This window comes from Haliotis rufescens, unplaced genomic scaffold, assembly GCF_023055435.1.
Source record: "Haliotis rufescens isolate VD_foot unplaced genomic scaffold, xgHalRufe1.0.p SCAF_15, whole genome shotgun sequence".
In the NCBI taxonomy this organism is placed as follows: Eukaryota; Metazoa; Mollusca; class Gastropoda; order Lepetellida; family Haliotidae; genus Haliotis; species Haliotis rufescens.
This window is the reverse complement of record NW_025963835.1, coordinates 33787609-33859697: the sequence shown is the minus strand read 5'-3', so window position 1 is coordinate 33859697 and position 72089 is coordinate 33787609. Positions and strand designations below refer to the sequence as shown.

Here is a 72089-nt window from a genome sequence, read left to right as displayed (position 1 = left end):
GTCGTTGACACTTATCCCACCTCGTGGAGAATCATCACAACCCGTGGACACTCATCCCATCCCGTGGACACTCATCCCAAATCGTGGACACTCATACCACCTCGTGGACGCTCATCCCATCTCGTGTACACTCATCCCTACTCGTTGACACTTATCCAATCTCGTGGAGAATCATCCCACCTCTTGGACACATTTCCCTCCTCGTGGACACTCATCCCATCCCCTCGACAATCATCCCATCCCCTCAACACTCAACCGATCTCGTTAACACTCATCCCTATTCGTGCATAGTTATCCCACCTCATTGACACTTATCCCACCTCGTGGACACTCATCACACCCCGTGGACACTCATCCCATCCCATGGACACTCATTCCATCTCTTGGACACTCATCCCTACTCGATATGCGATAAAGCGATATGCAACCCGCTACGCAAGGGTGCTAATCGTGTACTTTGGTATAATTGGTATAAGAGAACATCGTTTTTATTACAGTTTTAGCCATCATCAAACGTGGTTGTATACTTTATTTCTGCCTGTATTCTGAAATTGAAATTTATTGATGTGGCGGAAAAAGCCAGCATGTGTTGTACACCTGGGTCTGATGCAGGTCATGGGAAACTGTGTCTAACCGAACCTGGGAGCTTCACCGCACGAGTTTCAAACTGGTGACTACGCTTCGAAACATATTAAAAATTAAAAACTGAACAAAGGAACATTCTAGAATGGCCACTAGATAGTCTAGATTAAAATGTCCAAGAGCTGAGGACACTCAACCCATCGTGGGCACCCATCCCACGTCGTGGAAAATCATCCCACCCCGTGGAAACTCATCCCACGTCTTCGACACCCATCCCATCTCTTGGACACTCATCCCACCTCTTGGACGCTCATCCCACCTCTTGGACACTCATCCCATCTCTTGGACACTCATCCCACCCCGTGGAAACTCATCCCACGTCTTCGACACCCATCCCATCTCTTGGACACTCATCCCACCTCTTGGACACTCATCCCACCTCTTGGACACTCATCCCACCTCTTGGACACTCATCCCACCTCTTGGACACTCATCCCACCTCTTGGACACCCATCCCACCTCTTGGACACTCATCCCACGCCGTTGACACCCATCCCACCTCTTGGACACCCATTCCACATCATGGATACTCATCCCATCCCATGGGCACTCATCCCATCTCTTGGACACTCATCCCACCTCTTGGACAACCATCCCACCTCTAGGACACCCATCCCACGTCGTGAACACTCATCCCACCACGTGGGCACTCATCCCATCTCTTATACACCCATCCCATCTCTTGGACACGCATCCCAAGTCGTGTACACTCATCCCACCCCGTGGACACTCATCCCATCCCGTGGGCACTCATAGCATCTCTTGTACACTCATCCCTACTCGTGGACACTAATCCCAACTCGTGGACACTCATCCCACTTCTTGGACGCTCATCCTACCTAAGCGTCACTCATCCTACCTCGTGGATACTTATCCCACCTCGTGGACACTCATCCCACTTCATGGACACTCATCCCATCTCATGGATACTAATCCCATCTCGTGGATACGTATCAAACCTCGTGGACACTCATCCCACTCCGTGGACACTCTTCTCATCCCGTGGACACTCATCCCAAGCCGTGGACACTTATCCCACCTCAAGGACACTCATCCCACCCCCGTGGACACTCATCCCATCCCGTGGACACTCATCCCAAACCATGGAAAATCATACCACTTCGAGAACACTCATCCCTACTCGTTGACACTTATCCCATCTCCTGGACAGTGATCCCACCTTTTGGACACTAGTCCAACCACGTGGACACTAATCCCATCACGTGGACACTCATCCCACCACGTGGACATTCATCCCACCTCGTTGACCCTCAACCCACCTTGTGTACGCTCATCCTACCTCATCGTCACACATCCTACCTCGTGGACACTCATCCAACCTCAAGAACACTCATCCCACCGCGTGGACACTCATCCCATCCCGTGGACACTCATTCCATCTCTTGGACACTCATCCCTACTCGATATGCGATAAAGCGATATGCAACCGCTACGCAAGGGTGCTAATCGTGTACTTTGGTATAATTGGTATTAGAGAACATCGTTTTTTTATTTCTGCCTAACAGGGTGTATTCTGAAATTGAAATTTATTGATGTGGCGGAAAAAGCCAGCATGTGTTGTACACCTGGGTCTGTTGCAGGTCATGGGAAACTGTGTCTAACCGAACCTGGGAGCTTCACCGCACGAGTTTCAAACTGGTGACTACGCTTCGAAACATATTTTGACATATCCTCGATTAAAAAATTAAAAACTGAACAAAGGAACATTCCAGAATGGCCACTAGATGGTCTAGATTAAAATGTCCAAGGGCTGAGGACACTCAACCCATCGTGGACACCCATCCCACGTCGTGGAAAATCATCCCACCCCGTAGAAACTCATCCCACGTCTTCGACACTCATCCCACCTCTTGGACACTCATCCCACCTCTTGGACACACATCCCACCTCTTGGACACTCATCCCACCTCTTGGACACCCATCCCACCTCTTGGACACTCATCCCACGCCGTTGACACCCATCCCCGCTCTTGGACACTCATCTCACCTCTTGGACACCCATTCCACATCATGGACACTCATCCCATCCCATGGGCACTCATCCCATCTTTCGGACACTCATCCCCGCTCTTGGACACTCATCCCACCTCTTGGACACCCATTCCACATCATGGACACTCATCCCATCCCATGGGCACTCATCCCATCTCTTGGACACTCATCCCACCTCTTGGACACTCATCCCACCTCTTGGACACTCATCCCACCTCTTGGACACTCATCCCACGCCGTTGACACCCATCCCCGCTCTTGGACGCTCATCCCACCTCTTGGACACCCATTCCACATCATGGACACTCATCCCATCCCATGGGCACTCATCCCATCTCTTGGACACTCATCCCACCTCTTGGACACCCATCCCACCCCTAGGACACCCATCCTACGTCGTGAACACTCATCCCATCCCGTGGGCACTCATAGCATCTCCTGTACACTCATCCCTACTCGTGGACACTCATCCCAAATCGTGGACACTCATCCCACCTCGTGGACGCTCATCCTACCTTAGTGTAACTCATCCTACCTCTTGGAACCTTATCCCACCTCGATGACACTCATCCCACCTCATGGACACTCATCCAACCTCGTGGATACTTATCCCACCTCGTGGACACTCATCCCACTTCATGGACACTCATCCTATCTCATGGATACTCATCCCACCTCGTGGATACGTATCCAACCTCGTGGACACTCATCCCACTCCGTGGACACTCTTCTCATCCCGTGGACGCTCACCTAACCCCGTGGACACTTATCCCACCTCAAGGACACTCATCCCACCCCCGTGGACACTCATCCCATCCCGTGGACACTCATCCCAAACCATGCAAAATCATACCACCTCGAGAACACTCATCCCTACTCGTTGACACTTATCCCACCTCCTGGACAGTGATCCCACCTTTTGGACACTTGTCCAACCACGTGGACACTAATCCCATCACGTGGACACTCATCCCACCACGTGGACATTCATCCAATTCCGTGGACACTCATCCCATCCCCTGGGCAACTAACCCATCTCATGGACACTCATCCCTACTCCTGAAAACTCCTGATCCCACCTTTTGGACACTAGTCCAACCACGTGGACACTAATCCCATCACGTGGACACTCATCCCACCACGTGGACATTCATCCCATTCCGTGGACACTCATCCCATCCCCTGGGCAACTAACCCATCTCATGGACACTCATCCCTACTCCTGAAAACTCCTGATCCCACCTTTTGGACACTAGTCCAACCACGTGGACACTAATCCCATCACGTGGACACTCATCCCACCACGTGGACATTCATCCCACCTCGTTGACCCTCAACCCACCTTGTATACGCTCATCCTACCTCATCGTCACACATCCTACCTCGTGGACACTCATCCCACCTCGTGGACACTCATAATACCTCATGTTGACACATCCTTTCTCATGGACGACACTCATCCAACCCTGTGGACACTCATCCCATCATGGACACCCATTCCATCTCGCGAACACTCATCCCATCCCGTGGACACTCATCCCACCCTTTGGACACCTCTTGGATACTGATCCCACCTCGTGGACACTCATCCCAAACCATGAAAAAAATCATGCCACCTCGAGAACACTCATCCCTACTCGTGGACACTCATCCCACCTCGTGGACGCTCATCCTACCTAAGCGTCACTCATCCTACATCTTGGACCCTTATCCCATCACGTGGACACTCATAGCGTCTCTTGTACACTCATCGCTACTCGTGGACACTCATCCCAACTCGTGGACACTCATCCCACCTCGTGGACGCTCATCCTACCTAAGCGTCACTCATCCTACCTCTTGGACCCTTATCCCACCTCGTTGACACTCATCCAACCTCATGGACACTCATCCCACCTCGTGGATACTTATCCCACCTCGTGGACACTCATCCCATCTCATGGATACTCATCCCACCTCGTGGATACGTATCCAACCTCGTGGACACTCATCCCACTCCGTGGACACTCTTCTCATCCCGTGGACGCTCACCCAACCCCGTGGACACTTATCCCACCTCAAGGACACTCATCCCACTCCGTGGACACTCTTCTCATCCCGTGGACGCTCACCCAACCCCGTGGACACTTATCCCACCTCAAGGACACTCATCCCACCCCCGTGGACACTCATCCCATCCCGTGGACACTCATCCCAAACCATGCAAAATCATACCACCTCGAGAACACTCATCCCTACTCGTTGACACTTATCTCACCTCCTGGACAGTGATCCCACCTTTTGGACACTTGTCCAACCCCGTGGACACTAATCCCATCACATGGACACTCATCCCACCACGTGGACATTCATCCCATTCCGTGGACACTCATCCCATCCCCTGGGCAACTAACCCATCTCATGGACACTCATCCCTACTCCTGAAAACTCCTGATCGCACCTTTTGGACACTAGTCCAACCACGTGGACAATAATCCCATCACGTGAACACTCATCCCACCACGTGGACATTCATCCCATTCCGTGGACACTCATCCCATCCCCTGGGCAACTAACCCATCTCATGGACACTCATCCCTACTCCTGAAAACTCCTGAACCCACCTTTAGGACACTAGTCCAACCACGTGGACACTAATCCCATCACGTGGACACTCATCCCACCACGTGGACATTCATCCCACCTCGTTGACCCTCAACCCACCTTGTGTACGCTCATCCTACCTCATCGTCACACATCCTACCTCGTGGACACTCATCCAACCTCAAGAACACTCATCCCACCGTGTGGACACTCATCCCATCCCGTGGACACTCATACCAAACCATGGAGAATCATACCACCTCGAGAACACTCATCCCTACTCGTTGACACTTATCCCACCTCCTGGACAATGATCCCACCTTTTGGACACTCATCCAACTACGTGGACACTCATCCCATTCCGTGGACACTCATCCCATCCCCTGGGCAATCAACCCATCTCATGGACACTCATCCCTACTCCTGAAAACTCATCCAACCTCATTGACCCTCATCCCACCTTGTGGACGCTCATCCTACCTCATCGTCACACATCCTACCTCGTGGACACTCATCCCACCTCGTGGACACTCATAATACATCATGTTGACACATCCTTTCTCATGGACGACACTCTGTGGACGCTCATCCCATCATGGTCACCCATTCCACCTCGCGAACACTCATCCCATCCCGTTGACACTCATCCCACCTCTCTGATACTCATCCCACCTCTTAGACACTTATCCCACCTCTTTGACATTCATCCCACCTCGTTCACACACATCCCACCTCATGGACACTCATCCCATCAATTGCCACTCATCCCACCTCTTGGACACTTATCCCATCTCTTGGCACTCGTGAAGAGCAACCTGCTCGTGGTGAGTGTTGGGTAGCGCTAATAGCTCTTCCCCCGTGTGGAACCGGGGTAGAATATTTCCACAGCACCCCATTGCTGGTCGTAAGAGGCGACCAAAGTGGGCAGCCCGTTTGCCGTGGGTTGCGTCCCTGTGTCGGCGGAGGACGGGAGTCTGGTAGTTGAGGGCACTGGTTCCTGGAACTGTGGTTCTTTGCCCAACACACTACTTTGACCCTTACTTCGCCTAGACGGGTGGTAAGATGGGCCCGGTCTTATCAATCGGCTGGTCATGCCAGGCCCTGTGCGTAATATTGTGTATGCACAACTGTGTTGTATTTTGATGTATATTTTGGTCTTGGCCGTGAATAACTTGTGTGAATTCTCCATTTTGGATTGAATAAATTGCCTAGAGTCTTACGCCAGAAGGCGGTGGCTCATGGGCCAATCTGGTGATGTTGACCTCTGTATTCTGTATGTCTCCAGTTTCTTGTCATGGACTGAACCTGCCTGGCACTACATCTGGTAGATAAATATAGCTATTCACGTCATATTTGCTGGATTATAACATCCCTGTATCCCTGGTGTTTGCATCCTGGATATCCGGTGCAATATAACACCGTCCTTGTTGACACTCGATGGGGGTTGGGGAACAGGGGTGCTGAATCATTTTCTTTTCACCATGGCTCTCCCACAATCTGGTTCATCTCGTAATGAAAAAAAGAGACGTCTAGAGGAAATTGAAATTTCAACTGGAAATCTTTCTCAAAATATTGATTCCTGGGCTACTGATAACTTACCTATCAAATTGAATCCTTTTGCTGTTTCTAAGGCTGTGTCCGGGATTTGCGGTGAAGTCAAGAACGTTACCCGTCTCGGTAGTTGTTCGCTTCTTGTGGAGTGTGCACGGAGACAGCAATCTCTCCATCTTTTATCTATCTCTACATTTGCCAATCTTGAGGTTGCTGTGTCTGTCCACAGAACATTAAATTCTTGTCGAGGCATTGTTCGTGACAGGGCTCGTTGTCTGTCCGACATGTCTGAAGAAGAAATCGCTACGGAGTTGGAAGACCAGGCTGTTACTGCAGTTAAACGTTTTACATTCAAGAAGGAAATGATTTGAAATGTGCAAACTGTTCTGGCCCACATGTTGCTTCATCTAAATCTTGCCCTGTGTGGCAGATTGAATCTAAAATAATGAAACTGAAATGTGAAAGGAACATACCCTACCTGGATGCAAAGAAACTATTGAAAGATCAGACCACAACTACATCAACTATTTCTTACTCCGCTGCAGTCTCACGCCCCGTAACAACATCATCTATTTCATGTCAGACTGACTTGACATGGGTCAAGTCAGAACAACCTGTTGCTACTATTCCAAATTCCACTATTCCCACACCTATTCCTGTCATCAGTCAATCAAATTCAGGATCTCAGTCTGAGATTCAGTCTGAGACACAACCCCAAACGTCTGGGAAACAACCAGCAAATCTGAAACAAAAAGAGAAAAGAAATTGAGTAGAAAACAGCCACCTATTGTCCCTTCACCTTTAGAGGTTCCTTTATAGAACTCCTTTGGGCCTCTGGACATGGAGGTTACTCTGTCCTCACAGGACAGGCGGGGGAGTAGTTCCTCCTCACATTCACGCGAGCGATCTCCAATTGAGCCACCATGACTCAATTGTCTTATATAATACTATGGAATTGCAGAGGACTTAGGCATAATTTTAATGAACTGCAGTTATTAACAAGTGATTTAAATCCATCAGCAATTTGTTTTCAAGAGACGTACCTTAAAAATACAGATAAGTTTGATTTAAAGCAATAAAGTTCATATCATCCCTTCTCTCCGCCAGGAGATAAAGCTACTGGAGGTGCTTCTATTTTAGTGCGGCGGTGTTCACAGTCCTGTTCCGCTTGACTCGACTCTGCAAGGAGTTGCAGTTAGACTTACACTGCATATTGCCTTCACACTTTGCTCATTATACATTCCTCCTTCTTCAAGTCTTCAGCGAAATGATCTACAAAAACTATACGACACACTCCCAAAGCCCTGTGTCATCATGGGTGATCTAAATGGGCATAAACCTCTATGGGGAAGTTCAACCATTAATCAAAAGGGAAAAGTGATCGAGGATTTTGTTTCCGATAACGATCTTTGCATTTTTAATGATGACTCCGACACTTACTTACACCCTGCTACTGGTACCTATTCATCTTTAGATCTGTCTTTGACGGATTCAGTTTTGTTAAATGAATTCTCATGGTCAGTCCATGATGACCTATGTGGAAGTGACCATTTCCCCACGGTGCTTAAGCCCATTAATCCCGCCGATGATCCACCTCCACCTCGATGGAATTTTGTGAAGGCTGATTGGCTTTTATTTCAATCTTTATGCAAAGATAAATTACAACCTACGTCTTTTCAGAATGTTACTGACCCAATTCAGTTGTTTTCAGATCAACTGAATGAAATTGCTAATGAATCAATACCTAAGTCCTCTGTCAACCTACGTGTTCGTAAACCATGGTTTGATGCTAATTGCAAACAAGCTAGGAAATGTCGTAAGAAGGCGGAGAAGTACTTCCGTAAACATCCCACTGTCCATAATTTAAATACTGTTAAAATTTCAAATGCCAAGGCAAGACGCCTCATTTTATATCCCAGTTTTTAACAGACAGGCAGTTTCAAGTCCGAGTGGGTACAACCCTGTCTGATCATTATGATCAGGATCAGGGTGTCCCACAAGGCAGTATTTTGTCTGTCACTTTATTCAGTATAAAAATTAACAGTTTGTCAAAAGTTTTAAATGATTCAGTTGATGGATCACTTTTTGTGGATGATTTTAACATATCTTGTCGTGCTAAAAATATGCACACAATAGAAAGGCAATTACAATTATGTCTCAATAAAATTCACAAGTTGTGTCTAGAGAACGGATTTAAATTTTCCAAATCAAAAACTAACTGCATACATTTTTGCAGGAAATATAAACCGCATAAAGACCCTGAGCTATTTGTAAATGGCACCCCTATCAAAGTGGTGAAGGAGGCAAAGTTCTTGGGACTTATTTTTGATAACCATTCAACTTTCCTCCCACATATTAAATACCTAAAAGCTAAATGTCTGAAGGCACTCGACTTATTGAAAGTTGTTTCTAATTCAAAGTGGGGAGGGGATCAAACAACCCTCTTACACTTATACAGGTCACTCATCCGTCCATCATCAAGGCCTGAGGCTTTGCCTTGGAGCCTTTAGAACGTCTCCCATTCACAGTCTCTACATAGAAGCAGATGAGCCTTCTCTTAAACAACGCCGTTCAAAATTATCTTTACAATACATCACTAAATTATATTCTAATCAGTCCAATCCAGCTTTTGAATGCATCTTCGAATTCAATCCTCTCTATGAAGATCTTTACAATAAGAAATCAACACTCACTCCACCACTCGGAGTTAGAATAAAATCCGCAATATCAGCTTCTAATATTCAACTCCAAGATATAGCTCCTACTAAACTTTTCTCATCTCCTCCTTGGCAAATGGTAAAGCCAGAGGTAGACCTTACATTAATAAAACTAAAGAAATCAAATACTAACCAATTAATTTACCAAGAAGAATACAATCGATTAAGAACCAATTATGACACTTATAAATCTATATTTACAGATGGATCCAAGGATGGTGGCGCAGTTGCTAGTGCCACCGTCATTGGATCCAGAACAATATCTTCACGTTTACCTGATAACAGTTCAATATTCACTGCAGAAGCAAACGCCATTTTTACAGCACTTAAATATATCAGTAATCAATCTAAACATAAAAAACTCATACTGTTTTCAGATTCTCTTTCAGGCCTTCGGGCGATTAAAAATATGTCATCCAAACATCCACTTTTAATCGAAATTCTCGAATTATTTAATTATCTTGCTACTGGCCAATATGACATCGTCTTCTGTTGGTTACCAAGCCATGTTGGTATCACTGGTAACACAATGGCCGATGCTGGTGCTAAAGCAGCGCTCAACAAATCTGTGACACCACTTCTCATACCCTACACTGATTTTAAACCTACAATTAGATCTTACATTCGTGATCTGATGCAAAAGAAGTGGGACACCCAAGTAGGTATCAATAAATTACATCAAATTAAACCAAATATCGGTTACACCTACTTGGGCAGTCCAGATTTGAAGAGGTCATTATGCGACGATGTCGTATTGGCCACAGCAGATATACAAATGAATACTGATTGAAAGGTGAGGATCCTCCGTTTTGTGTCCCTTGTGATGAAAGAATCACGACCAAGCATGTCCTGCTTGACTGCATTGATTGTTCCATCACAAGGGATAAATATTTCAGTGTTAAAACAATTACGGACCTTTTTAATGATGTTAATTCTCGTTTAATATTATGTCTTTTTAAAGAAATCGAACTTCTTCATAAATTTTGATGTGTTAAATGTATTATTTTACATGTTGGTAGTGCTTATTTATAACTGAGATTGTTGGTGTCTGTACACTCGAGGGGGTTAAAGTAGTGTAACATTAGTGTCCCCCTGAGAGGGTATGTAAGTCCCACATCATTCAATGTAATATTATGCATGCCAGAATTTTAAAACGTAGGATTTTTGGCATTTTATTATAAGGCTTAACTGGTATACTATCGCCAGTGACTGAAGGGTTGATATACTGCCAGGGCCCATGCAGGAAGCAAAGTTACTGTAAGTCCCCATGGCCCCTGGTGTGGTGATCTCCCTTTAGTTACTGACGATCTCTAGCCCATTTTTATATTGTGTTTTTCCTTTAATACTTAATACTTTTGAATGTTCTGCGACTAGTTTTAAATCTTATCTGTGATATTCTAGTTCTCATACTGTCCTTCGATGACAGATTTTTATACAGTTTAAATATATGTATATTACATGTCTAACTTTTCGTCACGATATGGCTGAAATATTGCCGATGTGACGTAAAGCATTAACTCACTCACTCACTCACTCACGCATCCCACCCCGTGGACACTCAACCCACCTCGTGGACGCTCAACCCACTCCGTTTGACACTCATCCAAAACCGTTGACACTTATCCCACCTCGTGGACACTCATCCCATCTCGTGGACATTCATTCAACATGGCCACTCATCCCTCCTCTTGGAAACTCATCCCAACTCGTGGACACTCATCCAACCTCTTGGGCACTTATTCCACCTCGTGGACACTCATCCCACCCCGCGGACACTCATGCCAACTCGTGGACACTCATCACACCTCAAGGCGACTCATCCAAACTCTTGGATGACACTCATCCCATCCCGTGGACACAAACACCACCTCATGGACACTCATCCCATCCCGAGGACAGTCATCCAATCCCGTGGACACTCATCCTATCCCAAAGACACTCATACCACATCGTGAAAACTCACCCCATCTCGTATACACTAGCCGTTGACACTTATCCCACCTCGTGGACAATAAACCTATCTCGTGGACACTAATCCCTACTCGCGCATACTTATCCCATCTCATGGACATTCATCCAGCCTCGTGGGAACTCGTTCCACCTCGTGGACACTCATCCCATCCAGTGGACACTCATTCCAAACCGAGGACACTCATACCACCTCGAGAACACTCATCCCATCTAGTGTACACTCATCCCTACTCGATGACACTTATCCCACCTCGTGGACAATCATCCCACCTCTTGGACACTCATCCAACCTCTTCGACACTTATCCCACTTCGTGGACACTCATCCCATCTCGTGGACACTCATCCCTACTCGTTGACATTTATCCCATCTCGTGGACACTCATACCACCTCGAGGACACTCATACCCCCTCGATGACACTCATTCCACCTCGTGTACACTCATCCCTACTCGATGACACGTATCCCAACTCGTGGAGAATCAGCCCACCTCTTGGACACTTATCCCACCTTGTGGACACTCATCCCACCTCTTGAACATGCATCCCACCGCTTGGACACTTATCCCACCTCTTGGACATTCATCCCACCTCGTGGATACTCATCCCACCCCGTGGACACTCATGCAAACTCGAGGACACTCATTCAACCTCGAGGACACTCATTCCATCTCGTGTACACTCATCCCTACTCGATGACACTTATCCCACATCGGGGAGAATCATTCCACCTCTTGGACACTTATCCCACCTCGTGGACGCTCATCCCATCCCATCGACACTCCTCTCATCCCCTCGACAATCAACCCAACTCGTGAACACGCATCCTTACTCGTTCACACTTATCCCACCTCGTGGACGCTCATCCCATCTCGTGGACAAGCATCCGACCTCGTTGACACTCATCACACCCCATGGACACTCATCCAATCCGATTGACACCCATCCCATCTCGTGGACACTCATCCCTACTCGATATGCGATCAAGCGATATGCAACCGCTACGTGAGGGTGCTAATCGTGTACTTTGCTATAATTGGTATAAGAGAATATCGTCATCGAATGGCCATTTCGTTTTTATTACAGTTTGAGCCATCATCAAACGTGGGTGTATACTTTCTTTATGCCTAGCAGGGTGTATTCTGAAATTGAAAATTATTGATGTGGCGGGAAAAGCCAGCATGTGTCTGGGGACAGGTCGTGGGGAACTGTGTCCAACCACACCTGGCAGCTTCACCGCACGAGTTGCAAATTGGTGACTACGCTTCGAAACATATTTCTCTCTCTCTCTCCTGGGTAAGGTACAGGCATAGCCCACTGATATGAAATACTAACGTCAGATAGACCTGGGTAAGGGACAGGCATAGCCCACTGATATGAAATACTGACGTTTGACAGACCTGGGTAAGGTACAGGCATAGCCCACTGACATGAAATACTGACGTCAGATAGACCTGGGTAAGTTACAGGTATAGCCCACTGATATGAAATACTGTCGTGAGATAGACCTGGGTAAGGTACAGGAATAGCCCACTGATATGAAATACTGACGTCAGATAGACCTGGGTAAGGGACAGGCATAGCACACTGATATGAAATACTGACGTGAGACAGACCTGGGTAAGGTACAGGTACAGTTCACTGATATAAAATACTGACGTGTGATAGACCTGGGTAAGGTACAAGAAAAGCTCACTGATATGAAATACTGATGTGAGGTAGACCTGGGTAAGGTACAGGTATAGCTTACTGATATGAAATACTGACGTGTGATAGACCTGGGTAAGGTACAGGTATAGCTTACTGATATGAAATACTGACGTGTGATAGACCTGGGTAAGGTACAGGTACAGCTCACTGATATAAAATACTGACGTGTGATAGACCTGGGTAAGGTACAAGTACAGCTCACTGATATAAAATACTGACGTGTGATAGACCTGGGTAAGGTACAAGAAAAGCTCACTGATATGAAATACTGATGTGAGGTAGACCTGGGTAAGGTACAGGTATAGCTTACTGATATGAAATACTGACGTGTGATAGACCTGGGTAAGGTACAGGTACAGCTCACTGATATAAAATACTGACGTGTGATAGACCTGGGTAAGGTACAAGTATAGCTCACTGATATGAAATACTGACGTGTGATAGACCTCGGTAAGTTACAGGTATAGCCCGCTGATATGAAATACTGTCGTGAGATAGACCTGGGTAAGGTACAGGAATAGCCCACTGATATGACATACTGACGTGAGATAGACCTGGGTAAGGGACAGGCATAGCACACTGATATGAAATACTGACGTGAGACAGACCTGGGTAAGGTACAGGTATAGCTCACTGATATGAAAAACTGACGTGAAGTAGACCTGGGTAAGGTACAGGTATAGCTCACTGATATGAAACACTGACGTGTGATAGACCTGGGTAAGGTACAGGTATAGCTTACTGATATGAAATACTGACGTGTGATAGACATGGGTAAGGCACAGGTACAGCTCACTGATATAAAATACTGACGTGTGATAGACCTGGGTAAGGTACAAGAAAAGCTCACTGATATGAAATACTGATGTGAGGTAGACCTGGGTAAGGTACAGGTATAGCTTACTGATATGAAATACTGACGTGTGATAGACCTGGGTAAGGTACAGGTACAGCTCACTGATATAAAATACTGACGTGTGATAGACCTGGTAAAAAGGGACAGGTATAGCTCACTGATATGAAATACTGACGTGAGATAGACCTGGGTAAGGTACAGGTATAGCTCACTGATCTGAAACACTGACGTAAGATAGACCTGGGTAAGGGACAGGCATAGCTCTCTGATAAGAAATACTGACGTGTATAGGCCTAAGTAAGGGACAGGCATAGCCTACTGATATCAAATACTGACGTGAGATAGACCTGGGTAAGGGACAGGCATAGCCCACTGATATGAAATACTGACGTGTATAGGCCTTAGTAAGGGACAGGTATAGCTCACTGATATGAAATACTGACGTGTATAGGCCTGGGTAAGTTACAGGCATAGCTCACTGATATGAAATACTGAAGTGTAATAGACCTGGGTAAGGGACAGGCATAGCCCTCTGATATGAAATACTGACGTCAGATAGACCTGGGTAAGGGACAGGTATAGCCCACTGATATGACATACTGACCCGCTGTTACTGACAAGTTATGTGTCATATTCAGTAAATGGAATGTTTACCTGAGATCAATTCTGGAATCACTTAAGTGGCAGATAAAAGATTGAAAAGCTAAGCTAAAAACAAAGTCCGTCTTTCCATGAAATGTGAAGACAATGTTCATGCCCCCATGCGCCTGGGCAGCCAAGAAATTTGAGTCGTCACCAACAGAGGGTGAATTGAAATGGGGGGTTAACGTCGCGTCCAAGATAATTGCACATTATAGCACACTGAGATAGCATGCTGCAGTTTAACATTAAAACCTCACTCAGACACAGTATACTGACTCCTAGCCCGCCAGTTTAACATGAAAACCTCACTCAGACACACTATACTAACTCCGGGCCGACCAGTCCTTGTTTGAGCCCCACAATGCCGAGCGCCTGACAGGGTATCAACAAGTACGATCTTTTAACGGGTTTTTTCGGTATGACAAGGTCGGGGATCGAACCCCGGACCTTTCGCTCTCCGTGCGGACGCACTACAACGAAGCCATGGAGGCGCTCTGCTCGACATGAAGGGGAACATGCTTTATCAGGTTCCACGTCCATGATTAGAATCTCGTTTCAATAGAAAGCTGCAATATAAAGCAATTTGTAAGTAAAAGATGTAGTGTTTGTAAATGTAGAGAATAATATAGAATACAAATGTGTGATTGAGTGTTGGTTTTTGCGGCATTGGCATTATTCCTGCCATATCAAGGCGGGCGATGGCGAGAACTCTTCACGCTTCTCTTGTAGGGTATGAATAATCTAAATAGGACAAACCATTTTTTCTCAAAATCATTTTCTGCCCTGAGATCAGAGACTTCTGAGTCTGGAATTCTGATACCCAATCCACTCTACACGAAGGTTGTATGACGTCCTTCAACCAATTCAAAATATATGTCAAACAGACAAAACCTTAACATTACCATCTGTTTCAATTCGTAAAAATATGCTGCGGTTTGCACAAATCTTTGTCAAAATCAATTACATACAGCGTGGTAGATATTACCACGTGGGTGACGCGCCTGGACACGTGACAGGTATCGAGTGCCTATAATAACTCTTGAGGATGAGGAGGAAAGTCAATCGGAATCAACATGACGATGTTCGACAACGGTCTCTTCATAGTTCTCCTGGCTGTCCTTGCGCCATCACTGGGATGTCTGCCTGGACCAGATGAGCTCCCCGACAAGCTTGCTGGCCTCTTGACTCAAATAGAAACCGCGAAGGCGAATTTCCAAAGTATCTTTGATGTCACCGATGAACAGTGTCCATGTCAGAGTAAGTAAATGGCATTTTTTGAAAACGATCTATAAAGCATTACAGGATTAATCTAATCTAAACCTACAACGTGATGTCTATTGCCGAGCCGACCTTAATGCCGAGCGCCAGACAGGGTAATAACAAGTACCATATTATAACGTCTTATAAAATGACGCGGCCGGGGATCGAGCCCCGGACCTATCGCTCTCCGGGCGGACTATCTACGAATAGACCACGAAGGCAGTCTGCATCTGATAGCTTTCCTTTAGTTCAGCTATATTTTCTAGCTTCAAGAGCACTTGCTTGACAACGCTATAAGGATCTATACCGAAACGTCGCTTTTTACAGTATTAAAGAAGTTGTTATCCATAAAATTGTGTCTACTTTGTCATCCGTCAACTTCTAAGTAATGCCTATCAAACAATTGAGGAGCACTTGTATCTCAGGATTCAGTATTTACATTTCAATAGCGTATGCGCAAAGTGACTGTTGAACTCTTGATCTAAACATTCTAAAAAAGTAGGGAATATTTGCAAAAAACAGCTGATTACAGAAATACAAAGAGGTATCGAGTGATGGCATTGCATGGAAAAAGAAACGGAAGGATTAGCCTAATATGACAATCAAGAGAACATGTTGGCGGTGTATTGTAAGGGTGCAAACAACACGATGACAGTGGTGGGTAGTCTTTTAAAGCTACAAAACCCTTTCCTTAATCAAAAGAAGTATCTGCCAAATGCTGAAATCATTCTCCAATTTCAACGTTATCGTGAGCATGTGTTTAAACATCACTATCGAATAAAACTTCGATAAATGTCAAAGCTACGTCTCACACTAATTTTCAGTATCTTATAATATTGTATTGATAATGACAACAATTATTTCAGTAGTTTGTGCAGGTTCACGATGGCTATCGACAAGGGCGATGCCATGTTTGTTTGTAAACACTGAAAGTAGTACCTACCTGACCTTTCATATTTACATCTCTATTCCTATATGACTCAAACGCGTACCGTTTTCATCCGTTGGCTTTATCCTGCCGAGAAACCTCCCCATAATATGATAAACCTGAAGATTAAGTTGAATTCTAGGCCAAAACGCCTATAAACAAATGCCACTTTGATCAGTTTTCCCTTAACTTTGCAGTGTGGGATGATGGTGTACAAAATTAAAAAACAAATGTTTTCAAAAAAAGTGACAAAACCCTTTCCATAATCGATTGTACGATTCCGACTACACCACGTGTTTATGAATCACTATGAAATAGTGATGATACCAGGTGTTCGCAAAGTGTTGTGCGTATCTTGTCCCAGCGGTGGCACCCGTCTCAAGCACATGCAAATACACTCTTCAAAAAAAAGAAGTAGTATGTAGTTCATTGAACCTGACTACACAAAAAATCCGGTATTTAAATTGGAAATGTTGGTGGCCTGATATTCGACAAACGGTGCGTCAAAACGCAACCATTGTCGATTTGCGATGTCTTAAACGGCATTGTTTTCACACTTGTTCACAATTGTCATGGAGGAACAGTAAAGCAAAATGCATGTGCAAGTTATGGCATTCGTAACTTGTGGTAGTGGTAGGACAGAATTCGTACACCAGCCAGTGCTGAGGAGAAGCAGGTGCGTGATTGCTGCCCGGGGCGGTCACACGAGTTCAGCGCAACCTTGTGACCTTATGTGACAATGAACAGTTTTCAGTGCCTTTGTACAACGACAACATGTGATTATCGAGCTCCAAAATTTCATATTTGTTCTATGATATTAAATTAAACATATCGACTTAATTAGGTACAATACATTTATTTACTAAAAATCTACCTGTGCGTTTCTTTTTTTGAAGAGTGTATACTTTATTTTATCTTTAGTTTATATTATTCCATCAGCATTATGTAATTCATTTATTCGGTGTGATGTCACAAAGAAACATAATTATTTGAGACCATTGTGGAACCAATATGCTATTGCACATAAGAGAAGCACTGGACTTTTACAGAGAACATGATGACATCTAACTTATTTAAAGCTGAACTGTTTACAATTGTAGATGTTTCCATATTTACAGGTGTGTTTAAGTTCCAAGTTCCAATACATGTACGGCTGATGCCAGCATTGTATCGTCAATAAACCGGGACAAACACAAAGTGTTGGTTTTAAATAAATAACGATATTAATGTATATTTCTGTTTCAGCTCCCGGGGATTGCTTTGAAAGTGATCTCGAAGCCCTCAACACCACACTTTGCGATCTTATCAACAATCTCACCGCATTGATCGGGGATCAATCAACGGACTGTCCTGCACGTAAGTAGAGAAACGAATTAAGGCAAACTCGGACAGAGCGTTCACCTGAACCGGGTTAATGTTGACAAAAGAGACCAGATTGATCTATGAAAGGACATGAAAATACTTTTAAGCTGACAGTCATTAGAACATTTGAACTGACAAATTCAGTACACTGAAGAAAACACGATCCAGACAAGAAATGTTCAACTGTCTAGTTGAAATTCAGTCATATATACCTTTCACTTTATCAAGCTTTAAGCGTTAGAATTGGTCTTCAGCAACCCATGCTTGTCCCCGTGAATATCAGGGTTAGAATAGGTCTTCAGAAACCCATGTTTGTCCCATTGAATATCAGGGTAGACGAGGTCTTCAGCAACCCATGTTTGTCCCCGTGAATATCAGGGTAAGAATTGGTCTCCAGCAACCCATGCTTGTCCCCCGGTAAGATCCGGGTTAGAATTGGTCTCCAACAACCCATACTTTTCCCCTTTTAAGATATGGGTTAGAATTGGTCTCCACCAATCCATGCTTGTCCCCCGGTAAGATCTGGGTTAGAATTGGTCTCCACCAATCTATGCTTGTCCCCCGTTAAGATCTGGGTTAGAATAGGTCTCCAGCAACCCATGCTTGTCCCCCGTTAAGATCCGGGATAGAATTGGTCTCCAACAACCCATACTTTTCCCCTTTTAAGATCCGGGTTAGAATTGGTCTCCACCAATCCATGCTTGTCCTCCGTTAAGATCCGGGTTAGAATTGGTCTCCAACAACCCATGCTTGTCCCCCGTTAAGATCCGGGTTAGAATTGGTCTCCAACAACCCATGCTTGTCCCCCGTTAAGATCCGGGTTAGAATTGGTCTCCAACAACCCATGCTTGTCCCCCGTTAAGATCCGGGTTAGAATTGGTCTCCAACAATCCATGCTTGTCCCCCGTTAAGATCCGGGTTAGAATTGGTCTCCAACAACCCATACTTTTCCCCTTTTAAGATCTGGGTTAGAATTGGTCTCCAACAATCCATGCTTGTCCCCCGGTAAGATCTGGGTTAGAATTGGTCTCCACCAATCCATGCTTGTCCCCCGTTAAGATCCGGGATAGAATTGGTCTCCAACAACCCATACTTTTCCCCTTTTAAGATCTGGGTTAGAATTGGTCTCCACCAATCCATGCTTGTCCCCCGTTAAGATCCGGGTTAGAATTGGTCTCCAAAAACCCATGCTTGTCCCCCGTTAAGATCCGGGTTAGAATTGGTCTCCAACAACCCATGCTTGTCCCCCGTTAAGATCCGGGTTAGAATTGGTCTCCAACAACCCATGCTTGTCCCCCGTTAAGATCCGGGTTAGAATTGGTCTCCAACAACCCATGCTTGTCCCCCGTTAAGATCCGGGTTAGAATTGGTCTCCAGCAATCCATGCTTGTGCCCTGTTAAGATCCGGGATAGAATTGGTCTCCAACAACCCATGCTTGTCCCCCGTTAAGATCCGGGTTAGAATTGATCTCCAACAACCCATGCTTGTCCCCCGTTAAGATCCGGGTTAGAATCGGTCTCCAGCAATCTATGCTTGTCCCCCGTTAAGATCCTGGTTAGAATTGGTCTCCAGCAATCCATGCTTGTCCCCCGTTAAGATCCTAGATAGAATTGGTCTCCAGCAATCCATGCTTGTCCCCCGTTAAGATCGGGGATAGAATTGGTCTCCAGCAATCCATGCTTGTCCCCCGTTAAGATCCGGGATAGAATTGGTCTCCAGCAATCCATGCTTGTCCCCTTTTAAGATCGGGGTTAGAATTGGTCTCCACCAATCCATTCTTGTCCCCCGTTTAGATCCGGGATAGAATTGGTCTCCAGCAATCCATGCTTGTCCCCCGTTAAGATCCGGGATAGAATTGGTCTCCAGCAATCCATGCTTGTGCCCCGTTAAGATCCGGGATAGAATTGGTCTCCAACAACCCATGTTTGTGCCCCGTTAAGATCCGGGATAGAATTGGTCTCCAACAACCCATGCTTGTCCCCCGTTAAGATCCGGGATAGAATTGACCTCCAGCAATCCATGCTTGTCCCCCGTTAAGAACCGGGTTAGAATTGGTCTCCAACAACCCATGCTTGTGCCCCGTTAAGATCCGGGATAGAATTGACCTCCAACAACCCATGCTTGTGCCCCGTTAAGATCCGGGATAGAATTGACCTCCAGCAATCCATGCTTGTCCCCCGTTAAGATCCGGGTTAGAATTTGTCTCCAGCTATCCATGCTTGTGTCCCGTTAAGATCCGGGATAGAATTGACCTCCAGCAATCCATGCTTGTAAGAAGCGACTTAAGTGATTGGGTGGTAAGGCTCGCTATCTTGGTAAATGAGTGTCAGCAGCGTAGACCGATGCTCATGATGTCAGTCACTGTATTGTCTGGTCCAGGCTCGATTATTGACAGACCAGATATAGCTGGATAATTGCGGCGTTAAACAACAAACAAACAAACAAACATATTTCTGAATGACGAGGCAGACCTCTGGTATGAAATCTATTTGCAAAATGTTATATTGTCCATCGTCGTACTTTTAGATATCACATTATTTCTCATGCCAAGTTGATTTTGCGTTTTACAATACATATGTACATACTTTTCCTATTGGAAGACTGTACCTGATTACAGATTAAAGCCCTGAAAAGTTCATATTTAAAACCAATCTTTTGTCCTTCTCTATATTGATATTTCCGCCACTTTCCTCTCAAATAATGTCGTATTATTGGGAAATTAAAAACAAATTTCCCAATCACAAGATTAACGATGTTTTACAGTTGAAGGATGTGCCGCACTTGTTGGTGGATGCTATCGGAATGACATTGCTCAGGTTGACCCAGTGGGGACGATCCTGCCGAGTTTGGATGTGACTTATAATGTCAGCGCTTTTACAGTTAGCGGAGACAATGCATCAAGTTACAGCATATACTATCTTTCGTATCCGCCCCTCCGGATTGTTTGCGAGTCCAGGACCACGGATGAGACCACCATATTTACCGTACTCGGTAAGTCGTTACACCCTCAATACCTGGTTAATGTCCTGCCAGTAATACAGAAACGTCAACAATCAAACACTAAGAGGTTAAACCATAAAGCGGAAACCAATCTAGAATTTTCACACCATTTTCATTTTCTTCTATGGATGGTTGAAGCTTCTTGTTATAGCAGTACGCGTATACAGGAGTGAGTGAGTATGGTTTTACGCCGCTTTTAGCAATATTCAAGCAATATCACGGTGGGGGACACCAGAAATGGGCTTGACACATTGTACCCATTTGGGGAATCGAACCTGGGTCGTCGGCGTGACGAGCGAACGCTTTAACCACTAGTCTACCCCACCGCCCGTTAAACTACAAATGTTGACTGTATGCTTCCATATAACACTATTATATTTGTGTATTATATGTTTGTCTCTGTCTAGAGGAAGATCTTGGAAGCGGTACTGGTATCGCTGTCTTGGATGGTCTGCTGTATGTCGCCATTAATGATTATAACAACACGGGTATCGATCACCTTGCGTCCATTCCTACATCTGGCGGCACTTTGTCGCTTCTTACCGAGATTTCCTGCGAGGCTGGGAGAGTCAGAGCTTTTAATGGGTTGGTATCGCAGTTATGTTTCTGTATTGTACACAACATTACTGTTCATAACGGTCTAGTTCCTTAATTATTTAATTTAAGATTAATTATATGCAGTGTAGGTCAAGTGAGTGAGTGAGTGTATTGGATTGAACGGTGCTTTGAACAGTATTCCAGTTATATCACGGCGTGTCTGCTTAATGTGGGAGGAAAGACCGAAGTGATGCGGGTCTCAGACGTTTACCACTTCGGTGAAACCCACGAGCACGGGTATGGTGCTGACAAACTTAGAAACATAATTTGGGCGAACCGGGATTCGAACCAACAATCGTAGGTTTCTGGCGTACCAAAGGGACGCAACTCTGAACAGCAACTTGCGGCGCCTTAGACAACTGGGCCAGCCGTTCACCAGTGACACAAGTGGGAAAGAAAATGTAATAATATTTTTCTCATACTCCTTTTCTCGGATTGGTTTATTTCTCTTGAAACATCCAAACCTGTCTTTTAAAACATAAAGCCTTATGGTTCGTGAGGCCAACTACAGTGAGTATCAGGCCCAGGGCACCAAGGCGAGGGCGATGTTATTTACCATATTTACCATCTCTGCTCGTGAATGTTCCTTATCTTAGTAAATAAATTGAGTTATGTTATTCAAGTTTTACATATTAACAGTTAAAAGTTCAAGCGAAAGCTTGGAATATTGCCAAGTATAGACCAGCAAGGTCAATGGCAACACCTGGTCAGATTGTTCAATATATACATCTGATTAGGTGCTTGACCATATAAATATAAGACACCAAGCACATTGGTGGGTGATGTTTCAAAACAAAAACGTCTGAAGTATCCTCAAATGAAATTTGGCATACGTTTGTCAGGCAAATAAACAAAACTCCATGTTGACTGCAAGGAATCATCTTCTCTTTAAGGCGAGTGTACTTCAGCGACTGCAAGGAGATCAAGTGCGTCAACGAGACAGGTGGAGATTTGCAGACCAAACTGAAGTTTTCATTGGACATTAAATCGTTTGACGTCATTGACGATAGTACGTATAACAAAACATATACCACGTACAGTGGAACATATTCCCCAACCTTCTTTGTTTGTTTGCTGTTTAACACCGCACTCAGCAATATTCAGGCTATATGACGGCGGTCTGTAAATAATCCAGTGATTGAACTCGATCCACGCATTTGGGATACGATGACATGCATCAACCAAGTCAGCGAGCCTGACCACCCGATCCCTTTAGTCGCCTCTTACAATACGTATAGTCGTTTTTACGGCAAGCATGGGTTGCTGAAGACCTAGTAAGACTCAACAGTGTCTGGTCCAGACTCGGAGTATTTACAGCCCGCCGTCATGTAGCTGGAACATTGCTGAGTGTGGCCTTAAACAACAAACAAACAAACAATACTTTCATTTGAAATTGTGTTGAGAAAAGGGGTAAGCAGCTCATCCATGCTGAGATGACTAGCTGTATCTACAACATGTTGCATGTCATTCTTTGTGATGAAGTGGTGATTAATGCAAAATTTGATTTGTTTTCTTCGACAGACAGGATCGTGTTTATTGATGCTGCTAATGGTGTGTGGATCTACGACATTGCGACCAACTGTTTCAAGCTGCTGTACTGCATTCCGGGCGAACCATCCGGGGACGTCAAGGTCAACCGCTGTTCTTCTTTGATATACCTGGCCTACCCAGGTGTCAGGTCAGTGTAAGGAAAGTGAGTGAGCGAGTGAGTATGGTTTTACGCCGCTTTAAGCACTATTCCAGCAATATCACGGCGGGGGACACCAGAAATGGGCTTCACAGATTTTACCCATGTCGGGAATCGAACCCGGGTCTTCGGTGTGACAAGTGATCACTTTAACCACTAGGCCACCCGACCGCCCCTCAATGAAATGAAGAACAATGCTACATTGTGTACAGAAACAAACGAATTACTTACATATCTGGTCGGATACAGTCACCAAAATCCTGTTATGACATATCATGATACTTTTTGGTTTGATCATCGAAAATAAAGCCAAATCATTCAAGTTCTCTTCCAGACAATCCGAGGATGTCTAACTAGGATGTCTTTGTGGTTTCAACCGGTTACCCATTGAGAACCTAAGATCTGTTATGTCAAACCCCATTTAATCTTGGATGGGAAATGATTATGATGGTTGTAACAGGCATGTTTTATCTTCTTTAAGCGATCTCGGCATTTTCAACGCCACATCCTTGGAGTCGGCGGACACTCTGGAGTACACCACGTCCAACCCCAGTGACTGTCCGAGTCTCGGATTCGAACCAGACTGGTAAGTTAAATCACAACAGCAACATCACAAAGCCCAGGAGACATGTCAAAACATGGAACACGGCACAACAGGATATATCATTCTTATACCATCTTCAGAAAGTTACAAAACCAGTTATTAATCCTATGTACATCACAGAACTACGAGTAGACATCATGGTAACCAAGCGCAGGACCAGTTGACGGAAAACAAATGAATATGTGAACAGTTTTGTTCCAGTTTAAGGAAGATGTAGACCAAATCCTCTTATTTTTATTCAGCCATAGTCGTGTTTTAAGTTGATTTGATCCGTTGAGGAAGGTATCGTTCAGTGTCCATACCTCTTGCTTTGTTATAGCCTTCCAAATACCAACATATACAGACAACCGTGAAAATCGGGGTTAGAATAGGTCTTCAGCAGGCCATGTTTGTCCCCGTGAAGATCAGGGTCAGAATAGGTCTTCAGCAACCCATGTTTGTCCCCTTGAAGATGAGGGTTAGAATAGGTCTTCAGCAACCCATGCTTGTCCCCGTGAAGATCAGGGTCAGAATAGGTCTTCAGCAAGCCATGTTTGTCCCCGTGAAGATGAGGGTTAGAATAGGTCTTCAGCAAGCCATGCTTGTCCCCGTGAAGATCAGGGTCAGAATAGGTCTTCAGCAACCCATGTTTGTCCCCGTGAAGATCAGGGTTAGAATAGGTCTTCAGCAACCCATGTTTGTCCTCGTGTAGATCAGGGTTAGAATAGGTCTTCAGCAACCCATGCTTGTCCCCGTGAAGATCAGGGTTAGAATAGGTCTTCAGCAACCCATGCTTCTCCTCGTGTAGATCAGGGTTAGAATAGGTCTTCAGCAACCCATGCTTGTCCCCGTGAAGATCAGGGTCAGAATAGGTCTTCAGCAACCCATGTTTGTCCTCGTGTAGATCAGGGTTAGAATAGGTCTTCAGCAACCCATGCTTGTCCCCGTGAAGATCAGGGTCAGAATAGGTCTTCAGCAAGCCATGTTTGTCCCCGTGAAGATGAGGGTTAGAATAGGTCTTCAGCAAGCCATGCTTGTCCCCGTGAAGATCAGGGTCAGAATAGGTCTTCAGCAACCCATGTTTGTCCCCGTGAAGATCAGGGTTAGAATAGGTCTTCAGCAACCCATGCTTGTCCCCGTGAAGATCAGGGTTAGAATAGGTCTTCAGAAACCCATGCTTGTCGTAAGAGGCGACTAACAGAATCTGCTGGTCGGGCTCGATAACCCAATTGCTTGGATCGATGCTCACGATGCCAATCACTGGATTGTCTGGTCCAGACTCCTTTGTTTATAGCTGGAATGTTGCTGAGTGCGGCGTTAAACAACCAAAAAAACATTGAAGTGATACATATAATAAACAAGTTTTTGTCTTTTTCAGCCCATAATTGGCAGAGTGGGTAAGATTTTATCGTTAGAATCTTACAAGTGCCACAGGTTCGTGTCATTATTTAAAAGGAGAATACGTTCCAATCATAGTAACTTTAATCATCATAGTAGATGTATCAACCAATTGAGTATTAAGTTGTAGCACCCGTGAAAACCCCGGTAAGAATAGGTCTTCAGCAACCAATGATTGTCGTAAGAGGCGACTGCGCTTGTAGTAGGAGGCGACTAAAGGGATCAGGTGGTCAAGCTCGGTTTATTGTATCCCAAGTGTGTGGATCGATGCTCATGATATCAATCACTGGATTGTCTGGTCAGGACACGATTATTTACAGACCGCCGTTATATAGTTGGAATGTTGCTGAGAGCGACCTTAAACAACAAAAAATAATCGAACGAACGAACGAACAAACAAACAAACACATTTCTGAATGATCGAATGCCTCTAGTATGGAATCTATTTTCATAATGTTAATAGTGTCCATTATAGTACTTCTATATTTGGGCACGAGATATATCCGGTGTTAAACAGCAAACAGACTAACAATCAATGTGTAGATGGCAGATAAGGGGCGATGGGGTAGCCTTGTGGTTAAAACGTTTTCCCTTTACGCCGAAGCCCTGTTTGGATTCCCCACATGGGTACAATCTTTGAAGTCAATTTCTGGTGTCCCTCGTCGTGATATTGCTGGTATATTGCTTAAAGCGGCGTAAAACCAAACTCACTCACTCAGTTAAGATAAACAGATCATACAACTCTCAAGATGTTTTTCGTGTATTTACATGTATTTCTTTAACATACATTTCTTGTTTTAACCTTTTCTGAATACAGAATATGTTTGCAAAAATATTATTATCGAATACAAAGTTTCACGAGAAACAGGCAGACACAAAAGTGAAACCATGGAGACTAAGCAGTCTGTACAGGAAGTAACCGGATAGTCAGGATATTGACTTTACCATACACTTCTCATTTCAGGGAGACAGACCGCCACTGCGTGTTGAAAAGCAAGCAATAAAATGTGTAGAAGGCATTGAGGCAAATCTGTATTCAATAAACCTTTTGAACACGATTCACGTGTATTGTGATTTTTGTTATGAACTAGCCTAATAGGAAAATATATTTTACATTTGATTACAAAGTATGAAACTTATTAATCAATTTGTGCGAGACCTCACGTCAGTATTTCATATCAGTGATCGAGAGAGAGAGATGAATTGGTATAAGGATAAGTTTTATTCCATACTGAAAGGCCCCAGCCACATAGTACAATTCTGTTTTCGGGAGCAGTTACATAAAAAGGCAGATCAATATATTTTTTTCTAAGGTGGTCGTACTTTGGACAAACTAACAGAAAATGAAACTCATCTTCAATCACATTCAAACCACATAGTTCCCATATTCTCAATTCCCTGCCTCTGTTTCTATGTCTGCCTACTTCGATCCTAAGTCTATGAGAGCTGCATCTAAATTGTGCTAAACTTATTCATACAAACAGTATTCTTGGGAAATAGTTGTCTTAAAAAGCTTGTAATTATTGCATTTTTCTGAATTTAAAACATGCCATGACAATTTTTGTAAGTACATATCCTTAAGTCTTTGGCGTATAGATACTAAAAATGAATCTGGATTGTTTGGTACACACTGATTATGGCAAACATACCCATAGCCGCTTTCATTTAATAACGACATTACATCATATACCCAATTGGGAATTCCATGTTTTTCATACTATAACATCGTACTATAACATTTTTGAGGTAATCTATCAATAGGCATCTTAAGAATCTTGAACCAATACTTGAGAATTCTTACATGTAGAAATATGTAAAGTGGTAGACGCCCACATTCACCATATACCATAACACTCGATGTACAGTTCATTACGCCAAGGAATCGTTTACAAGCATATAAATGGGCCAGTTCACTAGTTATGTATTCAGTATGACCTCAGACCTCTGCTCCATATGAATGAATTGGAGTAATGTTTGTATCAAATATTTTTATATGAAAGATAAGGTTTTATATGAAAGATCAGGGAAAGTTTTAAACCTCTGTAAGATTGCCATGAGTGTCTTCTTTTGCCTGCATTGCTGCATTACTGGTGTGGTAATTCCAGGATAATCTGCCTGTGAAGGTTACAAGAATTGTTACAAGAAGTGACAATTTGTAATGGTTGTGAGTTGAAGAACCATTTTTCCCTACTTATTTCCCTTTTTTTAAAACCAACACTTTCGTTTTTCTATGTTCACTTGGAGTTTACATTTAGAACAGTACAGCTCCATTTGATCTATCAAATTCTGGAAACCTTTTATAGTTCTAGAGAACAGAACTATATCAGCATAAAGCAACAGAAATATCTTAACAATATCTGGATGCAGCTGGATTCCACCGTACAGTTATCCATAATTTGTGTTGCAAGGTTTTTTAATGAAAAAACAGAACAGGAAGGAGCTTAGAATACAGCATTGGCATACACCAATGTTACATGTGAAGACATCAGAATATATTCCCCGATTTTTAACACATGATTTTACATTTTAATAAATATTGCATAATAATTTACCCATTTGGTTACTCACACCATTTGAAAGAAACAATGGCTTGCATTTACGCTTGCCCCTGCACTACTAATGCATGTATAGTCCCCAATACCAGCGTCACTGCCACAACGACCATTCATAATATGAATATTTAAGACAGAGCATAGGTTCAACACGCATTTACCAAGCTTATTCAAAATAGTATCAGCAGAGTATCTCTGTAAATCAAAAAGATCTATCAAGAAATCCCAAGACGAGTTATCACTACCTTCAAGATGATCCTAAATGCCGTCTCCACAAAGTCGGGTTCTGTCCCTGTTCTGGAGTTAAAATCTCCCTCCAAAATACATGAAACGTCATCGATCTGTTTTAAAATATCCAGGAGCTCGTCTTGGAACATCAGTACACCATTTCTATAGGTAGCACGTTTTTCATAATAGGTTCAGCCTTCTGGGTGTATATACGTACAACAGTAAAGCACATTTGTTTCGGTACCAAACAGTAATTTATCTAATAGAATGTTAATACCACTTTCTTTCACCCAAGTCCGTTTAATATATTTTTTCAGCTGTTTTCTAACCATAACTATGATACCGCCAGAGAGTATCCCTGCTTTTGCTAACTTATCACCTAGTCTATTATAATATAAATTATCAGCCAACTTGTTCTGGAAGTCTAACTTCTGAATCCACGTCTCTGTGAGGCCTACAATGTCAAATGAATGTAAATATGAAACAAAGTCACAGTCTTCTAATTTGGACTTCAATCCAGATATATTCCAAACTGAGAGTTAGGAGAGTCATCACTTTTTAAATCCTCTGAGTCTTGGTATGGGCCCCGGCCACACCCCTAGGTAGTGCGGTCCTGCTGGCTGCCCCTAGAGCTGGTAGCCTGACTGCAGGTAGTGGGGCGCGAACTCCCCTCATTCCTGGGTGAATTGTTGATTCTGTCAGAGACCCCACCTCTTCTCCCATCCGAGACATTGATTGAGGCATCCGTAACCTATTTGGGTGCTGACACAATTATGCTAACTTTATAAAACATAATGTTTGGATTGGTCTTCATTTTCTTTAATTCTTGCCTCTGGTTCAAAGTTAAGCCATTGGAGATGCCATTTCCCTTTGACCTAAGGGAATCTCTCAAACTTAGAGACTTCATCTTATCCTCCCAGGGCACAAGTTTAGCGATCACAGGGCGCGGTCTATCCGTGTTACGTTGTCCTATTCTATGTGCCCGCTCAATGTCTTTTCGAACAAACAGATCTATATGAATGGCTTCCTAAGCATAGTTCAACACTTCCAAAGTTTTGTTTTTGCAGATTGCATTGGATTCGCTCGGTCCCTCTGGAATACCATACAAAATGATATTATTTCTTCGAACCCTACTCTCTGGATTCTCTAGACGTGTATCAACATTGTCCAAGTCATAATATACATCGTCTAGTTTTTGACAGACCGCATCCACATCAAGCCCAATAATATCTTGTTCTCTCTTGTTCGTACTCACTTGATTTCGTAAATCTGTGACGTCACACCGTAATGTTTGTAATTCTTCTTTCACTGAACCAATTTCCTGTAATAGTTTGTCTGCAAATGCCTTGACCCATCCCACCACTTGGACACTCATCCCACCTCTTGGACACTCAACCCACCTCTTGGACTCTCATCCCACCACTTGGACACCCATCCCACCTCGTGGACACCCATCTCACCTCGTGGACACTTATCCCACCTTTTGGACATCCATCCTACCTCTTTGACACCCATCCCATCCCGTGGACACCCATCTCATCTCGTGGACACTCATCCCACCCCGTGGACACTCATACCACACCGTGGACACTCATCCCACCCCATGGACACTCATCCCAACTCGTTGACACTCATACCACCTCGAAGACACTCATCCCACCCCGTGGACACTCATACCACACCGTGGACAATCATCCCATCCCGTGGACACTCATCCCACCCCGTAGACACTCATCCAACCTCGTGGACACTCATCCCACTCCGTGGACTCTCATGCCAACTCGTGGACGCTCATCACACCTCAAGGCGACTCATCCAAACTCATGGACACTTATTCCACCTCATGGACACTCATCCCATCTCGTGGACACTCATGCTAACTCGTGGACACTCATCACACCTCAAGGCGACTCATCCAAACTCATGGACGACACTCATCCCACCCCGTGGACACACATACCTCCTCGTGCACACTCATCCCACCCCGTGGACACTCATCCAACCCCGTGGACACTCATCCAACCCCGTGGACACTCATCCCAACTCGTGGACACTCATCCCACCCCGTGGACACTTATCAAAACTCATGGACGACACTCATCCCACCCCGTGGACACACATACCACCTCATGGACACTCATCCCATCTCGTATACACTCATCCCTAGTCCTTGACACTTATCCCACCTCGTGGAGAATGATTCCACCTTTTAGACACTTATCCCACCTCGTGGACACTCATCCCAAACCGTGGACTCTCATACCACCTCGAGGACACAGATCCCATCTAGTGTACACTCATCCCTACTCGTTGACACTTATTCCACCCTGTGGACAATCATCCCACCTCTTAGACACTTACCTCCCTTGACATACGGGTGTGTTTCAAATTCAGAGAGGAAACTAATTTGAAAAAAATCAACTTTGTGGTGTAGATATACATCAAGAAGAACATCCAGCACTATGGGAATATCTGTAGAAGCATGGAGAGCTCGGATCGGCATGTTTGTGCACCCAAGAGGTCACAGGCAAGTACAAAAGATTTTCCCCTACACCCCTGTGTCAGACTGGACGGGGGGCACAACAATGGCGTACAGGATTGTGTTGTGTACAACTGCTCTTGTCACAATATGGACTGTGGGATCGATCACTGCATCATCTATGGAATATGCGATGTCTACAATGGATTTTGTGCCGCCAACGTGTTTCAAAGGTGAGATATGTATGAATGTACAGGACAAGGCAACCTTGTTTACAGACCCAAAACTGGACAGTATCCACGAAGTTAGGAGACACCCGTTTGTTTCACTTCTACTGGTTGCCGGTGACATAGAATTGAACCCGGGACCTACTGTTGGGGACTTCGCAGGATCGGAATCGGCCATTATAAATCAGATTAAGGAATCTGAAGACAGGTTATCAAGAGACATACGATCTTTGAGAGAAGAAGTTCATTCGATCAAGGCAGAGGTATGTGAACTGAGAACAGAAGTCAGTGTGAACAGAGAAGAACAGGTTATTCTCAGAATAGATGTTGACGAAGTATCCAACAAAGTAGATGAACTGTATTACTGGTCTGACAGTATAAGAGACCTAGAGTCGAGAGTAGAACATCAGGAAAGACAGAGCAGACGAAATAATTTGATTGTATATGAATCTTATAAAGTGTGCAAGGAAAAGATACAAGACATTTTTAATAGAGCCAGAAATAAGAATCCTACAAATGGGGAACTTGCTGATAGAGACATAGAACGTGCACACAGGATATCCAGCAAAATAACAAATAAACCCCGCCCTCTTATAGTGAAAATGGCCCACTGGGATGATAAAATCCAAACACTTGGATTCAGGGATACCCTGAGAGAAGTGGTGTATGGTGTGGCTAATGACTTAACATATTTCCAGCGACAAGAGCTAGGCAGGTTACGACATGAAAATCCAGATAAGAGGTTTTTTTATAAAGGAGGCAAACTTGTCGAGGATGTGAAGAAGGATAGTGAGATGAGAGATAGCCAAGATACACCAGAGAGAACTACAGCACACAGACGGGAGAGAAGGTATAGCCAGAACATCAGAACATCACCCTCACAAGGACATAGACGGGGAGGTTCACACACAGGACCACGACTTCTGAGTTCTCGCGCTAAGGCCTGGGACAGGACAGCAACACAAAAGGGGTGCGACGAGACCGAGCGTGATTGTAGGACGCATCATGTGGATACGACAGATGATGTCGATGATTGTACATTTAAAAATAGAACATTTGTTTTCTGGAATGTATCAGGACTTAATTCTAAATTAACTGATCAGGACTTTACCGAATATTTAAACTCATTTGACTTCATCGGCATAACAGAAACATGGATGAAAGATATAGACATAAGTTTGATATTTCCAGGATTAAAGCTATGGATCAAAGAAGCTGAAAAGATTTCCAACTTTGGTAGACTTTCTGGTGGTATTGCCATATTAGTTAGACAGCAACTAGTTAAATGGTCTAAAGTTTACGACAGTGGCATTTTCATGCTGTTAGATAAAACCGTATTTGGATTTTAAAAAGATTTGCTATATTCATGTGTCTATGTTCACCCTGAATGTTCGACTTGGTACACAAACCCTTTGAGGCAATGCAAAAATGGTATACAAATATTACAAAATGACTTACTTGATACACTAGCACATTGTGATGATGTTCATTTGATGATTGGGGGAGACTTGAATGCCAGAACTATCACTAAATCTGATTTTGTAGAAGATGATATCCTTGAATATCTCGAGGGTCATGATAACAGTGTATGGGGATTTCTGTTAGACAATTTCAGCTTAAAAAGATTTTCTGTGGATTTATCTTTGAATAATTTTGGTAAGAGCTTACTAGATTTATGCAGTATACTAAATATACATATTATGAATGGTAGGTGCGGGTTAGACGCCGGGGTGGTAGATTTTGCTTTTATAGGAAATCAGGGTGCGAGTGTGGTGGATTATGTTATTGCCTCGTCCGAGTTGTTTGATATGTGCCATAGCTTTGACATACCGTCTCGAGCCGAGTCATCACACCTTCCTGTCACGACTAGTTTACGTACGCTTCTAGTAAATGACCCTATGCCACGCAATACACGTAACAATGCTTCCTTCAAATTTGTGTGGGTTGAAGAGAAGGCTGAACAGTTTAGAATAAACCTTATTTCTGGGACTGCGAATGATTTACTGGAGAAGGCTGTAGATGTAGCATTTGTTAATGTTGAAGAAAGTATTGGGTATATTACTGAAGCTGTTATTATTGCTGCATCAGATATGAAGAAAATGAATAAGGACTGTAAATATGATCAACAATGGTTTGATAGCGAATGCCAGCTACTTAAAAAGGAACGATGTAGACGTTTAAATAATGTTAGAAAGAATAAGGATAGAGGACACTTACCGACTATAATAGAGTAAGAAATCAGTACAACGATGTTTGTAGGAAAAAAAAAGACAGAATATTTCGAACAAAAACAGAAACTGTTGGAATCATGATCAAGCATAGATAATTCTAAAACATTTTGGTCATCGCTAAAAGCCATTAAACCAAATAGATATTGCAAAAATGACATTGATATTCAAGCCTGGTTTGAGCATTTCCAGGAACTGTTTTCAGTTCCATTTAGCCATGACAATAACAATTCATTTGACATTGAATTCATGGAAGATAAAGTTGACAGTGTAACAGATGATATTCTTGAATGTCCAATATCTAGAGAGGAAATTATTGACAGCATATCCAACCTTAAAGATAATAAGGCATCTGGAAATGATAATGTGATAGCAAAGTTTTTTAAACATTCCTCAGATATTTTAATACCATATTTGGAACTAATTTTTAATATCCTTTTGGAGAGATCATATTTTCCAGATAATTGGACAGTTGGCATTATTGTTCCTCTTCACAAACAGGGCGCAACCAGCGATGTTAATAATTACAGAGGCATAACTCTCCTAAGTACATTCAGTAAAATATTTACTTCAATTATTAATAAGAGACTTGTTTTCTGGGCGGATTCTTTGGATAAGATAAGTGAGTCACAAGCAGGTTTTAGAAAAGGATACTCCACCACTGACAATGCTTTTATCCTATATTCTATAATTCAGAGATATCTATCATTGAAACGAGGGAAGCTATATGCTGTATTCGTAGATTTTGCAAAAGCTTTTGACTCTGTGAAAAGGGACAACTTGTGGTCACTCTTTCAAAGACATGGGCTAAGTAGCAAAATTGGAAAGTTATTATGCTCTCTATATAAAAATGTGAAGGTGTGCGTCCGGAACAATGGCGCTATATCGGATACTTTTGTAAGTAGCAGGGGTGTCCGACAAGGGTGTATATTAAGTCCCTTCTTATTAAATGATTTGGCATATGAAATCCCAAAAAAATTGCACTGATGGAATACAACTGCACCCCGAAACTATTAAATTATTTCTGCTTCTTTTCGCTGACGATATAGTCATGTTCTCGAGCACAATACCTGGCCTGCAAAAGCAAATACATGTATTAGAGAGTTATTGTGACGAGTCAAAACTTACTGTAAATATGGATAAAACCAAAGTTGTAGTTTTTAAAAATGGTGGTAACATATCCAGAAAAGAAAAATGGTTTTACAGAAGGAAGCCTGTAGAAGTTGTTCCATTTTATAAATACTTAGGCTTGTGTTTTACAAGTAGATTAACTTGGTCAAGGAATGCACATAACATTTCATTGCAAGCCAAGACAATTTTTGTAGGCATATTAAAAAGTCTTAGAGTTCTGGACAATGTTACATATGATGTTTATTTTAAAATATTTGATACAAAAATAAGCCCGATGCTATTGAATGGATCAGAAATTTAGGGCCTAGAACATTTGGATGTTATTGAGAAAATACATTTGTATGCATGTAAACGGTTCTTGGGGGTAAAATCTAGCACACAAAACGCAAGGGTATATGGTGAATGCGGACGGTTTCCCATGTATATCAATAGTTATTTAAAGGTTATTAAATACTGGGTCAAGCTATTAAATATGCCATCTTCAAGATAACCGAAAAAATGTTATAATATGATGCTTCTCTACGACAGCCACGGGAAGCAAAATCGGGCATCAAAAGTTAAAAACATGTTATACGAATGTGGACATGGTTATATTTGGTTACAGCAACATGTAGATATGCCACAACATTTCTTCTCCCGTTTGACACAGACTTTAAAAGATATGTACATTCAAAAATGGCATTGTTCTTTGTCCAGTTCTAGAAAAGCAAACTACTACACTACATTTAAGACTACTCTTATACTAGAACCTATTAAGTGTAAATTTACATAAGTTTAGAACAGCTCTTTCTCGATTCCGTTGTGGCTCACATGATCTATTTATTGAAATAGGCAGATATGAAGGGATTGCAAGAGAACACAGACTGTGTAGGATTTGTAAAACTGATTGTACTGAAGATGAATATCACTTTTTATGTGTATGTCCAGTGTATGAAGATTTAAGAGCAAAATATCTAAATAACTATTTCTACCGCAACCCAAACGGTAACAAATTTTGTAAATTAATTACTTGTGATGGTACAGAAACTATTAGAAATCTATCAATGTTCATTTATCATGCCTTGAAACTAAGAAAATGTATGAATTAGTAACACGCCCCAGACATTGTTCTATAGGCCTTTGGCCTCATAAGTACCATGAATAAAGATTGATTGATTGATTGATAGACACTCATCCCACCTCGTGGACACTCATACCGTCTCGTGTACACTCATCCCTACTCGTTGACACGTTTCCCACCTCGTGGACGATCATCCCACCTCTTAGACACTCATCCCACCTCGTGGACACTCATCCCATCCCCTCGACACTCAACCCATCTCGTGAACACTCACCCCATTCGTCCATTGTTATCCTACCTCATGGACACTTATCCCATCCCATGGACACTCATCCCATCTCGGGTACACCCATCCCTACTCGTGGACTCTCATCCCACCCCGTGGACACTCATCCAACCTCGTGGACGCTCATCCCACCTCATGGATACTTATTCCATCTCGTGGATACTTATCCAATCTCATGGACACTCATTCCACTCCGTGGACTCTCATCCCATCACGTGGACACTTATCTCACCCCGTGGACACTCATCCCACCTCGTGGACACTCATCCCACCCCGTTTGACACTCATCCCAACCCATGGACACTCATCCCAAACCGTGGACACTCATCCCATCTCGTGTACACTCATGCCTACTCGTTGACACTTATGCCACCTCGTGGACACTCATCCCATCTCGTGGACACTCATCAGTGGACACTCATTCAACATGGCCACTCATCCCGAATCCTGGACACACATCCAACCTCTAGGACCCTTATCCTACCTCGTGGAAAATCACTTCACCCCGTTGACACTCATGCCAACTCGTGGACACACATACCACCTCGTGGACACACATCCCATCTCGTGGACACTCATCCCACCCCGTGGACACTTATACATACTAATGGACACTCATCCCACCCCGTGGACACTCATCCCACCCCGTGGACACTCATCCCATCTCGTGTACACTCATCCCAACTCGTGGACACTTATCTCACCTCAAGGCGACTCATCCAAACACATGGACGACACTTATTCCACCTTATGAACACTCATCCTATCTCGTGGACACTCATCCCACCCCGTGGAAACTCATGCCAACTCGTGGACACTTATCTTACTTCAAGGCGACTCATCCAAACACATGGACGACACTTATTCCACCTTATGAACACTCATCCTACCTCGTGGACACTCATCCCACCCCGTCGAAACTCATCCAAACACATGGACGACACTTATTCCACCTTATGAACACTCATCCTACCTAGTGGACACTCATCCCACCTCGTGGACACTCATCCAACCTCTTGGACACTTATTCCACCTCGTGGACACTCATCCCAACCCGTGGACAGTCATGCCAACTCGTGGACACCTATCACACATCAAGGCGACTCATCCAAACACATGGACGACACTTATTCCACCTTATGAACACTCATCCTACCTCGTAGACACTCATCCCACCCCGTGGACACACATACCACTTCGTGGACACTCATCCCATCCCGAAGACTCTCATACCACTTCGTAAACACTCATCCCATCTCGTATACACTCATCCCTAGTCGTTGACACTTATTCCACCTCGTGGAGAATGATTCCAACTTTTGGACACTTATCCCACCTCGTGGACACTCATCCCATCCCGTGTACACTCATCCCATCCCCTGGACAATCAACCTAACTCGTGGACACTCATCCCTACTCAAGCATTCTTGACACTTATCCCACCTCGTGGGAAAAAATACCACCTCGTGGACACTCATCCCATCCCGTGGACACTCATCCAACCTCGTGGACGCTCATCCCACCTAATGGATACTCATCCCATCTCGTGGATACTTATCCCACCTCGTGGACACTCATCCAACTCCATGGACTCTCATGCAATCACGTGGACACTTATCTATACTCATGGACACTCATACCACCTCGAGGACACTCATTCAATCTTGTGTACACTCATCCTTACTCGATGACACTTATCCCACCTCGTGGAGAATCATCCCACCTCTTGGACACATTTCCCTCCTCGTGGACACTCATCCCATCCCCTCGACAATCATCCCGTCCGTGGACAATCATCCCACCCCGTGGACACTTATCCCCTCTCGTGGACACTCATCCAACCCCGTGGATACTCATCCCAAACCGTTGACACTCACACCACCTCGTAGACACTCATCCCAACTCGTGGACACTTATCTCACCTCAAGGCGACTCATCCAAACACATGGAAGACACTTATTCCACCTTATGAACACTCATCCTACCTCGTGGACACTTATCCCACCTCGTGGACACTCATCAAACCTCTTGGACACTTATTCCACCTCGTGAACACTCATCCCAACCCGTGGACACTCATGCCAACTCGTGGACACTTATCTCACCTCAAGGCGACTCATCCAAACACATGGACGTCACTTATTCCACCTTATGAACACTCATCCTACCTCGTGGACACTCATCCCACCCCGTGGACACACATACCACTTCGTGGAGACTCATCCCATCCCGAAGACTCTCATACCACTTCGTAAACACTCATCCCATCTCGTATACACTCATCCCTAGTCGTTGACACTTATTCCACCTCGTGGAGAATGATTCCACCTTTTGGACACTTATCCCACCTTTTGGACACTCATCCAACCTCGTGGACGCTCATCCCACCTCATGGATATTCATCCCATCTCGTGGATACTTATCCCACCTCGTGGACACTCATCCCACTCCGTGGACTCTCATCCCATCACGTGGACACTTATCCCATCTCGTGGATACTTATCCCACCTCGTGGACACTCATCCCACCTCGTGGACCCTCATCCCAAGCCGTTTGACACTCATCCCAACCATTGGACACTCATCCCAAACCGTGGACACTCATACCACCTCGAGCACGCTCATCCCATCTCGTGTACACTCATGCCTACTCGTTGACACTTATGCCACCTCGTGGACACTCATCCCATCTCGTGGACACTCATCAGTGGACGCTCATTCAACATGGACATTCATCCAACCTCTAGGACCCTTATCCTACCTCGTGGAAAACCATCCCACCCCGTGGACACACATACCACCTCGTGGACACACATCCCATCTCGTGGACACTCATCCCACCACGTGGACACTTATCTATACTCGTGGACACTCACCCCACCCCGTGGACACTTATCCCATCTCAGGGACACTCATCCAACCCCGTGGATACTCATCCCAACCGTTGACACTCATACCATCTCGTGGACACTGATCCCATCTCGTGAACACTCATCCCAACCCGTGGACACTCATGCCAACTCGTGGACACTTATCTCACCTCAAGGCGACTCATCCAAACACATGGACGACACTTATTCCACCTTATTAACACTCATCCTACCTCGTGGACACTCATCCCACCTCGTGGACACTCATCCAAACTCTTGAACACTTATTCCACCTCGTGGACAGTCATTCCAACCCGTGGAAACTCATGCCAACTCGTGGACACTTATCTTACCTCAAGGCGACTCATCCAAACACATGGACGACACTTATTCCACCTTATGAACACTCATCCTACCTCGTGGACACTCATCCCGCCCCGTGGACACACATACCAGTTCGTGGAGACTCATCCCATCCCGAAGACTCTCATACCACTTCGTAAACACTCATCCCATCTCGTATACACTCATCCCTAGTCGTTGACACTTATTCCACCTCGTGGAGAATGATTCCACCTCTTGGACACTTATCCCACCTTTTGGACACTCATCCTATCCCGTGTACACTCATCCCATCCCGTGGACACTCATCCCATCCCGTGTACACTCATCCCATCCCGTGGACACTCAACCTCGTGGACAGTCATCCCTACTCAAGCATACATGACACTTATCCCACCTCGTGGAAAATCATACCACCTCGTGGACACTTATCCCATCCCGTGGACACTCATCCCAAACCGTGCACACTCATGACACCTCGAGGACACTCATCCCATCTAGTGTACACTCATCCGTACTCGTTGACACTTATCCCAATTAGTGAACACTCATCGCATCCCGTGGAAAAACAAACCCCTTGTGGACACTCATCACATCTTGTATACACTCATCCCTAGTCGTTGACACTTATCCAACTTCGTGGAGAATTATTCCACCTTTTGGACACTCATCCCATCCCGTGTACACTCATCCCATCCCCTGGACAATCAACCTCGTGGACAGTCATCCCTACTCAAGCATACATGACACTTATCCCACCTCGTGGAAAATCATACCACCTCGTGGACACTTATCCCATCCCGTGGACACTCATCCCAAACCGTGCACACTCATGACACCTCGAGGACACTCATCCCATCTAGTGTACAGTCATCCGTACTCGTTGACACTTATCCCAATTAGTGAACACTCATCGCATCCCGTGGAAAAACAAACCCATTGTGGACACTCATCACATCTTGTATACACTCATCCCTAGTCGTTGACACTTATCCAACTTCGTGGAGAATTATTCCAACTTTTGGACACTCATCCCATCCCGTGTACACTCATCCCATCCCCTGGACAATCAACCTCGTGGACAGTCATCCCTACTCAAGCATACATGACACTTATCCCACCTCGTGGAAAATCATACCACCTCGTGGACACTTATCCCATCCCGTGGACACTCATCCCAAACCGTGCACACTCATGACACCTCGAGGACACTCATCCCATCTAGTGTACACTCATCCGTACTCGTTGACACTTATCCCAATTAGTGAACACTCATCGCATCCCGTGGAAAAACAAACCCCTTGTGGACACTCATCACATCTTGTATACACTCATCCCTAGTCGTTGACACTTATCCAACTTCGTGGAGAATTATTCCACCTTTTGGACACTTATCCCACCTGGTGAACACTCATCCCATCCCGAAGACGCTCATGCCAAACCGTGGACATTCATCCCACTCCGTGGAGATTCATCTCATCTCGTGGACACTTATCCCACCCCAAAGACACTCATCCCACCCCGTGGACACTCATCCCATCTTGTGTACCCTCATCCCTACTCGTTGACACTTATCCCACCTCGTAGACAATCATCACCCCTTTTGGACACTTATCCCACCACGTGGACACTCATCCCACCTCGTGGACACTCATCCAAAACCGTGGCCACTCATACCATCCTCTGGACACTCAACACATCTCGTGGACACTCATCCCTACTTGTCGACACTCATACAACATGGCCACTCATCCCTGCTCGTGCATACCTATCCCACCTCGCGGACACTAATCCCACCTCGTGGACAATCATCCCACCTCTTCGACACTTATCCCACCTCATGGACACTCATCCAACCCCGTGGACAATCATCCCTTCCTGTGGACACATATCCCATCTCGTGGACACTCATCCCTACTTGTGGACAGTCATCCCACCTCGTTGACACTCATCCCACCCCGTGGACACTCATCCCATCTCGTGGACACTCATCCCACCTCGTGGACACTCATCCCAAACGGTGGACACTCTTACCATCCCCTGGACACCCAACACATCTCGTGGACACTCATCCCTACTTGTGGACACTCATACAACATGGCCACTCATCCCTACTCGTGCATACTTATCCCACCTCGTGGACACTAATCCCACCTCGTGGACAATCATCCCACCTCTTCGACACTCATCCCACCCCGTGGACACTCATGCCAACTCGTGGACACTCATTACACCTCAAGGCGACTCATCCAAACTCATGGACGACACTTATTCCACCTCATCCTACCTCGTGGACACTCATCCCACCCCATGGACACACATAGCACTTTGTCGACACTCATCCCCTCCCGAATACACTCATACCACTTCGTGAACACTCATCCCATCTCGTATACACTCACAACACGTGGACACTCATCCCTACTTGTGGACACTCATTCAACCTGGCCACTCATCCCTACTCGTGCATAATTTTCCCACCTCGTGGACAATCATCCCACCCCTTCGATACTTATCCAACCTCGTGGACAATCATCCTGCCCCGTGGACACTCATCCCATCCAGTGGACACATATCCCATCCTGTGGACGCTCTGCCCATATCGTGGACAGTCATCCCTACTTGTGGACACTCATCCCACCTCGTTGACCCTCATCCCTTCCCGTGGACACACATACCACTTCGTGGACACTCATCCCATCCCGTGGACACTCATCCCTTCTCGCGGACACTCATCCCACCTCGTTGACCCTCATCCCACCTCGTGGACGCTCATCCCATCATGGACACCCATTCCACCTCGTGGACACTAATCCCACCCCGTGGACACACATACCACCTTGTGGACACTCAACCAATCCCGAGGACACTCATGCCACTTCGTGAACACTCATCCCATCTCGTACACACTCATCCCTAGTCGTTGACACTTATCCCACCTCGTGGAGAATCATCACAACCCGTGGACACTCATCCCATCCCGTGGACACTCATCCCAAATCGTGGACACTCATACCACCTCGTGGACGCTCATCCCATCTCGTGTACACTCATCCCTACTCGTTGACACTTATCCAATCTCGTGGAGAATCATCCCACCTCTTGGACACATTTCCCTCCTCGTGGACACTCATCCCATCCCCTCGACAATCATCCCATCCCCTCAACACTCAACCGATCTCGTTAACACTCATCCCTATTCGTGCATAGTTATCCCACCTCATTGACACTCATCCCACCTCGTGGACACTCATCACACCCCGTGGACACTCATCCCATCCCATGGACACTCATTCCATCTCTTGGACACTCATCCCTACTCGATATGCGATAAAGCGATATGCAACCCGCTACGCAAGGGTGCTAATCGTGTACTTTGGTATAATTGGTATAAGAGAACATCGTTTTTATTACAGTTTTAGCCATCATCAAACGTGGTTGTATACTTTATTTCTGCCTGTATTCTGAAATTGAAATTTATTGATGTGGCGGAAAAAGCCAGCATGTGTTGTACACCTGGGTCTGATGCAGGTCATGGGAAACTGTGTCTAACCGAACCTGGGAGCTTCACCGCACGAGTTTCAAACTGGTGACTACGCTTCGAAACATATTAAAAATTAAAAACTGAACCAAGGAACATTCTAGAATGGCCACTAGATAGTCTAGATTAAAATGTCCAAGAGCTGAGGACACTCAACCCATCGTGGGCACCCATCCCACGTCGTGGAAAATCATCCCACGTCTTCGACACCCATCCCATCTCTTGGACACTCATCCCACCTCTTGGACACTCATCCCACCTCTTGGACACTCATCCCACCTCTTGGACACTCATCCCACCTCTTGGACACTCATCCCACCTCTTGGACACCCATCCCACCTCTTGGACACTCATCCTACGCCGTTGACACCCATCCCACCTCTTGGACACCCATTCCACATCATGGATACTCATCCCATCCCATGGGCACTCATCCCATCTCTTGGACACTCATCCCACCTCTTGGACAACCATCCCACCTCTAGGACACCCATCCCACGTCGTGAACACTCATCCCACCACGTGGGTACTCATCCCATCTCTTATACACCCATCCCACCTCTTGGACACCCATTCCACATCATGGATACTCATCCCATCCCATGGGCACTCATCCCATCTCTTGGACACTCATCCCACCTCTTGGACAACCATCCCACCTCTAGGACACCCATCCCAAGTCGTGTACACTCATCCCACCCCGTGGACACTCATCCCATCCCGTGGGCACTCATAGCATCTCTTGTACACTCATCCCTACTCGTGGACACTAATCCCAACTCGTGGACACTCATCCCACTTCTTGGACGCTCATCCTACCTAAGCGTCACTCATCCTACCTCGTGGATACTTATCCCACCTCGTGGACACTCATCCCACTTCATGGACACTCATCCCATCTCATGGATACTAATCCCACCTCGTGGATACGTATCAAACCTCGTGGACACTCATCCCACCTCGTGGACGCTCATCCCATCTTGGACACCCATTCCACCTCGTGGACACTAATCCCACCCCGTGGACACAAATACCACCTTGTGGACACTCAACCAATCCCGAGGACACTCATGCCACTTCGTGAACACTCATCCCATCTCGTACACACTCATCCCTAGTCGTTGACACTTATCCCACCTCGTGGAGAATCATCACAACCCGTGGACACTCATCCCATCCCGTGGACACTCATCCCAAATCGTGGACACTCATACCACTTCATGGACACTCATCCCATCTCATGGATACTAATCCCACCTCGTGGATACGTATCAAACCTCGTGGACACTCATCCCACTCCGTGGACACTCTTCTCATCCCGTGGACACTCATCCCACCTCGTGGACACTTATCCCACCTCAAGGACACTCATCCCACCCCCGTGGACACTCATCCCAAACCATGGAAAATCATACCACTTCGAGAACACTCATCCCTACTCGTTGACACTTATCCCATCTCCTGGACAGTGATCCCACCTTTTGGACACTAGTCCAACCACGTGGACACTAATCCCATCACGTGGACACTCATCCCACCACGTGGACATTCATCCCGTCTCGTTGACCCTCAACCCACCTTGTGTACGCTCATCCTACCTCATCGTCACACATCCTACCTCGTGGACACTCATCCAACCTCAAGAACACTCATCCCACCGCGTGGACACTCATCCCATCCCGTGGACACTCATCCCATCCAATGGACACTCATTCCATCTCTTGGACACTCATCCCTACTCCATATGCGATAAAGCGATATGCAACCGCTACGCAAGGGTGCTAATCGTGTACTTTGGTATAATTGGTATAAGAGAACATCGTTTTTTTATTTCTGCCTAACAGGGTGTATTCTGAAATTGAAATTTATTGATGTGGCGGAAAAAGCCAGCATGTGTTGTACACCTGGGTCTGTTGCAGGTCATGGGAAACTGTGTCTAACCGAACCTGGGAGCTTCACCGCACGAGTTTCAAACTGGTGACTACGCTTCGAAACATATTTTGACATATCCTCGATTAAAAAATTAAAAACTGAACAAAGGAACATTCCAGAATGGCCACTAGATGGTCTAGATTAAAATGTCCAAGGGCTGAGGACACTCAACCCATCGTGGACACCCATCCCACGTCGTGGAAAAACATCCCACCCCGTAGAAACTCATCCCACGTCTTCGACACTCATCCCACCTCTTGGACACTCATCCCACCTCTTGGACACACATCCCACCTCTTGGACACTCATCCCACCACTTGGACACCCATCCCATCTCTTGGACACTCATCCCACGCCGTTGACACCCATCCCCGCTCTTGGACACTCATCTCACCTCTTGGACACCCATTCCACATCATGGACACTCATCCCATCCCATGGGCACTCATCCCATCTCTCGGACACTCATCCCACCTCTTGGACACTCATCCCACCCCTAGGACACCCATCCTACGTCGTGAACACTCATCCCATCCCGTGGGCACTCATAGCATCTCCTGTACACTCATCCCTACTCGTGGACACTCATCCCAACTCGTGGACACTCATCCCACCTCGTGGACGCTCATCCTACCTTAGTGTAACTCATCCTACCTCTTGGAATCTTATCCCACCTCGATGACACTCATCCCACCTCATGGACACTTATCCAACCTCGTGGATACTTATCCCACCTCGTGGACACTCATCCCACTTCATGGACACTCATCCTATCTCATGGATACTCATCCCACCTCGTGGATACGTATCCAACCTCGTGGACACTCATCCCACTCCGTGGACACTCTTCTCATCCCGTGGACGCTCACCCAACCCCGTGGACACTTATCCCACCTCAAGGACACTCATCCCACCCCCGTGGACACTCATCCCATCCCGTGGACTCTCATCCCAAACCATGCAAAATCATACCACCTCGAGAACACTCATTCCTACTCGTTGACACTTATCCCACCTCCTGGACAGTGATCCCACCTTTTGGACACTTGTCCAACCACGTGGACACTAATCCCATCACGTGGACACTCATAGCATCTCTTGTACACTCATCCCTACTCGTGGACACTCATCCCAACTCGTGGACACTCATCCCACCTCGTGGTCGCTCATCCTACCTAAGCGTCACTCATCCTACCTCTTGGACCCTTATCCCACCTCGTTGACACTCATCCCACCTCATGGACACTCATCCCACCTCGTGGATACTTATCCCACCTCGTGGACACTCATCCCATCTCACGGATACTCATCCCACGCTCACCCAACCCCGTGGACACTTATCCCACCTCAAGGACACTCATCCCACCCCCGTGGACACTCATCCCATCCCGTGGACACTCATCCCAAACCATGCAAAATCATACCACCTCGAGAACACTCATTCCTACTCGTTGACACTTATCCCACCTCCTGGACAGTGATCCCACCTTTTGGACACTTGTCCAACCACGTGGACACTAATCCCATCACGTGGACACTCATAGCATCTCTTGTACACTCATCCCTACTCGTGGACACTCATCCCAACTCGTGGACACTCATCCCACCTCGTGGTCGCTCATCCTACCTAAGCGTCACTCATCCTACCTCTTGGACCCTTATCCCACCTCGTTGACACTCATCCCACCTCATGGACACTCATGGATACGTGGATACGTATCCAACCTCTTGGACACTCATCCCACTCCGTGGACACTCTTCTCATCCCGTGGACGCTCACCCAACCCCGTGGACACTTATCCCACCTCAAGGACACTCATCCCACCCCCGTGGACACTCATCCCATCCCATGGACACTCATCCCAAACCATGCAAAATCATACCACCTCGAGAACACTCATCCCTACTCGTTGACACTTATCTCACCTCCTGGACAGTGATCCCACCTTTTGGACACTTGTCCAACCCCGAGGACACTCATCCCATCCCCTGGGCAACTAACCCATCTCATGGACACTCATCCCTTCACCTGAAAACTCCTGATCCCACCTTTTGGACACTAGTCCAACCACGTGGACAATAATCCCATCACGTGGACACTCATCCCACCACGTGGACATTCATCCCATTCCGTGGACACTCATCCCATCCCCTGGGCAACTAACCCATCTCATGGACACTCATCCCTACTCCTGAAAACTCCTGAACCCACCTTTAGGACACTAGTCCAACCACGTGGACACTAATCCCATCACGTGGACACTCATCCCACCACATGGACATTCATCCCACCTCGTTGACCCTCAACCCACCTTGTGTACGCTCATCCTACCTCATCGTCACACATCCTACCTCGTGGACACTCATCCAACCTCAAGACCACTCATCCCACCGTGTGGACACTCATCCCAAACCATGGAGAATCATACCACCTCGAGAACACTCATCCCTACTCGTTGACACTTATCCCACCTCCTGGACAATGATCCCACCTTTTGGACACTCATCCAACCACGTGGACACTCATCCCATTCCGTGGACACTCATCCCATCCCCTGGGCAATCAACCCATCTCATGGACACTCATCCCTACTCCTGAAAACTCATCCCACCTCAATGACCCTCATCCCACCTTGTGGACGCTCATCCTACCTCATCGTCACACATCCTACCTCGTGGACACTCATCCCACCTCGTGGACACTCATAATACATCATGTTGACACATCCTTTCTCATGGACGACACTCTGTGGACGCTCATCCCATCATGGTCACCCATTCCACCTCGCGAACACTCATCCCATCCCGTTGAAACTCATCCCACCTCTCTGATACTCATCCCACCTCTTAGACACTTATCCCACCTCTTTGACATTCATCCCACCTCGTTCACACACATCCCATCTCATGGACACTCATCCCATCAATTGCCACTCATCCCACCTCTTGGACACTTATCCCATCTCTTGGCACTCGTGAAGAGCAACCTGCTCGTGGTGAGTGTTGGGTAGCGCTAATAGCTCTTCCCCCGTGTGGAACCGGGTTAGAATATTTCCACAGCACCCCATTGCTGGTCGTAAGAGGCGACCAAAGTGGGCAGCCCGTTTGTCGTGGGTTGCGTCCCTGTGTCGGCGGAGGACGGGAGTCTGGTAGTTGAGGGCACTGGTTCCTGGAACTGTGGTTTTTTGCCCAACACACTACTTTGACCCTTACTTCGCCTAGACGGGTGGTAAGATGGGCCCGGTCTTATCAATCGGCTGGTCATGCCAGGCCCTGTGCGTAATATTGTGTATGCACAACTGTGTTGTATTTTGATGTATATTTTGGTCTTGGCCGTGAATAACTTGTGTGAATTCTCCATTTTGGATTGAATAAATTGCCTAGAGTCTTACGCCAGAAGGCGGTGGCTCATTGGCCAATCTGGTGATGTTGACCTCTGTATTCTGTATGTCTCCAGTTTCTTGTCATGGACTGAACCTGCCTGGCACTACATCTGGTAGATAAATATAGCTATTCACGTCATATTTGCTGGATTATAACATCCCTGTATCCCTGGTGTTTGCATCCTGGATATCCGGTGCAATATAACACCGTCCTTGTTGACACTCGATGGGGGGTGGGGAACAGGGGTGCTGAATCATTTTCTTTTCACCATGGCTCTCCCACAATCTGGTTCATCTCGTAATGAAAAAAAGAGACGTCTAGAGGAAATTGAAATTACAACTGGAAATCTTTCTCAAAATATTGATTCCTGGGCTACTGATAACTTACCTATCAAATTGAATCCTTTTGCTGTTTCTAAGGCTGTGTCCGGGATTTGCGGTGAAGTCAAGAACGTTACCCGTCTCGGTAGTTGTTCGCTTCTTGTGGAGTGTGCACGGAGACAGCAATCTCTCAATCTTTTATCTATCTCTACATTTGCCAATCTTGAGGTTGCTGTGTCTGTCCACAGAACATTAAATTCTTGCCGAGGCATTGTTCGTGACAGGGCTCGTTGTCTGTCCGACATGTCTGAAGAAGAAATCGCTACGGAGTTGGAAGACCAGGCTGTTACTGCAGTTAAACGTTTTACATTCAAGAAGGAAATGATTTGAAATGTGCAAACTGTTCTGGCCCACATGTTGCTTCATCTAAATCTTGCCCTGTGTGGCAGATTGAATCTAAAATAATGAAACTGAAATGTGAAAGGAACATACCCTACCTGGATGCAAAGAAACTATTGAAAGATCAGACCACAACTACATCAACTATTTCTTACTCCGCTGCAGTCTCACGCCCCGTAACAACATCATCTATTTCATGTCAGACTGACTTGACATGGGTCAAGTCAGAACAACCTGTTGCTACTATTCCAAATTCCACTATTCCCACACCTATTCCTGTCATCAGTCAATCAAATTCAGGATCTCAGTCTGAGATTCAGTCTGAGACACAACCCCAAACGTCTGGGAAACAACCAGCAAATCTGAAACAAAAAGAGAAAAAGAAATTGAGTAGAAAACATCAACCTATTGTCCCTTCACCTTTAGAGGTTCCTTTATAGAACTCCTTTGGGCCTCTGGACATGGAGGTTACTCTGTCCTCACAGGACAGGCGGGGGAGTAGTTCCTCCTCACATTCACGCGAGCGATCTCCAATTGAGCCACCATGACTCAATTGTCTTATATAATACTATGGAATTGCAGAGGACTTAGGCATAATTTTAATGAACTGCAGTTATTAACAAGTGATTTAAATCCATCAGCAATTTGTTTTCAAGAGACGTACCTTAAAAATACAGATAAGTTTGATTTAAAGCAATATAGTTCATATCATCCCTTCTCTCCGCCAGGAGATAAAGCTACTGGAGGTGCTTCTATTTTAGTGCGGCGGTGTTCACAGTCCTGTTCCGCTTGACTCGACTCTGCAAGGAGTTGCAGTTTGACTTACACTGCATATTGCCTTCACATTTTGCTCATTATACATTCCTCCTTCTTCAAGTCTTCAGCGAAATGATCTACAAAAACTATACGACACACTCCCAAAGCCCTGTGTCATCATGGGTGATCTAAATGGGCATAATCCTTTATGGGGAAGTTCAACCATTAATCAAAAGGGAAAAGTGATCGAGGATTTTGTTTCCGATAACGATCTTTGCATTTTTAATGATGACTCCGACACTTACTTACACCCTGCTACTGGTACCTATTCATCTCTAGATCTGTCTTTGACGGATTCAGTTTTGTTAAATGAATTCTCATGGTCCGTCCATGATGACCTATGTGGAAGTGACCATTTCCCCACGGTGCTTAAGCCCATTAATCCCGCTGATGATCCACCTCCACCTCGATGGAATTTTGTGAAGGCTGATTGGCTTTTATTTCAATTTTTATGCAAAGATAAATTACAACCTACGTCTTTTCAGAATGTTACTGACCCGATTCAGTTGTTTTCAGATCAACTGAATGAAATTGCTAATGAATCAATACCTAAGTCCATCCCACGTGTTCGTAAACCATGGTTTGATGCTAATTGCAAACAAGCTAGGAAATGTCGTAAGAAGGCGGAGAAGTACTTCCGTAAACATCCCACTGTCCATAATTTAAATACTGTTAAAATTTCAAATGCCAAGGCAAGACGCCTCATTTTATATCCCAGTTTTTAACAGACAGGCAGTTTCAAGTCCGAGTGGGTACAACCCTGTCTGATCATTATAATCAGGATCAGGGTGTCCCACAAGGCAGTATTTTGTCTGTCACTTTATTCAGTATAAAAATTAACAGTTTGTCAAAAGTTTTAAATGATTCAGTTGATGGATCACTTTTTGTGGATGATTTTAACATATCTTGTCGTGCTAAAAATATGCACACAATAGAAAGGCAATTACAATTATGTCTCAATAAAATTCACAAGTTGTGTCTAGAGAACGGATTTAAATTTTCCAAATCAAAAACTAACTGCATACATTTTTGCAGGAAATATAAACCGCATAAAGAGCCTGAGCTATTTCTAAATGGCACCCCTATCAAAGTGGTGAAGGAGGCAAAGTTCTTGGGACTTATTTTTGATAACCATTCAACTTTCCTCCCACATATTAAATACCTAAAAGCTAAATGTCTGAAGGCACTCGACTTATTGAAAGTTGTTTCTAATTCAAAGTGGGGAGGGGATCAAACAACCCTCTTACACTTATACAGGTCACTCATCCGTCCATCATCAAGGCCTGAGGCTTTGCCTTGGAGCCTTTAGAACGTCTCCCATTCACAGTCTCTATATAGAAGCAGATGAGCCTTCTCTTAAACAACGCCGTTCAAAATTATCTTTACAATACATCACTAAATTATATTCTAATCAGTCCAATCCAGCTTTTGAATGCATCTTCGAATTCAATCCTCTCTATGAAGATCTTTACAATAAGAAATCAACACTCACTCCACCACTCGGAGTTAGAATAAAATCCGCAATATCAGCTTCTAATATTCAACTCCAAGATATAGCTCCTACTAAACTTTTCTCATCTCCTCCTTGGCAAATGGTAAAGCCAGAGGTAGACCTTACATTAATAAAACTAAAGAAATCAAATACTAACCAATTAATTTACCAAGAAGAATACAATCGATTAAGAACCAATTATGACACTTATAAATCTATATTTACAGATGGATCCAAGGATGGTGGCGCAGTTGCTAGTGCCACCGTCATTGGATCCAGAACAATATCTTCACGTTTACCTGATAACAGTTCAATATTCACTGCAGAAGCAAACGCCATTTTTACAGCACTTAAATATATCAGTAATCAATCTAAACATAAAAAACTCATACTGTTTTCAGATTCTCTTTCAGGCCTTCGGGCGATTAAAAATATGTCATCCAAACATCCACTTTTAATCGAAATTCTCGAATTATTTAATTATCTTGCTACTGGCCAATATGACATCGTCTTCTGTTGGTTACCAAGCCATGTTGGTATCACTGGTAACACAATGGCCGATGCTGGTGCTAAAGCAGCGCTCAACAAATCTGTGACACCACTTCTCATACCCTACACTGATTTTAAACCTACAATTAGATCTTACATTCGTGATCTGATGCAAAAGAAGTGGGACACCCAAGTAGGTATCAATAAATTACATCAAATTAAACCAAATATCGGTTACACCTACTTGGGCAGTCCAGATTTGAAGAGGTCATTATGCGACGATGTCGTATTGGCCACAGCAGATATACAAATGAATACTGATTGAAAGGTGAGGATCCTCCGTTTTGTGTCCCTTGTGATGAAAGAATCACGGCCAAGCTTGACTGCATTGATTTTTCCATCACAAGGGATAAATATTTCAGTGTTAAAACAATTAAGGACCTTTTTAATGATGTTAATTCTCGTTTAATATTATGTCTTTTTAAAGAAATCGAACTTCTTCATAAATTTTGATGTGTTAAATGTATTATTTTACATGTTGGTAGTGCTTATTTATAACTGAGATTGTTGGTGTCTGTACACTCGAGGGGGTTAAAGTAGTGCAAAATTAGTGTCCCCCTGAGAGGGTATGTAAGTCCCACATCATTCAATGTAATATTATGCATGCCAGAATTTTAAAACGTAGGATTTTTGGCATTTTATTATAACTGGTATACTATCGCCAGTGACTGAAGGGTTGATATACTGCCAGGACCCATGCAGGAAGCAAAGGTACTGTAAGTCCCCATGGTCCCTGGTGTGGTGATCTCCCTTTAGTTACTGACGATCTCTAGCCCATTTTTATATTGTGTTGTTCCTTTAATACTTAATACTTTTGAATGTTCTGCGACTAGTTTTAAATCTTATCTGTGATATTCTAGTTCTCATACTGTCCTTCGATGACAGATTTTTATACAGTTTAAATATATGTATATTACATGTCTAACTTCTCGTCACGATATGGCTGAAATATTGCCGATGTGACGTAAAGCATTAACTCACTCACTCACTCACGCATCCCACCCTGTGGACACTCAACCCACCTCGTGGACGCTCAACCCACTCCGTTTGACACTCATCCAAAACCGTTGACACTTATCCCACCTCGTGGACACTCATCCCATCTCGTGGACATTCATTCAACATGGCCACTCATCCCTCCTCTTGGAAACTCATCCCAACTCGTGGACACTCATCCAACTCTTGGGCACTTATTCCACCTCGTGGACACTCATCCCACCCCGCGGACACTCATGCCAACTCGTGGACACTCATCACACCTCAAGGCGACTCATCCAAACTCTTGGATGACACTCATCCCACCCCGTGGACACAAACACCACCTCATGGACACTCATCCCATCCCGAGGACAGTCATCCAATCCCGTGGACACTCATCCTATCCCAAAGACACTCATACCACATCGTGAAAACTCACCCCATCTCGTATACACTAGCCGTTGACACTTATCCCACCTCGTGGACAATAAACCTATCTCGTGGACACTAATCCCTACTCGCGCATACTTATCCCATCTCATGGACATTCATCCAGCCTCGTGGGAACTCGTCCCACCTCGTGGACACTCATCCCATCCAGTGGACACTCATTCCAAACCGAGGACACTCATACCACCTCGAGAACACTCATCCCATCTAGTGTACACTCATCCCTACTCGATGACACTTATCCCACCTCGTGGACAATCATCCCACCTCTTGGACACTCATCCAACCTCTTCGACACTTATCCCACTTCGTGGACACTCTTCCCATCTCGTGGACACTCATCCCTACTCGTTGACATTTATCCCATCTCGTGGACACTCATACCACCTCGAGGACACTCTTACCCCCTCGAGGACACTCATTCCACCTCGTGTACACTCATCCCTACTCGATGACACGTATCCCAACTCGTGGAGAATCATCCCACCTCTTGGACACTTATCCCACCTTGTGGACACTCATCCCACCTCTTGAACATTCATCCCACCGCTTGGACACTTATCCCACCTCTTGGACATTCATCCCACCTCGTGGATACTCATCCCACCCCGTGGACACTCATGCAAACTCGAGGACACTCATTCAACCTCGAGGACACTCATTCCATCTCGTGTACACTCATCCCTACTCGATGACACTTATCCCACATCGGGGAGAATCATTCCACCTCTTGGACACTTATCCCACCTCGTGGACGCTCATCCCATCCCATCGACACTCCTCTCATCCCCTCGACAATCAACCCAACTCGTGAACACGCATCCCTACTCGTTCACACTTATCCCACCTCGTGGACGCTCATCCCATCTCGTGGACAAGCATCCGACCTCGTTGACACTCATCACACCCCATGGACACTCATCCAATCCGATTGACACCCATCCCATCTCGTGGACACTCATCCCTACTCGATATGCGATCAAGCGATATGCAACCGCTACGTAAGGGTGCTAATCGTGTACTTTGCTATAATTGGTATAAGAGAATATCGTCATCGAATGGCCATTTCGTTTTTATTACAGTTTGAGCCATCATCAAACGTGGGTGTATACTTTCTTTATGCCTAGCAGGGTGTCTTCTGAAATTGAAAATTATTGATGTGGCGGAAAAAGCCAGCATGTGTCTGGGGACAGGTCGTGGGGAACTGTGTCCAACCACACCTGGCAGCTTCACCGCACGAGTTGCAAATTGGTGACTACGCTTCGAAACATATTTCTCTCTCTCTCTCCTGGGTAAGGTACAGGCATAGCCCACTGATATGAAATACTAACGTCAGATAGACCTGGGTAAGGGACAGGCATAGCCCACTGATATGAAATACTGACGTTTGACAGACCTGGGTAAGGTACAGGCATAGCCTACTGACATGAAATACTGTCGTGAGATAGACCTTGGTAAGGTACAGGAATAGCCCACTGATATGAAATACTGACGTCAGATAGACCTGGGTAAGGGACAGGCATAGCACACTGATATGAAATACTGACGTGAGACAGACCTGAGTAAGGTACAGGTATAGCCCACTGATATGAAATACTGTCGTGAGATAGACCTGGGTAAGGTACAGGTATAGCTCATTGATATAAAACACTGTCGTGAGATAGACCTGGGTAAGGTACAGGCATAGCCCACTGATATGAAATACTGAGGTGAGATAGACCTGTGTAAGGCACAGGTATAGCCCACTAATATGAACTACAGACGTGAGACAGACCTGGGTAAGGGACAGGCGTAGCGCACGGATATGATATACTAACGTGAGTCAGACCTTAGTAAGGTACAGGTGTTGCCCACTGATATGAAATACTGACGTCAGATAGACCTAGGCAAGGTACAGGTATAGCTCACTGATATGAAATACTGACGTGAGGTAGACCTGGGTAAGGTACAAGTATAGCTCACTGATATGAAATACTGACGTGTGATAGACCTGGGTAAGGTACAGGTATAGCTCACTGATATGAAATACTGACGTGAGGTAGACCTGGGTAAGGTACAGGCATAGCTTACTGATATGAAACACTGACGTGAGGTAGACCTGGGTAAGGTACAAGTATAGCTTACTGATATGAAATACTGACGTGTGATAGACCTGGGTAAGGTACAGGCATAGCTTACTGATATGAAACACTGACGTGTGATAGACCTGGGTAAGGTACAGGTATAGCTTACTGATATGAAACACTGACGTGTGATAGACCTGGGTAAGGTACAGGTATAGCTTACTGATATGAAATACTGACGTGTGATAGACCTGGGAAAGGTACAGGTACAGCTCACTGATATAAAATACTGACGTGTGATAGACCTGGGTAAGGTACAAGAAAAGCTCACTGATATGAAATACTGACGTGAGGTAGACCTGGGTAAGGTACAGGTATAGCTTACTGATATGAAATACTGACGTGTGATAGACCTGGGAAAGGTACAGGTACAGCTCACTGATATAAAATACTGACGTGTGATAGACCTGGGTAAGGTACAAGAAAAGCTCACTGATATGAAATACTGACGTGAGGTAGACCTGGGTAAGGTACAGGTATAGCTCACTGATATGAAATACTGACGTGTGATAGACCTGGGTAAGGTACAGGTATAGCTTACTGATATGAAATACTGACGTGTGATAGACCTGGGAAAGGTACAGGTACAGCTCACTGATATAAAATACTGACGTGTGATAGACCTGGGTAAGGTACAAGAAAAGCTCACTGATATGAAATACTGACGTGAGGTAGACCTGGGTAAGGTACAGGTATAGCTCACTGATATGAAATACTGACGTGAGATAGACCTGGGTAAGGTACAGGTATAGCTTACTGATATGAAATACTGACGTGTGATAGACCTGGGTAAGGTACAGGTACAGCTCACTGATATAAAATACTGACGTGTGATAGACCTGGGTAAGGTACAGGTACAGCTCACTGATATAAAATACTGACGTGTGATAGACCTGGGTAAGGTACAAGAAAAGCTCACTGATATGAAATACTGACGTGTGATAGACCTGGGTAAGGTACAAGTATAGCTCACTGATGTGAAATACTGACGTGTGATAGACCTCGGTAAGTTACAGGTACAGCTCACTGATATAAAATACTGACGTGTGATAGACCTGGGTAAGTTACAGGTACAGCTCACTGATATGAAATACTGACGTGTGATAGACCTCGGTAAGTTACAGGTACAGCTCACTGATATGAAATACTGACGTGTGATAGACCTGGGTAAGGTACAAGTACAGCTCACTGATATAAAATACTGACGTGTGATAGACCTGGGTAAGGTACAAGAAAAGCTCACTGATATGAAATACTGACGTGTGATAGACCTGGGTAAGTTACAGGTATAGCTCACTGATATGAAATACTGTCGTGAGATAGACCTGGGTAAGGTACAGGAATAGCCCCCTGATATCAAATACTGACGTCAGATAGACCTGGGTAAGGGACAGGCATAGCACACTGATATGAAATACTGACGTGAGACAGACCTGGGTAAGGTACAGGTATAGCCCGCTGATATGAAATACTGACGTCAGAAAGACCTGGGTAAGGTACAGGTATAGCTCATTGATATAAAACACTGTCGTGAGATAGACCTGGGTAAGGTACAGGCATAGCCCACTGATATGAAATACTGATGTGAGATAGACCTGTGTAAGGCACAGGTATAGCCCACTAATATGAACTACAGACGTGAGACAGACCTGGGTAAGGGACAGGTATAGCCCACTGATATGAAGTACTGACGTCATATAGACCTGGGTAAGGGACAGGCATAGCCCACGGATATGGTATACTAACGTGAGTCAGACCTTAGTAAGGTACAGGTGTTGCCCACTGATATGAAATACTGACGTCAGATAGACCTAGGCAAGGTACAGGTATAGCTCACTGAAATGAAATACTGACGTGAGGTAGACCTGGGTAAGGTACAGGTATAGCTTACTGATATGAAATACTGACGTGTGATAGACCTTGGTAAGGTACAGGTATAGCTCACTGATATGAAATACTGACGTGTGATAGACCTGGGTAAGGTACAGGTATAGCTCACTGATATGAAATACTGACGTGAGGTAGACCTGGGTAAGGTACAAGTATAGCTCACCGATATGAAATACTGACGTGTGATAGACCTGGGTAAGGTACAGGTATAGCTCACTGATATGAAATACTGACGTGTGATAGACCTGGGTAAGGTACAGGTATAGCTCACTGATATGAAATACTGACGTGTGATAGACCTGGGTAAGGTACAGGTATAGCTTACTGATATGAAATACTGACGTGTGATAGACCTGGGTAAGGTACAGGTACAGCTCACTGATATAAAATACTGACGTGTGATAGACCTGGGTAAGGTACAGGTACAGCTCACTGATATAAAATACTGACGTGTGATAGACCTGGGTAAGGTACAAGAAAAGCTCACTGATATGAAATACTGACGTGTGATAGACCTGGGTAAGGTACAAGTATAGCTCACTGATATGAAATACTGAGGTGAGATAGACCTGTGTAAGGCACAGGTATAGCCCACTAATATGAACTACAGACGTGAGACAGACCTGGGTAAGGGACAGGTATAGCCCACTGATATGAAGTACTGACGTCATATAGACCTGGGTAAGGGACAGGCATAGCCCACGGATATGGTATACTAACGTGAGTCAGACCTTAGTAAGGTACAGGTGTTGCCCACTGATATGAAATACTGACGTCAGATAGACCTAGGCAAGGTACAGGTATAGCTCACTGAAATGAAATACTGACGTGAGGTAGACCTGGGTAAGGTACAGGTATAGCTTACTGATATGAAATACTGACGTGTGATAGACCTTGGTAAGGTACAGGTATAGCTTACTGATATGAAATACTGACGTGTGATAGACCTGGGTAAGGTACAGGTATAGCTCACTGATATGAAATACTGACGTGAGGTAGACCTGGGTAAGGTACAAGTATAGCTCACCGATATGAAATACTGACGTGTGATAGACCTGGGTAAGGTACAGGTATAGCTCACTGATATGAAATACTGACGTGTGATAGACCTGGGTAAGGTACAAGTATAGCTCACTGATATGAAATACTGACGTGTGATAGACCTGGGTAAGGTACAGCTATAGCTTACTGATATGAAATACTGACGTGTGATAGACCTGGGAAAGGTACAGGTACAGCTCACTGATATAAAATACTGACGTGTGATAGACCTGGGTAAGGTACAGGTACAGCTCACTGATATAAAATACTGACGTGTGATAGACCTGGGTAAGGTACAAGAAAAGCTCACTGATATGAAATACTGACGTGTGATAGACCTGGGTAAGGTACAAGTATAGCTCACTGATGTGAAATACTGACGTGTGATAGACCTCGGTAAGTTACAGGTACAGCTCACTGATATAAAATACTGACGTGTGATAGACCTGGGTAAGTTACAGGTACAGCTCACTGATATGAAATACTGACGTGTGATAGACCTCGGTAAGTTACAGGTACAGCTCACTGATATGAAATACTGACGTGTGATAGACCTGGGTAAGGTACAAGAAAAGCTCACTGATATAAAATACTGACGTGTGATAGACCTGGGTAAGGTACAAGAAAAGCTCACTGATATGAAATACTGATGTGAGGTAGACCTGGGTAAGGTACAGGTATAGCTTACTGATATGAAATACTGACGTGTGATAGACCTGGGTAAGGTACAGGTACAGCTCACTGATATAAAATACTGACGTGAGATAGACCTGGTAAAAAGGGACAGGTATAGCTCACTGATATGAAATACTGACGTGAGATAGACCTGGGTAAGGTACAGGTATAGCTCACTGATCTGAAACACTGACGTAAGATAGACCTGGGTAAGGGACAGGCATAGCTCTCTGATAAGAAATACTGACGTGTATAGGCCTAAGTAAGGGACAGGCATAGCCTACTGATATCAAATACTGACGTGAGATAGACCTGGGTAAGGGACAGGCATAGCCCACTGATATGAAATACTGACGTGTATAGGCCTTAGTAAGGGACAGGTATAGCTCACTGATATGAAATACTGACGTGTATAGGCCTGGGTAAGTTACAGGCATAGCTCACTGATATGAAATACTGAAGTGTAATAGACCTGGGTAAGGGACAGGCATAGCCCTCTGATATGAAATACTGACGTCAGATAGACCTGGGTAAGGGACAGGTATAGCCCACTGATATGACATACTGACCCGTTGTTACTGACAAGTTATGTGTCATATTCAGTAAATGGAATGTTTACCTGAGATCAATTCTGGAATCACTTAAGTGGCAGATAAAAGATTGAAAAGCTAAGCTAAAAACAAAGTCCGTCTTTCCATGAAATGTGAAGACAATGTTCATGCCCCCATGCGCCTGGGCAGCCAAGAAATTTGAGTCGTCACCAACAGAGGGTGAATTGAAATGGGGGGTTAACGTCGCGTCCAAGATAATTGCACATTATAGCACACTGAGATAGCATGCTGCAGTTTAACATGAAAACCTCACTCAGACACAGTATACTGACTCCAAGCCCGCCAGTTTAACATGAAAACCTCACTCAGACACACTATACTAACTCCGGGCCGACCAGTCCTTGTTTGAGCCCCACAATGCCGAGCGCCTGACAGGGCATCAACAAGTACGATCTTTTAACGGATTTTTTCGGTATGACAAGGTCGGGGATCGAACCCCGGACCTTTCGCTCTCCGTGCGGACGCACTACAACGAAGCCATGGAGGCGCTCTGCTCGACATGAAGGGGAACATGCTTTATCAGGTTCCACGTCCATGATTAGAATCTCGTTTCAATATAAAGCTGGAATAATAAGCAATTTGTAAGTGCATTGGCATTATTCCTGCCATATCAAGGCGGGCGATAGCGAGAAGTCTTCACGCTTCTCTTGTAAAGGATGAATAATCTAAATAGGACAAACCATTTTTCTCAAGGATCATTTTCTGCCCTGAGATCTGAACTTTTGATATCCAATCCGCTCTACACGAAGGTTGTATGATGTCCTTCAACCAATTCAAAATATATGTCAAACAGACAAAACCTTAACCTTACCATCTGTTTCAATTCGTAAAAATATGCTGGGGTTTGCACAAATCTTTGTCAAAATCAATTACATACAGCGTGGTAGATATTACCACGTGGGTGACGCGCCTGGACACGTGACAGGTATCGAATGCCTATAATAACTCTTGAGGATGAGGAAAAAAGTCAATCGGAATCAACATGACGATGTTCGACAACGGTCTCTTCATAGTTCTCCTGGCTGTCCTTGCGCCATCGCTGGGATGTCCGCCTGGGCCAGATGAGCTCCCCGACAAGCTTGCTGGCCTCTTGACTCAACTAGAAACCGCGAAGGCTGATTTCCAAAGTATCTTTGATGTCACCGATGAACAGTGTCCATGTCAGAGTAAGTAAATGGCATTTTTTAAAAAGATCTATAAAGCATTACAGGATTAATCTAATCTAAACCTACAACGTGATGTCTATTGCCGAGCAGACCTTAATGCCGAGCGCCAGACAGGGTAATAACAAGTACCATATTATAACGTCTTATAAAATGACGCGGCCGGGGATCGAGCCCCGGACCTATCGCTCTCCGGGCAGACTATCTACGAATAGACCACGAAGGCGGTCTGCATCTGATAGCTTTTCTTTAGTTCAGCTATATTTTCTAGCTTCAGGAGCACTTGCTTGACAACGCTATAAGGATCTATACCGAAACGTCGCTTTTTACAGTATTAAAGAAGTTGTTATCCATAAAATTGTGTCTACCTTGTCATCCGTCAACTTCTAAGTAATGCCTATCAAACAATTGAGGAGCACTTGTATCTCAGGATTCAGTATTTACATTTCAATCGCGTATGCGCTAAGTGACTGTTGAACTCTTGATCTAAACAATCTAAAAAAGTAGGGAATATTTGCAAAAAACAGCTGATTACAGAAATACAAAGAGGTATCGAGTGATGGCATTGCATGGAAAAGGAAACGGAAGGATTAGCCTAATATGACAATCAAGAGAAAATGTTGGCGGTGTATTGTAAGGGTGCAAACAACACGATGACAGTGGTGGGTAGTCTTTTAAAGCGACAAAACCCTTTCCTTAATCAAAAGAAGTATCTGCCAAACGCGGAACTCATTCTACAATTCCAACGTTATCGTGAGCATGTGTTTAAAAATCACTATCGAATAAAACTTCGATAAATGTCAAAGCTACGTCTCACACTAATTTTCAGTATCTTATAATATTGTATTGATAATGACAACAATTATTTCAGTAGTTTGTGCAGGTTCACGATGGCTATCGACAAGGGCGATGCCATGTTTGTTTGTAAACACTGAAAGTAGTTCCTACCTGACCTTTCATATTTACATCTCTATTCCTATATGACACAAACGCGTACCGTTTTCATCCGTTGGCTTATCCTGCCGAGAAACCTCCCCATAATATGATAAACCTGAAGATTAAGTTGAATTCTAGGCCAAAACGCCTATAAACAAATGCCACTTTGATCAGTTTTCCCTTAACTTTGCAGTGTGGGATGGTGGTGTACAAAATTAAAAAACAAATGTTTTCAAAACAAGTGACAAAATCCTTTCCATAGTCGATTGTACGATTCCGACTACACCACGTGTTTATGAATAACTATCAAATAGTGATGATACCAGGTGTTCGCAAAGTGTTGTGCGTATCTTGTCCCAGCGGTGGCACCCGTCTCAAGCACATGCAAATACACTCTTCAAAAAAAAGAAACGCACAGATAGTATGTAGTTCATTGAACCTGACTACACAAAAAATCCGGTATTTAAATTGGAAATGTTGGTGGCCTGATATTTGACAAACGGTGCGTCAAAACTTATTTAAACTTAATCTAACTTATTTAAAGCTGAACTGTTTACAATTGTAGACGTTTCCATATTTACAGGTGTGTTTAAGTTCCAAGTTCCAATACATGTACGGCTGATGACAGCATTGTATCGTCAATAAACCGGGACAAACACAAAGTGATGGTTTTAAATAAATAACGATATTAATGTATATTTCTGTTTCAGCTCCCGGAGATTGCTTTGAAAGTGATCTCGAAGCCCTCAACGCCACACTTTGCGATCTTATCAACAATCTCACAGCATTGATCGGGGATCAATCAACGGACTGTCCTGCACGTAAGTAGAGAAACGAATTAAGGCAACATCGGACAGAGCGTTCACCTGAACCGCCTTCATGTTGACAAAAGAGACCAGATTGATCTATGAAAGGCCATGAAAATACTTTTAAGCTGACAGTCATTAGAACATTTGAACTGACAAATTCAGTACACTGAAGAAAACACGATCCAGACAAGAAATGTTCAACTGTCTAGTTGAAATTCAGTCATATATACCTTTCACTTTATCAAGCTTTATGCTTGTATGAATTGTATTTCGTAATACAACCCATGCTTGTCCCCGTGAATATCAGGGTTAGAATAGGTCTTCAGCAACCCATGTTTGTCCACGTGAATAGCAGGGCTAGAAAAGGTCTTCAGCAACCCATGTTTGTCCCCGTGAATATCAGGGTTAGAATAGGTCTTCAGAAACACATGTTTGTCCCCGTGAATAGTAGGGTTAAGCTAGGTCTTCAGCAACCCATGTTTGTCCCCGTGAATAGAAGGATTAGAATAGGTCTTCAGCAACCCAATTTTGTCCCCGTGAAGATCAGCGTTAGAATAGGTCTTCAGCAACCCATGCTTGTCCCCGTGAATATCAGGGTTGGAAAAGGTCTTCAGAAACGCATGTTTGTCCCATTGAATATCAGGGTAGACGAGGTCTTCAGCAACCCATGTTTGTCCCCGTGAATATGAGGGTAAGAATTGGTCTCCAGCAATCCATGTTTGTCCCCCGTTAAGATCCGGGTTAGAATTGGTCTCCAACAATCCATGCTTGTCCCCCGTTAAGATCCGGGATAGAATGGGTCTCCAACAACCCATACTTTTCCCCTTTTAAGATCTGGGTTAGAATTGGTCTCCACCAATCCATGCTTGTCCCCCGTTAAGATCCGGGTTAGAATTGGTCTCCAACAATCCATGCTTGTCCCCCGTTAAGATCCGGGTTAGAATTGGTCTCCAACAACCCATGCTTGTCCCCCGTTAAGATCCGGGTTAGAATTGGTCTCCAGCAATCCATGCTTGTCCCCCGTTAAGATCCGGGTTAGAATTGGTCTCCAGCAATCCATGCTTGTCCCCCATTTAGATCCGGGATAGAATTGGTCTCCAGCAATCCATGCTTGTGCCCCGTTAAGATCCGGGTTAGAATTGACCTCCAGCAATCCATGCTTGTCCCCTTTTAAGATCTGGGTTAGAATTGGTCTCCAGCAATCCATGCTTGTCCCCCGTTTAGATCCGGGATAGAATTGGTCTCCAGCAATCCATGCTTGTCCCCTTTTAAGATCGGGGTTAGAATTGGTCTCCAGCAATCCATTCTTGTCCCCCGTTTAGATCCGGGATAGAATTGGTCTCCAACAATCCATGCTTGTCCCCCGTTAAGATCCGGGATAGAATTGGTCTCCAGCTATCCATGCTTGTGCCCCGTTAAGATCCGGGATAGAATTGACCTCCAGCAATCCATGCTTGTCCCCCGTTAAGAACCGGGTTAGAATTGGTCTCCAACAACCCATGCTTGTGCCCCGTTAAGATCCGGGATAGAATTGACCTCCAGCAACCCATGCTTGTCCCCCGTTAAGAACCGGGTTAGAATTGGTCTCCAACAACCCATGCTTGTGCGCCGTTAAGATCCGGGATAGAATTGACCTCCAGCAATCCATGCTTGTCCCCCGTTAAGATCCGGGTTAGAATTGGTCTCCAGCAATCCATGCTTGTGCCCCGTTAAGATGCGGAATAGAATTGACCTCCAGCAATCCATGCTTGTAAGAAGCGACTTAAGTGATTGGGTGGTAAGGCTCGCTATCTTGGTAAATGAATGTCAGCAGCGTAGACCGATGCTCATGATGTCAGTCACTGTATTGTCTGGTCCAGGCTCGATTATTTACAGACCAGATATAACTGGATAATTGCGGCGTTAAACAACAAACAAACAAACAAACATATTTCTGAATGACGAGGCAGACCTCTGGTATGAAATCTATTTGCAAAATGTTATATTGTCCATCGTCGTACTTTTAGATATCACATTATTTCTCATGCCAAGTTGATTTTGCGTTTTACAATACATATGTACATACTTTTTCTATTGGAAGACTGTACCTGATTACAGCTTAAAGCCCTGAAAAGTTCATATTTAAAACCAATCCTTTGTCCTTCTCTATATTGATATTTCCGCCACTTTCCTCTCAAATAATGTCGTATTATTGGGAAATTAAAAACAAATTTCCCAATCACAAGATTAACGATGTTTTACAGTTGAAGGATGTGCCGCACTTGTTGGTGGATGCAGTCGGAATGACATTGCTCAGGTTGACCCAGTGGGGACCATCCTGCCGAGTTTGGATGTGACTTATAATGTCAGCGCTTTTACAGTAAGCGGAGACAATGCATCAAGTTACAGCATATACTATGTTTCGTATCCGCCCCTCCGGATTGTTTGCGAGTCCAGGACCACGGCTGGGAACACATTGAACCTACTACACGGTAAGTCGTTACACCCTCATTACCTGGTTAATGTCCTGCCAGTAATACAGAAACGTCAACAATCAAACACTAAGAAGTTAAACAATAATGCGGAAACCAATCTAGAATTTTCACACCATTTTCATTTTCTTCTATGGATGGTTGAAGCTTCTTGTTATAGCAGTACGCGTATACAGGAGTGAGTGAGTAAGGTTTTACGCCGCTTTTAGCAATATTCAAGCAATATCACGGCGGGGGACACCAGAAATGGGCTTGACACATTGTACCCATTTGGGGAATCGAACCTGGGTCGTCGGCGTAACGAGCGAACTCTTTAACCACTAGTCTACCCCACCGCCCGTTAAACTACAAATGTTGACTGTATGCTTCCATATTACACTATTATATTTGTGTATTATATGTTTGTCTCTGTCTAGGTTCACCGTTTGGAAGCGGTACTGGTATCGCTGTCTTGGATGATCTGCTGTATTTCGCCATTAATAATTTTAACAACGCGGGTATCAATTTCCTTGCGTCCATTCCTACATCTGGCGGACCTGTGCAGCTTCATACCATGATTTCCTGCGAGGCTGGGAAAGTCAGAGCTTTTAATGGGTTGGTATCGCTGTTATGTTTCTGTATTTTACACAAAATTACTGTTCATAACGGTCTAGTTCCTTAATTATTCAATTTAAGATTAATTATATGCAGTGTAGGTCAAGTGAGTGAGTGAGTGTGTTGGATTTAACGGTGCTTTGAACAGTATTCCAGTTATATCACGGCGTGTCTGCTTAATGTGGGAGGAAAGACCGAAGTGATGCGGGTCTCAGACGTTTACCACTTCGGTGAAACCTACGAGCACGGGTATGGTGCTGACAAACTTAGAAACATAATCGGGGCGAACCGGGATTCGAACCAACAATCGTAGGTTTCTGGCGTACCAAAGGGACGCAACTCTGAACAGCAACTTGCGGCGCCTTAGACAACTGGGCCAGCCGTTCACCAGTGACACAAGTGGGAAAAAGAATGTAATAATATTTTTCTCATACTCCTTTTCTCGGATTGGTTTATTTCTCTTGAAACATCCAAACCTGTCTTTTAAAACATAAAGCCTTATGGTTCGTGAGGCCAACTACAGTGGGTATCAGGGCACCAAGGCGTGGCGATCTTATTTACCATATTTACCATCTCTGCTCGTGAATGTTCCTTATCTTAGTAAATAGATTGAGTAATGTTATTCAAGTTTTACATATTAACAGTTAAAAGTTCAAGCGAAAGCTTGGAATATTGCCAAGTATAGACCAGCAAGGTCAATGGCAACACCTGGTCAGATTGTTCAATATATACATCTGATTAGGTGCTTGACCTTATAAATATAAGACACCAAGCACATTGGTGGGTGATGTTTCAAAACAAAAACGTCTGAAGTATCCTCAAATGAAATTTGGCATACGTTTGTCAGGCAAGTAAACAATACTCCATGTTGACTGCAAGGAATCATCTTCTCTTTAAGGCGAGTGTACTTCAGCGACTGCAAGGAGATCAAGTGCGTCAACGAGACAGGTGGAGATTTGCAGACCAAACTGAAGTTTTCAATGTCCATTACATCGTTTGACGTCATTGACGATAGTACGTATAACAAAACATATACCACGTACAGTGGAACATATTCCCCAACCTTCTTTGTTTGTTGTTTAACGCCGCACTCAGCAATATTCAGGCTATATGACGGCGGTCTGTAAATAATCCAGTGATTGACCTCGATCCACGCATTTGGGATACGATGACATGCATCAACCAAGTCAGCGAGCCTGACCACCCGATCCCGTTAGTCGCCTCTTACAATACGTATAGTCGTTTTTACGGCAAGCATGGGTTGCTGAAGACCTAGTAAGACTCAACAGTGTCTGGTCCAGACTCGGAGTATTAACAGCACGCCGTCATGTAGCTGGAACATTGCTGAGTGTGGCCTTAAACAACAAACAAACAAAACTTTCATTTGAAATTGTGTTGAGAAAAGGGGTAAGCAGCTAATCCATGCTGAGATGACTAGCTGTATCTACAACATGTTGCATGTCATTCTTTGTGATGAAGTGGTGATTAATGCAAAATTTGATTTGTTTTCTTCGACAGACAGGATCGTGTTTATTGATGCTGCTGGTGGTGTGTGGATTTACGACATTGCGACCAACTGTTTCAAGCTGCTGTACTGCATTCCGGGCGAACCATCCGGGGACGTCAAGGTCAACCGCTGTTCTTCTTTGATATACCTGGCCTACCCAGGTGTCAGGTCAGTGTAAGGAAAGTGAGTGAGCGAGTGAGTATGGTTTTACGCCGCTTTAAGCACTATTCCAGCAATATCACGGCGGGGGACACCAGAAATGGGCTTCACAGATTTTACCCATGTCGGGAATCGAACCCGGGTCTTCGGTGTGACAAGTGATCACTTTAACCACTAGGCCACCCGACCGCCCCTCAATGAAATGAAGAACAATGCTACATTGTGTACAGAAACAAACGAATTACTCACATATCTGGTCGGATACAGTCACCAAAATCCTGTTATGACATATCATGATACTTTTTGGTTTGATCATCGAAAATAAAGCCAAATCATTCAAGTTCTCTTCCAGACAATCCGAGGATGTCTAACTAGGATGTCTTTGTGGTTTCAACCGGTTACCCATTGAGTACCTAAGATCTGTTATGTCAAACCCCATTTGATCTTGGATGGGAAATGATTATGATGGTTGTAACAGGCATGTTTTATCTTCTTTAAGCGATCTCGGCATTTTCAACGCCACATCCTTGGAGTCGGCGGACACTCTGGAGTACACCACGTCCAACCCCAGTGACTGTCCGAGTCTCGGATTCGAACCAGACTGGTAAGTTAAATCACAACAGCAACATCACATAGCCCAGGAGACATGTCAAAACATGGAACACGGCACAACAGGATATATCATTCTTATACCATCTTCAGAAAGTTACAAAACCAGTTATTAATCCCATGTACATCACAGAACTACGAGTAGACATCATGGTAACCAAGCGCAGGACCAGTTGACGGAAAACAAATGAATATGTGAACAGTTTTGTTCCAGTTGTTCCTCTTATTTTTATTCAGCCATAGTCGTGTTTTAAGTTGATTTGATCCGTTGAGGAAGGTATCGCTCAGGGTCCATACCTCTTGCCTTGTTATAGCCTTCCAAATACCAACATATACAGACAACCGTGAAAATCGGGGTTGGAATAGGTCTTCAGCAAGCCATGTTTGTCCCCGTGAAGATCAGGGTCAGAATAGGTCTTCAACAACCCATGCTTGTCGCAGTGTAGATCAGGGTTAGAATAGGTCTTCAGAAACCCATGCTTGTCCTCGTGTAGATCAGGGTTAGAATAGGTCTTCAGCAACCCATGTTTGTCCCCGTGTAGATCAGGGTTAGAATAGGTCTTCAGAAACCCATGCTTGTCCCCGTGAAGATCAGGGTTAGAATAGGTCTTCAGCAAGCCATGTTTGTCCCCGTGAAAATCAGGGTTTGAATAGGTCTTCGTCAACCCATGTTTGTCCCCGTGAAGATCAGGGTTAGAATAGGTCTTCAGCAACCCATGCTTGTCCTCGTGTAGATCAGGGTTAGAATAGGTCTTCAGCAACCCATGCTTGTCCCCGTGTAGATCAGGGTTAGAATAGGTCTTCAGAAACCCATGCTTGTCGCAAGAGGCGACTAACAGAATCTGCTGGTCGGGCTCGATAACCCAATTGCTTGGATCGATGCTCACGATGCCAATCACTGGATTGTCTGGTCCAGACTCCTTTGTTTATAGCTGGAATGTTGCTGAGTGCGGCGTTAAACAACAAAAAAAACATTGAAGTGATACATATAATAAACAAGTTTTTGTCTTTTTCAGCCCATAATTGGCAGAGTGGGTAAGATTTTATCGTTAGAATCATACAAGTGCCACAGGTTCGTGTCATTATTTAATAGGAGAATAAGTTTCCATGTTATAACCTTTAATCATCATAGTAGATATATTAACCAAGTGTGTATTAAGTTGTATCACCCGTGAAAACCCCGGTAAGAATAGGTCTTCAGCAACCCATGATTGTCGTAAGAGGCGACTGCGCTTGTCGTAGGAGGCGACTAACGGGATCAGGTGGTCAGGCTAGCTGACTTGGTGGATGCATGGCATCGTATCCCAAGTGTGTGGATCGATGCTCATGATATCAATCACTGGAATGTCTGGTCAGGAAACGATTATTTACAGACCGCCGTTATATAGTTGGAATGTTGCTGAGAGCGACCTTAAACAACAACAAATAATCGAACGAACGAACGAACGAACGAACGAACGAACGAACAAACAAACAAACATATTTCTGAATGATCGAATGACAGACTAACAATCAATGTGTAGATGGCAGATAAGGGGCGATGGGGTAGCCTTGTGGTTAAAGCGTTTGCCCTTTACGCCGAAGCCCTGTTTGGATTCCCCACATGGGTACAATCTTTGAAGTCAATTTCTGGTGTCGCCGTGATATTGCTGGTATATTGCTTAAAGCGGCGTAAAACCATACTCACTCACTCAGTTAAGATAAACAGATCATACAACTCTCAAGGTGTTTTTCATGTATTTACATGTATTTCTTTAACATACATTTCTTGTTTTAACCTTTTCTGAATACAGAATATGGTTGCAAAAATATTATTTCGAATACACAGTTTCACGAGAAACAGGCAAACCCAAAAGTGATAGTGAAACTATAGAGACTAAACAGTCTGTACAGGAAGTAACCAGATAGTTATGATATTGACTTTATCATATACTTCTCATTTCAGGGAGACAGACCGCCACTGCGTGTTGAAAAGCAAGCAATAAAATGTGTAGAAGGCATTGAGTCAAATCTGTATTCAATAAACCTTTAAACACGACTCATGTGTATTGTGATTTTTGTTATGAACTAGGAAAATATATTTTAATTTGATTACAAAGTATGAAACTTATTCATCAATTTGTGCGAGACCTCACGTCAGTATTTCATATCAGTGGTCGATACATGTGCCTTTGAGAGAGAGAGAGAGTTAGAGAGAGAGAGAGAAGGGGGGTGAGGGAGATGAGGGAGAGAGAGAGAGATGAGGGAGAGAGAAGGGGGAGAGAGAGAGGGGGGGTGAGGGAGATGAGAGAGAGAGAAAGAAGGGGGTGAGGGAGATGAGGGAGAGAGAGAGAGAGGGTAATGAGAGAGGGGGCTGAGGGAGAGAGAGGGCGGGTAATGAAGAGGGAGAGAGAGAGAGAGAGAGAGGGAGAGAAAGGGGGCTGAGGGAGAGAAGAGAGAGAGAGAGAGAGAGAGAGAGAGAGAGAGAGAGAGAGAGAGAGAGAGAGAGAGAGAGAGAGAGATGAATTTGTATAAGGATGAGTTTTATTCCATACTGAAAGGCCTCAGCCCCATAGTACAATTCTGTTTTCGGGTGGTCGTATTTTTGGACAAACTAACAGAAAATGAAACTCATCTTCAATCACATTTAAACCACATAGCTCCCATATTCTCAATTCTCTGGCTCTGTTTCTATGTCTGCCTACTTCGATCCTAAGTCTATGAGAGCTGCATCTATTGTGCTAAACTTATTCATACAAACAGTGTTCTGGGGAAATAGTTGTCTTAAAAAGCTTGTAATCATTGCATTTTTCTGAATTTAAAACTTTCGATGACCATTTTTGTAAGTACATGTCCTTAAGTCTTTGGTGTATATATACTAAAAATGAATCTAGATTGTTTGGTATACATTGATTATGCCAAACATACCCATAGCCGCATTCATTTAATAACGACATCACATCATATACCCAATTGGGAATTCCATGTTTTTCATACAATAACATCGTACTATAACATTTTCTAGGTAATCTATCAATAGGCATCTTAAGAATCTTGAACCAATACTTGAGAATTCTTACATGTTGAAATATGTAAAGTGGTACACGCCCACATTCACCATATACCATAACACTCGATGTACAGTTCTTTACGCCAAGGAATCGTTGACAAGCATATAAATTGGCCAGTTCAATAGTTATGTATTCAGTATGACCTCAGACCTCTGCTTCAAATAAAAGAATTGGAGTAATGTTTGTATCAAATATTTTTATATGAAAGATAAGGTTTTATATGAAAGATCAGGGAAAGTTTTAAACCTCTGTAAGATTGCCATGGGAATCTTTTTTGCCTGCATTGCTGCCTTACTGATGTGGTAATTCCACGATAATCAGCCTGTGAAGGTTACCCCCTGATATTTACAAAAAGTGACAATTTGTAATGGTTGTGAGTTGAAGAAACATTTTCCCTACTTATATTTCTTTTTTAAAAACCAACACTTTCGTTTACTCAATGTTCACTTGGAGTTTACATTTAGAAAAGTATAGCTCCATTTGATCTATCAAATTCTGGAAACTTTTTATAGCTCTAGAGAACAGAACTATATCAACAAAAAGCAACAGACATATCTTAACAATATCTGGATGCAGCTGGATGCCAACCGTACAGTTATCCATAATTTGTATAGCCAGGTTATGAAAAAACAGAACAGGAAGGGGCTAAGAATACAGCCTTGGCATACACCAATGTTACATGTGAAGACATCAGAATATATTCCCCGATTTTTAACACATGACTTTACATTTTAATAAATATTGCATAATAATTTACCCATTTTGTTACTCACACCATTTGAAAGAAACAATGACAGCATTATATTTTTCTTTACAGAATCAAACGCCCTTTTGCAAATCTACAAAAAATGCATAACATTTTTCATCTTTTCTCTGCATGTATTTGTGAATAATCGTATTAAGTATGAAAATATTATCCGTGGCTGAGTACCCTTGTCTAAAACCTGCTTGTTCTTTCGAAATTTTATCTAATGAATCTGGCCAAAAGGTGAGCCTTTTATTGATAATAGAAAGAAATATTTTGCAAAAAACACTCAGAAGGGTAGTTCCTCGATAGCTGTTTGTATCGGTACGTGATCCTGATTTATGTAGTGGAATAATCACACCGATAGTCCACTCTTTGGGGAAATAAAACGTTTCTAAAATCATATTAAACAGTAGTTCAAGGCATGGGAGTAGAATATTGACAGAATGTTTAAAAAACTCTGGAATTAAACCATCTCTCCCGGAACTCTTGCTGTTTTTCAAATCGTAGATAGCTTTTTGAATTTCCTCTCTTGTAATTGGCGAGTCAAGAATTGTAGCAGTTATGTCATTGTCACATGTTTCCTGATCTGAAAATTCAAAGTAGGTATGATCCCTATCACCATAACCACTAAACATATTTTAATAATCATACCATTTATCAATTTCAATATTAATTTTAAACTCATAATGTGGATTTAGCTTTCCGAGGGTTGTCCAAAATTCTTTCAACGATTTCATGTTATCTTCCAAATATTTTTCAATTCTTTTCAAGAAATATAAGTGCCTCTCTAATTAACTCGATACTTTCATCAATATTTGTGAATACGGCATCAGCTGCTTTTTCATCAAGTGATACAAACTTGTCTGAAGATAAGTAACAAATAAATATTTCTTCTTTATCAATTCTCCATTCAAATCTAAATGTACAATTCATATCATGA

The 72089-nt window shown here is 44.3% G+C and overlaps 2 protein-coding genes across 2 annotated transcripts; both read left to right on the top strand.

The window, feature by feature from the left end:
- Nucleotides 1-15719: 15719 nt before the first annotated feature.
- On the top strand, nucleotides 15720-26558 carry LOC125371652. Its single transcript, XM_048396491.1, has 9 exons — nucleotides 15720-15941; nucleotides 18118-18228; nucleotides 20999-21226; nucleotides 21643-21820; nucleotides 22726-22841; nucleotides 23354-23510; nucleotides 24001-24105; nucleotides 25481-25499; nucleotides 26465-26558. Exons 1-8 carry the CDS (start codon nucleotides 15758-15760, stop codon nucleotides 25485-25487), a joined length of 1086 nt encoding a protein of 361 aa, XP_048252448.1. The 5' UTR covers nucleotides 15720-15757; the 3' UTR covers nucleotides 25488-25499; nucleotides 26465-26558.
- Nucleotides 26559-60071: 33513 nt separating this feature from the next.
- LOC125380128 lies at nucleotides 60072-69389 on the top strand. The gene is made up of 9 exons (XM_048396490.1): nucleotides 60072-60269; nucleotides 61913-62023; nucleotides 64255-64482; nucleotides 64899-65076; nucleotides 65975-66090; nucleotides 66595-66751; nucleotides 67242-67346; nucleotides 68368-68386; nucleotides 69297-69389. Exons 1-8 carry the CDS (start codon nucleotides 60086-60088, stop codon nucleotides 68372-68374), a joined length of 1086 nt encoding a protein of 361 aa, XP_048252447.1. The 5' UTR covers nucleotides 60072-60085; the 3' UTR covers nucleotides 68375-68386; nucleotides 69297-69389.
- The last annotated feature ends 2700 nt before the right edge of the window (nucleotides 69390-72089 follow it).

Excerpts from the sequence above, each read along its gene's own strand:
- LOC125371652 (XM_048396491.1), top strand. The coding sequence starts at position 15,758 with ATGACGATGTTCGACAACGGTCTCTTCATAGTTCTCCTGGCTGTCCTT. Across the intron at positions 18,229-20,998 it reads ATCAACGGACTGTCCTGCAC|TTGAAGGATGTGCCGCACTT; the intron begins GTAAGTAGAGAA and ends GATGTTTTACAG. Across the intron at positions 22,842-23,353 it reads GTTTGACGTCATTGACGATA|ACAGGATCGTGTTTATTGAT; the intron begins GTACGTATAACA and ends TTTCTTCGACAG.
- LOC125380128 (XM_048396490.1), top strand. The coding sequence starts at position 60,086 with ATGACGATGTTCGACAACGGTCTCTTCATAGTTCTCCTGGCTGTCCTT. Across the intron at positions 65,077-65,974 it reads AAAGTCAGAGCTTTTAATGG|GCGAGTGTACTTCAGCGACT; the intron begins GTTGGTATCGCT and ends CTTCTCTTTAAG. Across the intron at positions 66,091-66,594 it reads GTTTGACGTCATTGACGATA|ACAGGATCGTGTTTATTGAT; the intron begins GTACGTATAACA and ends TTTCTTCGACAG.